The sequence below is a fragment of the Glycine max genome, chromosome 16 (genome assembly GCF_000004515.6).
Source record: "Glycine max cultivar Williams 82 chromosome 16, Glycine_max_v4.0, whole genome shotgun sequence".
Taxonomy (NCBI): domain Eukaryota; kingdom Viridiplantae; phylum Streptophyta; class Magnoliopsida; order Fabales; family Fabaceae; genus Glycine; species Glycine max.
In genome coordinates, this window is record NC_038252.2 from 20,275,302 (window position 1) to 20,347,390 (window position 72,089).

At 34.8% G+C, this 72,089-nt stretch overlaps 3 protein-coding genes, 1 long non-coding RNA gene and 1 other non-coding gene across 13 annotated transcripts; 2 read left to right on the forward strand and 3 right to left on the reverse strand.

Annotated features, from left to right (window-relative positions):
* Positions 1-8,702: 8,702 nt before the first annotated feature.
* LOC100781260 (UBX domain-containing protein 1) lies at positions 8,703-17,884 on the reverse strand. Of its 2 annotated transcripts, none has more exons than XM_003548682.5 (11): positions 17,359-17,617; positions 16,926-17,041; positions 15,972-16,048; positions 15,386-15,465; positions 15,113-15,173; positions 13,514-13,581; positions 13,343-13,424; positions 10,714-10,797; positions 10,472-10,552; positions 9,996-10,115; positions 8,703-9,185 (listed from the first exon to the last, which is right to left on the reverse strand). In XM_003548682.5, exons 2-11 carry the CDS (start codon positions 17,017-17,019, stop codon positions 9,000-9,002), a joined length of 933 nt encoding a protein of 310 aa, XP_003548730.1. In that variant the 5' UTR covers positions 17,020-17,041; positions 17,359-17,617; the 3' UTR covers positions 8,703-8,999. The 2 variants fall into 2 exon arrangements, with proteins under 2 accessions (XP_003548730.1, XP_006599227.1); XM_006599164.4 differs by lacking the exon at positions 17,359-17,617 and adding an exon at positions 17,683-17,884 and having other exon boundaries at positions 8,705-9,185.
* A 1,682-nt stretch (positions 17,885-19,566) lies between these two features.
* On the forward strand, positions 19,567-27,317 carry LOC102669084 (uncharacterized). Of its 5 annotated transcripts, none has more exons than XR_005888980.1 (13): positions 19,567-20,845; positions 20,972-21,058; positions 22,049-22,192; positions 22,266-22,339; positions 22,459-22,880; positions 22,960-23,043; positions 23,395-23,451; positions 23,691-23,782; positions 23,993-24,163; positions 24,465-24,521; positions 24,610-24,693; positions 25,300-25,388; positions 26,962-27,317. It is a non-coding gene; the product is annotated as an uncharacterized lncRNA (long non-coding RNA). The 5 variants fall into 5 exon arrangements; XR_005888981.1 differs by having other exon boundaries at positions 22,459-22,572; positions 22,797-22,880; positions 24,610-25,388; XR_001385321.3 differs by having other exon boundaries at positions 19,567-20,231; positions 20,685-20,845; positions 24,610-25,388.
* Positions 27,318-39,331: 12,014 nt separating this feature from the next.
* Positions 39,332-43,028, forward strand: LOC100780719 (uncharacterized). 4 transcript variants are annotated; one of them, XM_006599161.4, is made up of 6 exons: positions 39,332-39,500; positions 39,599-39,932; positions 40,023-40,067; positions 42,063-42,137; positions 42,479-42,571; positions 42,777-43,028. In XM_006599161.4, exons 2-6 carry the CDS (start codon positions 39,605-39,607, stop codon positions 42,908-42,910), a joined length of 675 nt encoding a protein of 224 aa, XP_006599224.1. In that variant the 5' UTR covers positions 39,332-39,500; positions 39,599-39,604; the 3' UTR covers positions 42,911-43,028. The 4 variants fall into 4 exon arrangements, with proteins under 4 accessions (XP_006599224.1, XP_040866246.1, XP_040866247.1 ...); XM_041010312.1 differs by having other exon boundaries at positions 39,337-39,500; positions 42,063-42,113; XM_041010313.1 differs by lacking the exon at positions 40,023-40,067 and having other exon boundaries at positions 39,339-39,500.
* A 1,175-nt stretch (positions 43,029-44,203) lies between these two features.
* On the reverse strand, positions 44,204-49,728 carry LOC100794356 (GPI transamidase component PIG-T). Its single transcript, XM_003547800.5, has 5 exons — positions 49,290-49,728; positions 46,064-47,311; positions 45,349-45,495; positions 45,084-45,264; positions 44,204-44,571 (listed from the first exon to the last, which is right to left on the reverse strand). Exons 1-5 carry the CDS (start codon positions 49,530-49,532, stop codon positions 44,378-44,380), a joined length of 2,013 nt encoding a protein of 670 aa, XP_003547848.1. The 5' UTR covers positions 49,533-49,728; the 3' UTR covers positions 44,204-44,377.
* A 3,803-nt stretch (positions 49,729-53,531) lies between these two features.
* Positions 53,532-53,638, reverse strand: LOC112999884 (small nucleolar RNA R71). The gene has a single exon (XR_003265102.1). It is a non-coding gene; the product is annotated as a small nucleolar RNA R71 (small nucleolar RNA).
* Positions 53,639-72,089: the final 18,451 nt, after the last annotated feature.

Below are 72,089 nucleotides of genomic sequence, written 5' to 3' on the forward strand. Positions count from 1 at the left end.
CAACCAAGTACGAAGAACAAAGTCTCCGACAACAACACCAAAAACTTGTTAACTCATTGGAAAGTGCACCAAATTGTCTCAAGTAGTAAAGTATTCGGAAGTTTGAGTGTCAAATCCACATGGACTTTGTTTGTACTTCGATTGATGCAAACCCAATTTACAAGCAAGAGATAAGAAATTTAAATGTAAAATTTAAAGAAAGTAAGAGATAAGAAGGATAAGAAATTTAAAATAAAAGATTAGGGGATAAGATAAAAATTTAAAGAGATAAGAGATTTAAGGATAAAAAATAGAAGATAAAATAGATAAGAAATTTTAAAGTAAAAGATAAGAAATGTAGAAGATAAAGATAATAATACTTAAAGATAAATTCATAATTTAAATATGTTGGGGCCTAGCATGTCAAAACTACTTTTGATGCAATGTGAATGATTTTCTCTATCTAATGTTATCCCAGTTTCCATCACATCTACTATGATACTCTATCTTTGGTTTCCAGGATGAAGAATCTAATTTATTTATTTTTCTCTCCCAAATTTCTTTGCAAAGATAAAAATAGTAAATCGTATTAAGATTAGAGATGCATGAAAATAGGCTTAACGAATATCAATCTATTTCTAGCAATGATTTCATTTAGATGCCCTTTCCAATTCTTTAGAAAATAATCATTTTTCAATGCATTACCCTCTAAACACTATATGGGTGATCAGACCATAATAAACAAATAAGCACATAAAAGAGCAATAGAAACATGATTGCATTAAATAGACAATAAGAAAGAGTTACATTACAAGAGTTGGTTTGCCGGGCTCCCAACAATGGGGGTTTAGCCTCTCATTGACATGAGAGACTTTATACTTTAGGGGCTGATGTGGATAGAAGAAGAGAAGGGATGGATAAAGGAAGAGAAGGGGATAATGGACATAGAAAGAGGGTTTCCGCTAAGTGAAGAGTCGTGTCTTGTGCGCTAAGCAAACTGTCCCAATCTTCAACTTTTCTTTAAGGCTTTTTCTACCAATTTTTGCATCAATTTTCCTCCAAAGCACTTGAAATCTTCTTTTTTTAACTTCTACTGATAAAAAATTGCAAAGATATTAATTTCTTCATTAAAATAACAGTAAAGTGAAGAAATTATAATCATTCTTAGCCAAAATTGATTATCAAATTAACTCAAATTTCAAAGTTATCAATCAACAAACACCAAATGACAATAATTAAAAAGAAAACAATAACAATAACCACAATCATTCTTAATAACCCATTAGTTCAACGTACACTTAAAAAACTAGTCATCAACTTTTTCACAATTCAAATCAATTATGCTCATAATGATGCATGTACCTAACTCAACTCTAAAATGCAATGTGGTACCATTTATCAGGAAATAGCCTAAGTGTGTCCACATGACACTCTCACTTAGGAAAACTAGGCAACAAGTGTCGAGGTCATCCTGTCGTGCACTAGCAACTTCCTCGGTCCCCCATGGTGATCAACCTGAGTCTCAAGAAAGTATTTTTCCTCATGAAAAACTAAGAGTACTTACTGACAAAGTTTATACTATTTCCATACAATATGAAGTATGAAACATAAGCATCATCAATACACTAACCATGGACAATTAAAGATTCTAAGTCATCCCCCTTCTTTCTCCAAGGATGCTTAAAACTCTTTAAACACTCTATTTTCCCCTCCTGGGATATCTAACATGGTCACTGCACCCTCCATGTACATACACAACATATATCATCAACATCAACATTATCTCATCTCAATGTCATTATCAACATCAACATCATCTCATCTTAATATCATTATAAACATCAAAATCATATCATCTAAATATCATTATTAACATCAACATCATCTCATCTCAACATTATCATCAACATTAATATCATTTTATCTCAACTTCATCATCAACATCACAAGTAATCACATTCCACATACATACATATAAATTAATGTCTAGGATTCACATTTTCCAGCTCTTCAGGCAACATAAACCTCATACAACAATTCATAATATCACGAGATTGATATTTTAAGGAAAATTCTAAATTAAAGAGGAGAACTATGGTATTCAAAACAAACTCTTATGCCCATTTAAACTTTAATAAAGAAGTAAATAGAAGAAGAAATATAAAATTTTGGGCAGAGTCTCCTCTGTAATTAAGACTTTTTCCTAAAATTTCAATCATTACAACACAACATCATTGACAATTTCAATCATCAATACCAAATATATCAATCCCATTAGTTAAAAACACAATTTTTCTTGAAAATCAGCATGCATAGGGACAAACATACATCCCTATAATTGGGTTCCCTGACCCCCAACTACAGTATCAAAAGTTGTAAACAAACAATAAACTCCCCTCACCTATCTATATCTCTCCATTAGTTCCTTGCGGTGTTGTTCTAAGATCTATTAGATTAACGTTCGTTCGTCCAAACCCAGAGCTCTATATACCAAATTGAAGATAATTTAGTATAGATTTCAAAGACAGGATTAATATCAACTTTTGGGATCAAATACCCATTCAATTTAAAAATGCTAAAGGAGTGTTTTGAGATCCACATCAAAGAGACTGCATTATGAAATTCTAATCACACCACTATGATCAGGGTTCAACGAAGGTTACAAAAATGAAGTCTATTTTATAAAAGGAAAACTTTTATAATGTCTCATTTACAAGGGTTTTTCAAAGAAAGTGTAAAAACATCCAATAATGGTACCCAAGTCACAAGAGAGGTAAAGATAGGCTCAAACTAACTAGGAGAAGACTTAGAAATCGCAATTACCTCGAAGAAACTGCGAAGGGAGGATTGGAGGCTTCATTCTCTACCGAATCCTCTAGTTGAGTTTTGAAGATTCCGCTTCAATTAATGTGTTCATTTTGATGCAGTGGTCTTGCGGCAAGCAACAGAAGCTCGTGGCAGTCACCGGTGGTCGGTGGTAGTGAATGAGGAGGTTGGGGGTGTTGAGTGATGGTTTGGGGAAGAAGATGGAAGCAAAATGGTTGTTTTACGTTGTTGGACGTATTTGTAGCATGCAAGACTCACCCAAGCAAAATTTGGCTTGTCTGGGAGAGTTGATCCAACTCAGACTCTCCTAGGCGACATTTTGCTCGCATGGGCAAATTTTGCTCCAACAAGTTATACTACTTCGATGAAAATATCATATACCATACTCTATCTGTTATTTGGAAAATCCCAACGGTCAAAAAGTGAGGCCTTGGGTAACAAGCCTACATTCCAAATCTAAAGGTAATCCAACGGTTAACGAGAAAAAAATCATGGTTTTACCAGAACAAGTTTAGGTAAAACTTGAAATCTCACAATTTCAACCTATGTCAATAAAAATCCACATAACTCAACATCCATATCAAACAAATCACACATGGATAATTCACACAATACCTCAACTCATCCAAATTAATCAAGTAATCAAATAACACAAGAAAAACATCAAACATTTATTTTCAGTTATCGAAATTTCAGGGCGTTACATATATAATGGAGTCGCCCACTTATAAGAAATGGGTTTTGGTAAAGCCAAGTTTGATCGTCTAGAAAATATATGAAATCGAGTTTTATGACAATTTTGAAGTCGACAGTTGGTATGAAAAGGTGACAGAAAACACTAAGAAAATGCTTCATAAAACTGTTAAGGAGAGATGTAGGAACACTGGATTTATATTGGTTCACTCAAACAGAGCTACGTCTAGTTCTCCTTTACGCAATAGTAAAGGGTTCCACCAAAAACTTTGATTACAAAACAAGTATTTTGTCCTACCACTCCTAGTTTTACAAGTATTCTTCTAATCACTTTCGACACTGTGACACCCTCTACCCCATCATACATATAATTAAGAATAACATATAAAAGTCTAGAATTTAATTAAATCCATTTTATTCAAATCACTTAAACAAATTCACGTGGGTAAAAGGGTCACATTCACTTCACTATTACCAAATAAAACTTATTAAAAACATCTATGGTTCAAAACAAGGTCGTCCAAGTTTACAAAAGAACTCAAGTTAAGCAGCAAAATAAAATAAAGTAAAATAACATGTTTGGAACATCATGCAACTAAAACAAAAACTCATGCTCCAATGTCACATCTTATCAAAGCATTGTGTCCCAGCGTCCTCTAGTACGAGGTTCTTTAAATTCACCCACCTAGTTATTTGCTCCTACGAACACAAGATTTGAGATCATCACAGGATCCAAACACAAATAGCACATAGGGAGTGAGTTATCACATTTCTAAATAAAATACGGATAAATAAAGACATAAGCAAAATACATTATAGAAATATTTATCACATAGCTCAACTTAACACAATCCATGTCACTTCACCACTTTATCATTTAAAATTCATTTTTCAATCACCAATCACATTACACATGAATCACACACTCGACTCAAGACATAATAATACTCACCAATTTCATAATAAGCAATTCACAGGCGTTATGCAACAATTATACTAAGACTTGAGCCTATATGTAATGTGGTACCATGTCAGTGAAAAACAATACTAGGGCACTTAGGAGTACATAACAAGACATGTCACACAATGGGTATGTTAGGTCACTCTCACTAAGTAAAATCATAAGGTGACCAATCAAGGTCACTCTATTTTACGAGAATGCTCCAACCATATGGAATCAACATAGGCTTAAAGGAGAACTCAAATCAAGTGTATTTACCCCGAAGGCCTAAACTCTAAAAAATCTGTTAGGGTCTCACCTTCCTGATTCAAGTCCAACCCCTAAAACAACTTTTGCATGCAGACATTGCTCATGGATTATACAATACCCACGACCTCACACTTGTTTTGAAACATGTTTAACACATTACGCAACAATTTAACACCTTAGGTTCCTAACTTGAAACCCTACGCTTTCCTTTTAACACCTCGCGCATTGACACTTTTCTCAACGTAAACCCTACACTTGTATAATTCACAACTCACAACACAAGTAATATCACATCAAGTATTAACCACACACTTATTCACAGCCATATTCCATGTCCATAATTTAACATCCCACAACGTCACAATCCACCATTACATGTTCACGTGTATCTTACAAATTAACACATGCTCAACTTCCTACTGATACTCAATCTCAATCACAATTTCATGATCTCAATATAACAATTTATCATGCATCATGAATCATATACATCGACTCAAATAATTTTCAAAATCATATCATAACAACACTATAACATCTTTTGTATCAATTAATTAATAGCAATATAAAATCTATGTAGTATACACGTACTAACCAAATCAAAACAATAAATATAAAACACTAATATGCACCCCTAAGTCTCAATTAACTAATTAGAATATATATATATAACATGTCACTATACAAATATATATAATATAAAATAATATAAGTACATTCCCAAACATGAATAAAACAAACAAGAATATATACTTACTACCTATAGATAAAATACTAATATAGATTCTCTAGTCCTTACGTGAATCAATTTCAAGCCTTTATAATATATAAATAATATGGCAAAGATACTAACACAAATCCAAGATTAGTCATTGTCCTTAATTTCCTTGTTACTATCTATTTGCGTATAAAATCAACAAAACAATATTCAATCAATGTCTACCTTTGGCATATCTAATTTACACACAAGGATAACAAATATGCAATCCTAAGAATTTGTGGATGATTAGAAACAAATTGCTGCAACACTCAAATATCTCATATAATAAAATACTTGGGCCATTTTAGAAATTACGTTAATTAGAAAAAGTCTCAATTTTTAGGGTTCACACTCAACACAATAACACATCAATTTCACAATAATTTTGCATTGGGACGTCAATTGGTTTGTTAAACACAGTCAATTCATGATAATAAAAAAAACATGAGAACATTGAATTTCATTAAGCAACCCAAAATTGATCCTCTAGGAATTCCTACACATGTTCATTCCAATCCTCAAGCATGAGTAACTCATCCCTTACCTCTAAGCGTGCTCACATCTATAGTCCAACAGTGATAGCGGCGTCTCTAGAGATTTTCTAAGATTCCTCAATCTTTTCTTCTAGTTTCTCTGCTAGGACTTCCAAGCATTAGAGAGAGGAAGAAGGGATTGGAGCCTCAATTTTACTGTCTCCATGCAAGGCACATTTCTCTCTACAAACATTATTTTTCAAATTCCAACGGTAAGAATATGCAAAAATGATTTCTAAAATTGGTGTTCAAATTTTACGATGATCCAACGGTTAACAAGTTTGAGATTGTATTTTTACTAGGACAAATTTGAGTGTGCGGATAAGAGAGAGGGTTTTAGGAGGGGAAGAAGGAAAAACAAATTTGAGAGAAAGAAAGAGCGTAGAGATGTATCGTAAAATGTAAAAACTGACCTAATATGTCTTTATTTATAGTTAGGGTACTCTTAGTCTATTATTTACTCTATTTTTCCTTATTTTATTATTTTATAAAAAGGAACTTTACTTTACTCTTTATCAAATGAATAAATAAAACATCTTTTTATTTTCTAAAAACACATATTTATTTTATTTACCTTAAAAATATTTTAATTAATAAAACTATTTCTCCTTATTTATTTAATTACAAAAACTCCATTATCTTTTTAAAACTCTATTTATTTTTTAAATAAAACTCTTTTTAATTTATTTTTTAAAAAACGGGGTGTTAGAGACACTATCTTAGACTCCCTTTGTATCTAAAAGTACACAAGTCTTTTTTAACACTAAGTTACTCCTGGTTTCACAAAATATAGTTTGAATGAACTCAAAGATTCAAGTAACTTTACCAAGCAAAGGATGAACAATGAAAGATTAAATGTATCGTCCAACGATTTCTAGAGATTTTTGTTTTAGAGATATTCTCGTTTTCATTTAATATTTTCCTTGCATCGCTTTTTGGGTAGGAATTATTTTTTATAGACTTCAGTGAAGGATTCGTTACATGATTAGCGCTAAGTCTTTGAAATGACCATTGCCTCACATTGGGAGGTGAGCTGACGTGGCATGCTCCTATTGAAGTGAAAAGAAATAAAAGTACAGAGAACAACATGTACTCTTTGTCCTTGACAAAAATGATCCTTGAGGAATATTTTGTATAGATCTTAAATTCTCTTTTATTTTCTCATTTTCTTAAATTTAAATGTTATCAATTCAAATATAGAAAGATAAAATGAATTTTTATGAGCAAGAATATGTGTACTTTCCTTTTCGGCTAACATAACATTTTCGTACTACATTGGATGTCATGATTTAGTCCTTTAACAAAGATGATCATCAACAATTTTTACTTTTTGTGAATATCAAAATTTAATGTATGAATGGTCATTCAAACCTAACATCAAGGATATCACACACATAAAACAATTATTTCACTACTAAAAATGCTATAACATTAACTATTATTTAAATGTTATCTATTTTTTTACTAGAAACTTTTCATGGTACAAAAATCAGAATGTTACACATTTTTATATTTAAGCTCTCAATGAAATCATAGAGTTAATCTCGTTTTCAATCCAAGGGTTCCAAGGTTTATGATAAATTTGAGTTCCCCCGTCCTTATTTTCGAATTCATGTTCTTCCCCTTTTTTGTTTTTCAGATTTTGAATTTAATGCATGATTATGTTTAGATTTAGGAAATTAAATTTGGATTGGGAATAAGTGATCGATAGATTGGTTGCCTACAAATACAAATTTGTGCCTTAATTCATGATAATTAAGGAATGCATTGTATTTCGGTTTTCATGAATATGTGATATGACGATCTTATGAATTCGTTTTGTATGTTCATGGATTCGTGATTGATTTATGGAACTATGATGATTGACATTAGCGTTGGATCCTGGAGTTGATTTTTATCTGATTTTTTTATTAATTCTGTTTTATTCTGTGTTTCCTATTAATTTATGCAAATTCTGAAACAAAAGTCCGCCCTGTTAATTGAATTAGAATCAATATTCTTGATGAATTGTGTCTATGAGAAATGACCTTGGGTCCTGCCCTGTATTGCAAAATTATTTGGGGATCCTAAAAGCTTTTGATGACAATCCAATATTGCTATTAGGGTAGCTGAACTTTTTTTTTTTTTTCAATTGGATCTCTAAATAAATATTTATTTATTTTTAATTAGGTCCATAAATTTGTATTTATTTATTAATTAGGTTCCTACATTAGAGATCTAATTAAAAAAGGCAAATACAATTTGATAGACCTAACCGAAAAAAAAGTTCACGAACCTAATTAAAATTATTGAAATAGTTCACCACCAGCAGATTAATTTAACCAAAAAACAAATACAATTTCATAGACCTAATGGGAAAAACAGTTCAAGAACTTAATTAAAATCATTGAAACAGTTCACCACCAGCAAATTAATTTAACCAACATATTTAACTGCTGAGTACGTTATAGATTCATGGGCTCAATATGTTACACGCCTTACACACACATACGCCACACACACAAACGAAATGCTGAAATATATAAATAATAACAAACATAAAAACTTCAATAATTAGCAAAGATTTGGACATACAAGAAGAAACAAAAGGAAGAAGGTCAATGATCAATAATTTTCAAAGACAAAACCTATATTTGAGATAGCTAAAATAAATTTTTAGTCCTTTAAGTTTTAAAATATATTTAATTTAGTCTCAAAATAAATAAATAAATATCATTATTTTGAAAGAATCAATTTGAATTATTTTTAAAATATAAAAGATCAAACTGAATAAAACTTAAAACGGAAATGACTAAGTGTATTTTAGACCTTAATAAAAAAAAAAGAGAGTATATTTTAAATATTCGAGACCTACAACAATAAAAAAAAATTGTTATGTTAAATCTATAATATAAGTTACATTCCTTCCCATGCTTAACATTTAATTTAACAATATATAAATGTTTTTGCCTTGGCCTATCCACTTTCCAAACTAATTGTAGACTATGGTTGCTGAAACTCAATTGTGAGTAGAACTTAAAACTCCAAAGAAAGGATTTGTCATTGCAGAATTTAGGACCAAACCAGCTGAATTTAACAGTGCCATGTCAACCTTTTCATCAGGAAGATACAAGAAGTCACCCGTTCTCTCAAAACCACACAGCTCAAGAAACTCTACACCTCCATTTAAACTTCCAACTCTATCCTGTTAAAAAAACATACATGTAGAAAAAAATGTACCGATAAAAATGAGTTTAATGTAAATATTGTTACGCCGTTATTGAATTAGAAATTAGCTTAGATATAAATTTTAAAATAATTATTATAAAAAATATTTTTTTATCATATATGACAATTTATAATTGAATAATAGTATAAAAATTTTTATATTATCAGAGCTTTTTAATTAAATTCTAAAAATATATTCAGGGCTATGTAAAACTCCTGAATCCTTGATGTTATTTAATACTTATCGAACTCTTCTTTAAGCACATTTTGTTCTGTAGATAAAGATTTTACATTGGACGTTGTTGAAAAGGCTAATACAATTCCAGCGATAACAAAGACTCTAGAAAAAGTACGGCCAACAAAAACTCACTTATAAGTTTTGGTAGCTCTCAATTTTTGCACTACTGATTAAAACTTTCAAAACATGTTTCCTTTTTGGCTACAAAAATTTGGAAATCCTAGACTAATTTTAGCATTAGATGTAGAATAAAACTGGCTTGTATAGTATCCAACAATTTTTTTATGTCCTCACCTTAATGAGATTGGTTCATTTCTCAAAGGATCATAGTGAATAAAATATGAAAATAAAATTTTCAAGCACCAATTCAAAATGAATCCAATGCAGGAGAACAAATCGTACAAAGTTCATGTTCGCTGAGTGAAGGACTTGACTCTATCAGATAAAGTTCTGAATGAATCTTCAAGAATGTGTCTACCCTGAAGCTTTAACTTTTCTAACTAAAACTGTTGCCAACAAAATTGTTTTGTTTAGAACAATATGCCTTACCTGGAATAATGGGTTATTCAGTCGAATTTTCCTGTACTTGTCCTCCTTGGGATTCTTGGCAACATTTCCAACATAGACTAAAATTGTTTGAAAGGCCCTTCTGACTCTGGCATCCTCACCCTATACAGAATTTTAAACTTGATATGATAAACATTTGAAGGAAAAAAGTAAAGCCATTGATTGTAATTATTATCTCTATCAGAAAAGTAAGGTAGTAATTCTATTAAGTTTGGAAAGGAAAATATAATACATTCATTCTTAGACTTCCTGCCATTACTTTTAGTGATGTTCTCATGTGTTATGATTTCAGATGTACTGATTTATAAAGCTTACTCGAAGACCATGCATCAAGCCAAGAGTTAGGTTGAGTGTAATCATGCATATAAGCCTAGATCCATCTAATGGAATGAGCCCCTAATTGAGCTTTTAGATCAAAGATTAGTGAATGTGTTATGAGAAAGAGGATATTGTTTCACCTGATGGTTACGCTTGAGATTCCTCAGACATTCTCTTAACTGTTCAGCTTTTGCTGTTGTATTATAAACAGACTTTGACTTCTGCAATTTGAATCAAGTAAAAATCATCTAAACGTAGATAACTTGTGCTCCACAATAACAGGGTAAAACGAGTTACAGGAAAAAAAAATTAGTTATCATATTGACAAATAAAACCTAGGATCTATGAATTCAGTGTATAATAAAATCGATCTTAATCGTACCTTTTCTTGTTCTATTTCAATAGCAGAAGATCTCACAGCTGCTTGGCCTTCTAAAGGCAATCCTTGTTTATACCTTCTATTTAACTGTAAAGATATATACAAATGTAGAGCCATTTTAACATTGAGTAGTGCCAATACTTGGAAAACTATTACTGCAAAGTATTTAAGGTGACTGCTATGTTTATAACCTCCCTAGCCAGATGTTCAGAAAAACAATTCTGAAAGTATAACATAATATCATGGATGTGTTCAGAACTTGTTCATCCTGTAACAGGATTTAGATAGAAGGGATTATTTCATAAGAGATTATTCAGAACTTATAATAAAATACTTTGGGAGGCTTTCAAGAGGTTAGTTCTTTTACTGCAGATAAAAAACCTTAGAAGAATATTCCAATGAGAAATCATATTCCTTCAAGCAAAACTCAACTTAGACACTGAACGTGCTACTTTCTACTGGTGGATGAACCATATTTGAAGTTCCTTTATGTGAAAATGTCAAACAATAAAGGGTTTATCATATTATATATGCCTGTTTAATTTCTTTGCAAATATACTGAAAATACTACCACATCCTCTTCTTCACTTGCTTTGATGAATACTAGTAAAGCTTAAACACACTATAAAAAACATTAAAATACAACATTTTGAGTGGATAAAGTTGCAAACACTCCCACGTGAACAATTTGGAACGGGTGAAGTTGTAAACCCTCTCGAATATTGCTCACATTTTCTTCTCCCTCACTTCTCTTAAGTAATAACATAAACAAGTCCTTTGATTGTGCGTTTACAACCAACAAAAACTTGCTTAGCATGCAAACTTTCTCACTATGAGGACTTTCCTATTTAGTTCCTATTCAAACCAACATCACACATATTTTTATATTAATTTCAATTTATAATAGGAAGTTTACTAATTGTCAAAAAAAAAATTGGGAGAAACTCAACCAACTGCTTTGCAGCAACGTAGTCTTAAAAATTTGTTTGGTAAAAATTACAAGAACAACAACAAAAGCGTTATGCCACTAGGGTGATGTTTGGTAAATCAATAAACCAAAAAAATAAACTGTTCAGTGAGCTTGAGCCACATATCTTCCTGTTATATTCCTTATCAACCACCAAACTGCTATATTTTTTCTCATTAATTAAAGAAATTCCATTTCTTAAATTTGTCAGTGACTCATAAGCACTACACACGATTTTTTAAACTGGGTGACCCCTCATTCCTGTTTCTTTTTTTTGTACTTAAAAATAACAAAATTTATTTTTACAAAAGGGGGCATCATATTTTCATTTGAATATATTATTAGAAAATGACAACAATAGACAAAGAAGATTCACTAAATTGTCCATTTGTTATTAATTTTATAGTCACTTGGAATTGATATTATACAAAACTCCCTGAAATCAATGCAAATATAAGGTACTACCGTTCATGTTGTGTCTGTTAACCAACATTCTGCATTAGTATCTAATATTAACACAACTCAAACATACATTTTGATACAGTACCATTCAGGGACTGCATCAGAGACTATATATAGATCATTGTGAAAAAGAAATTTGTCAAACCCAACACAGTAATATCAAGTGTTGATCCATAGGGAAACGATCAAAAGGGAGTCTTTTTTTAAAAAAATTATCAAATGGGATAAAATTTAAATTAATACCTAAGAAGAAGTAAGTTGTAGGGTAACCTTTTGAACTGAAAGTCGCCGACTGTGTTACGACTTTTTTTTTTTCATTAAGTCGTAAAAAACTTTACGACTTTAATTTTTTAATTTTTTTTCTTTTTTTTCACAGGACTTGAAAGTCGTAACAAATTATTTTTATTAAAGTCGTAAATTATTTTACAACTTCAATTTTTTTTTGCATATTTTTTAAAATTGTAAATAGTTTTTATTTTAATTATTTAATGAATTAATGTATATTTTATTTTTTAGTTTTATTTTAATATTTCCTATATTTTTTTATATTCTTTTATTTAATATTTTTTATATTTTTTTATAATATTAATTTATAATTTATCAAATATATTATTATTTGATAAATTATAAGTTAATATTATTTTTTAATATTAGTAACATAATATTTTAATATTTTTGTTAAACAAATATGTAGTTCATTTTAATATTTTTATTTAAATTTAAATCTTTTATATTATTTTTTAATTTATAAAACAAATAACAATCCTTAATATTAGTAAAAAAATATAGAAAATATATTAAATAAAATAATATACAAAAATATTAAATAAAATTAAAAAATAAAAAATATTTAAGATTTAAAAAAATATGTGCAAAAAAAATTGAAGTCATAAAATAATTTATGACTTCAACGAAAAAAATCCGTTACAACGTTAAAGTCTTGTGAAAAGAAAAAAAAAAAAAAACTCTGACAATTTTAGAGTTGTGTTAAAAAAATTAAAGACGTAAAATTATTTATGATTTCAATGGAAATAAAAAAAAATCAATAACACTATTTACAACTTTCACTCCAGAAGACTTATCCTTTTGACATATTAATTTAAATTTTATCCCATTTGATAAATTTGAAAAAAAAAAAAAAAAAAAGACCCCCTTTTGTTTCGGTTGCCGCTTATAGATATTACTAGACAATTAGCTCTATACCTTATCCTGCTCTAGTTTCTTGAGAACTTTTTCTCTAGCTCTTTTCTCTTCTTCTTTTTCTGCTTTTTTCAATGCTAGATTCCTGATTATAGGATAGGACATACGTAAGTCGGAATAACTAATCTCATTATAGAAAAATAAATGAAGCAACTACTGAACACATTAAGATACCGTTTTCTTTCATTTTCTTCCGCAATTCGCTTAGCCTCAAGGAGTCTCTTACCAGCTTGAATCCTCTCCTGCAATTCAAACAATATAAAGGTTATAAAAATCAATGCTGGCAGGTTGAATGTTTAACTGCTAGAGTTAAATCCTAAACGAATAAAATCTCAACTAGCTTTATTGATTGCAAAAAATCAACCACTTCAGTGGCTAGAAACTCTTGAAGATACAATTAGCTCACAATTATAATAGATGCAGAAAATATCTATTGTTAGTTAACCAAAGATACATTATTGAAAAATTTATATTAATCAACACTAGAATTTAACATGTATAGCTGTACTAATATCCAATAGTGTGAGGATAGATTGACTTGTCACTATTGATGGAATTCATCCTTGCGGTTGAAATGTTGTCATGGAAACAAGAATTTTCAAAATGGTCCAAGGTCTAAGCATTACTACAGAGCACTACATCCTCTAAAACATACAACGAAAGGACCAGTAACTATTATGTTTATGGAAAACCAGGACACCGTGATGCTCAATTCAGATACAGGGAAAAAACAAAACAACTTGTTGCTGCCAATGCTTACCTGGTCATGACAGATGATGTAATTGTGGCAATTGTTGCCAAGACCTATCTTGTGACGGAGTAGAAATCTAAGGCCCTACTCTAGGACTACCAAAGATATATGTGCCAACAGAAATGCCTTTACGTCCGAAAAGTTTTCGAGGAAGGAGAGGGACATGTTCTCAAGCAACTCTAGAATAGCTAGTGTTTTGGTAAAGGAAAGGTTAACTTAGAACTCACCTATAGGAAAATCCTCCCTTTTAATCTGTGTCTAATATTTGTTACAAATTTAGTGTCTTTATTTTGGCAATGTAGGTGTTAAAGGTTTGAATATGATAAATGTTGGGTATTAGTAAGTGAAGGGTATTATAATAGTGGTTACTTTGTTGAATGTTTTAGAAACTGAATCAAGACTAAAGTGTTAGAGGAAGAGTATATATCTCTTAATGAATTTATACAGTCCAAAAATGATATATTCATCTGAGTGTTGGTGCGAGATGCCTCTATGAGAGCCTTGGTAAACTCTCTGAAGCTCTTACAAAATCCAGGTAATGCTGCAAGCTCAAAATACTCTTAAGCCCATTGCATGCTTTAGCGGTGGCAAAATATTCTCAAACTCAATCCATTGCATGCATTGGCCAATACAAGCCTATTTTATTTCTTATAGCATCTTTTATGGCTAACCATTATTTATAACTTTTATAACAACATCCTCCAATTGGATAGAACTAGTGCTGAAAAATTACCTTCATCTTCACTCATATATGGAAACTTTATGAAACCAAAAGGGTCAACCATAGCTTGATTTCTGCAATTTTCTGCCCTTGAAAGGAGCTAGTCTCCATTGTTTATCAGTAAAAATCAGTTCCTATCATACACTGATGTTGCATAATCCCAGACTTTGGAAATTGCACACAATTTGGTTTACATTTGTTTAACTTATTTGTAATTTCTCTCGATTGCAATGTAGGGGGTAGAAAGCGAAAGCTAGAGATAAGCAGCAACTATATGTGAAAACATATTAAATTAATTTACCTTCTCCCGTTCTCTCTCCAATCTTTTCTCTTCCTCCTCTTTCCTTTTGCGCTCTTGTACCCTGAAACAGCGAAATAATAGTGAAAAAGGAAGCAGCCAGAAGAAACAGAGAAATCTTTGCTTGAAGCTTCAAACAAAAGGATCATATTAAATATTGTCTTTAGTTTCAAAATTTGTTAGACAGTTTCAACATGTCAAAAAGAAACAACTTCTCACATAATACAGAACAATATCTAACAACTTCTATGAAAATAGTGAGCAAGGTCATAAAACCTTAAACTCTGTGCTTTCATTCTCATTTCTTCTGTGATAGGGAATGATTCAGTGGACTCTATATCAATGTCTACATCTACCTGTTGAAATGTAAACAATTGAATAATGTTAAACCATGGTTTTATTGCAGCTTCAATCACAATTACGGTCATCATGAATATCTCCCAAACCACAATATTGTGGTGGCAATACAGTTTTGTATACTATTCAAACCAAAATATTGAAGTCACAATTGTGGCTGCAAATTGTTTGAGGTTAATAATCAGTCCTTGACTGGGAAAGCTAATTTAGCTAACAAAGCTAGGACATTGTAGAAATATTTCTATGCTTAAACCAGGTTTACATTCAATAAGAAACTTCAGTTCCTCCCAGCACATATATGTCTATATATGTGCTTATTAGGAACATAACATGCGTCTTCCTTTCTCTATGTAAATTTTATTGCACAGCCAGGCATGATAACTCACCCTAATCATTTATGAATGCATCATGCATGTGAGGATCAGGAGACCAATATGCATCTGATGAAAAATTAAATAATAATTGGTCCTAAAAAACTAAAAGAAACTGTGGTATGATATCATACCAATGGCATCTCATCAATATCAATGTCATTCTCATGATCAATGATCCAATTTATAGCATCCTCTAAGCTGGTATTGCCTGGTAAAAGCAAAATATATACATGAATGGCAACAAAATTCTAAAGAACTTGATTGAAAACTATAATACAAAATTTCTCTATGATAGAAATAATGTTACCAAAGGGTGAAAACTATCCGTGTTGCACTGAAATGAAGTCATGTTACATTATAAAAATGTTTAGTGTTCTGCAATAATACATGTGAATATTTGAACTTTGAATTTAAGACTATAAAACTAACTTAGATTTTCTCCTTTACAGTCTCTCTTTCTATATCCACACATTTATACAGACAAATGCATTGAACAGAAATGTGTACACACATGGGAGTTGGAGTTCATGTTATTTCAGTTTCCGTAATTGCATCTGTTTTAAACATGTCAAGGTAAGGGTTCAAAAGCACTATAAGATCCAAGTCAGATTACAGAAAATTTAATGAGTTGCCATTTAAAAGGACTTCTTTATTGACCAACCCTTTGTTCTATTGCAACTCTCCCTTAAGAAGCCTTAAAACAATCTGCTAGAGTCCTAATAAAGTATTGATTCTTGCCTATCACATGCTATTGTTTAAGTTTGACTGCTGTATGCAAAAGTAAAAGATTTATTTTGTGTAACACAGTTTGCTTATTTTTTCTATTTATTTGGGCCAGGACAGACATGTATTATGGTCAATAGAGAATTGAAAATTTCGTCATCTTCAGTCAAAGCATTAGTGTTTCCTTAGTTAGAAGAGCAAGCCTTAAGTGAAGTTAGAATAAAATAATCTGTAAAATATTGACTAATTTCTAGTTGATTAAACAAGGCACACTCGAAACTATGTTAAAACAACCAAACTACCTTGCACAGTGCACATGATTTTCATGTCTACTAATTTATCTATATGATAAATCAACGAACCAGAATAATGAAGTGCTCTGGTTGCTCGTGCCTTTGGAAATCCCATTACTTCAAGGTCTTCAAGCAACTTTTCGTTCACTTTTGGAGCAGCCATTTTTATAAAATAAATTAATAGACTGCAAACAAAACAAAGGAAAAAGAAAAGTTATTCCTTCTTGCAAAATCTAATAATGCATAGGTTTTTTCTATATTATAAGTAATACAACTTAGAATACAAGTGTGTTGAATGAACAAGAACATAACATGATAACTTCTCAGAATAAATTTATTCTAGATAAAGAAAATGAAAACCACCCTCAACCCACATATTAATTTATGGGTGCCTGATTTAATTTGTCGTTATTGTCATGGCTGCGTAGTGATAATAACAGAAAATTGCAGACAATTGTGACTAATGCAACTGCAATTATAATTTCCATAGGATTGAAAAGACCTTTCAAATACAGCATTGAGTCTGGAATTGTGGCTGCGGACCACGATTTAAAACGATGCCTAGATGGACATTAACAACTTTATGGAGCCACAGTATAGCACCAACAAATCCTCGTCATGCTAAGGTTGGCTATCCAACTTATCAAAAATCAAATTTTCAATGTAAAATCATTTTCATGAACTACAATGCATGAAAGAAAAATGGTAGATGAAAGAAGGATCCAAAAACGTTGGGGAAAATTCTTGCCAACTGAACAGTGCTTTGTGACATTAAGCATTTTAAATGAAAATAAAATGTGACATAGAAGTTTCAGGCTTAAAATACCGTTTTCAAGTGGCAGGGTGTTTGGTGATGATGAGGAAGATCTGAAATGGTATAAATCTGTTCACAACTCTTCCAGCGACTTCAAGAAAAACCCACCGTGCAAGCAACTGCAACTTGCAATACTATGGAAGAAGATTCTTTCACAGCTGCAACAAAATTCTGGGATTTTCTGAAATGTCTTTTTATTTGTTTCTTTTGCCATCAACATTCTCATTTTTATTCTTTTCCTTTTTCTTTGCTTGTTTACTAAGAAAAGAACGTTGTGCCATGCATTCTATCGAAGCGCCCCTTCTAGAAGGTAACTGGAATAAACTGGTCAAGTTTTTGGAGCAGAAAAGTACTTGGTAGAAACTCCAATCCAATCAAAGCAACTAATCAATTCAGCTGAAGTTAGGATAATTTATTTTGTTATAATGAATTTTATTCCTTTGGGTTAATAAAGATTTGCCATGGACCCTTTTGTCTCAAGTTCCAAATAATAATTTGGTTGACGGTTTTTCAATCTTATAAAACAGAGAATAAATATTTATAAAAAGTACTATGCAGAATTACTTGTACTTGTGGGACATTTCAACTTGGGTTTTACATTACCTGTATCCTTTAACTTCATATTCATTTGTATAATCATTTTTTATTTCAATTGTAACAACTAGTTGTGTTGTTTTAAGGGTTAAATAAGTTTTTAATTTGATTTATGATAAATGATCATTTTTATTTTAGATCCCTAACATATCTCAGTTGTTGATGTAAGAGACTCAAAAGTTTTAATATATTAGGAATCTAAAACAAAAATTGGTCATTTATCATGGACTTAAAATATATTTAAGCTTTGTTTTAGTTATATTTTATTTTTAGGATGTTGGTGGTTCAGTTTAATATAGGTTAAAATACATCGCACTATGTAAATAAAGATATTTCAAATTTTCCATATTTGATATTTGAGATTTAGTATTCTATATTTACATATTACAAAATATATATATATATATATATAAAAGAGAGAAGATATAAGTTACTTTAAGAGTAACTATAACATAAACATAGTTAATTATTGAATTTGAAGTATAGGAAATGTGAGGATGAGAATTAATTCTCTTAGAGTAATATATTATATTTATATATGAGGTTGGCCCCTCTCATTTCAATTATTTCAGTTTGGGTTTGCCCTGCTTGGATTTGGGCGTTCAGCGAAATGAAATGAAAGAATTTTTACAAAAGGTAAAATTATATAAGTTAAATTTATCTCTTATGATAGCTTTTAAAAAAAATTATCTTATGATAAAAAAATTATTTTATTTTCTTATACTTATAGAAAAAATTATTCAACAAATCCTAATTATATGTTAAAATATGGAGAAAGAATTTATCTGAACAAACAAATGCCAAGTTAGTGGCCGATAACAAAAATTTTGCCACTAATGTCGATTTTTGTCACTAACACTGGCATCATTATAGTTTCAATGACGAATTTTGAACAACTATATAAATTGCTTTGCCACTGTTATTTTCTTTTTAGATACTGCTTTTGTAAGAAGGGTTTTGAATTTCTTTGGGTGTGCTCCATTGTCTTTTTTGAAGGGAATCTTTACAAAGTTTTGCCAATTGAAATCCATAAGCGGATATTATCGATTCTTTGGAATGAAATTGTGATTGAATAAAAAAGATTATATCAAGTCCTCTTTAGTCCTCAACTGTGCTTAATTTCTATTTGTTTAATTGAGAAAGAAGCATATATCAGCGAATGAATAGGAAGCCAGCCATATTAGCAGTATATATTTTTCATGCTGCACATGTAAGTTGTAGTTTGTTTTAGAGTTCTTATGATAGAAAACGAATAAATTAAATGACTATTATTAGAAAATAATTTATATCTTTCTTCCTAAGAGGGTTCAACAAAATATTTGATAGTGTGCATGATTTGTTTGATAGATAAAGAAAATAAAGTTTTGCTTTCTTAATTCTTCTTTTGTGATGGTAAGGGGTTGAGAAAATATACTAATATTTCACGTTAATAAGAATTAATCCTTTAAACTACTACTCCCATAAAATAAAAGTCTATACTAAGTCTTATAAAAGAGATGTATATGGAAATGTCTATTGTGCCTATGTTCCAGCTGCTGACACGTGTCCAATTTGTTGGTTTTTTGGGCATTTCTGCTTCAGTATTTGGTTGCTCCATGTCATTTTGGTCTTGCTTCGTTGGTTGACAGGTGCATTTTGGGTTTGCTTCATTTGTTGAACACGTGCCACTTTCCTCTACCTTCATCTCAGACGGGTGCTTTCCTCTTTTCTCCCCTCGATCTCACCACTCTCGAATCTTCCATTCTCCCCTCTATTCCATCTTTTGATTTGTTAATGCTACTAAGTTTCACCGATTTGATTGCCGCTTTCTTTGAGTATTCTTTCTGTATGTATTATTATGGATTATTATTTTCTTTTCTTCACTTCCCATAGTATTTTTTCCTCTGATTTTCTCACAGGCACCGACCCGAGTAGAGTCCAGCTCCGAACCCGTTCACGTTTTCCTACCCCGAATGGACATTCAATGTGTAAGTGCTCGATTCCCTTTCGATTCATTTCACAATCGTTGTACTTGAAGCTCTCCATAGCTTTAAGCGACGATTGTGATTTTTTTCTCCCCTTCGATTTTGACTTTTTTTTCCCTTTCTTTTTTGTGTTTATGGGTTTGAATTTTTAGGGTTTCAAAGTTTCTACGCGTTACTCTGTTGTTGGGTATTGGTTTTGGAGGTGGGGGATAGTATAAATAGGGTTGGGGTTTTCTTGAAAGCATTGGTGGATTTTTGTTAGGGTTTGGATATTCGTGTTATTGTTGCTGCTGCGCAGAGACGTTTCTTTCTCGACGTTTCTTTTTCTTTTTGCAAGTTTTTTGTGTGCCTTATTTTTTGTTCTCTATTATTTTTTTTCCTGGATGCGCGAACATATCCTTTGCTTGTGTTGATTTTTTTTATATTTTTCTTTTTTGGTTTGAATATTTTCTGAAGGTCATGGTAAGCAGGGTGGCTGGCACCTGTTTTCCGAGAACTTGGTCATGGGTATGCGATTTCTTGGTCCAGCAGTTTTTTTTTTTTTACATGGTTTTTTGTTGCATATGAAGGCTGTGGACAATGTGAACACCATTATTGCTCCTACTTTGGTTGGCAAGGTTGGTTCAATTTATTCTACAATAATGTTGTTAACTAAAGAATTTTTTTACTGACTCAAGTTAGGACTTGCTAAAGGTTATTTGGCTCTGTCTAACTTTTATGTTGCTTTTTGTGACGATGAGCAGGACCCAACTCAGTAGACTGCTATTGACAACTTAATGGTTCAACAACTTGATGGAACTATTAACGAATGGGGTTGGTGCAAGCAAAAGGTGCTTAGCTGATGGAATTGTTATTCCACGTTACCACGGGTTTGAATAATCATTTTGTTTGTGAATGCATGTTTGGATTTCCTTTTATTTTTTCTCAATTATATAGGTAACCCTTAAACTTTCCCTTTAGTTTATGCATGTTTGGATTTCCTTCACTATTGACACAATTACAATACTCTTTTCTTTCTTCCTGCTTAGGGGGCTCTATTCATTTTTATGGAACATGCATAAATGTTTTCTTCTATGTTTTAGAAAGTCTTGGAAGAGATTGTGGTTAAAAATTTGTATTAAAAAAAACAAAAAGCGAAAGAACAATAGATACATAGATTTAACATGCAGGCAGAGAGAGTTCCTTATTTTTCTATTAGAGAATAGATACAAAGAGTCTCACATGACAGAATCAATGATACAATGAAAATCTTTCCTTTTCAAATTTTAAGTTCCAAAAAGTATCTGATTGGCATAGAAATCAGGCAAAACATTAACAAAGTTCTAAGAATCTCAACATATACTGTTATTATACCTTTGAGATAATCGCTCATGTCTGTCTCCTTTTTATTTTGGTTTTTCTTTTGCCGAGTTAGTTCTTCTGGTTGATGAAAGTAAAGCAACAGGTTAATGAAACTATTTACAATATGCAATCCTGTAAAAATAAGAGCAGCAACAATGGTAAATTAAACAGAGACTAAATGTCAGATTTACTATTGAAAAGATTAAAACATTGGAGGCGCGAAACATGCTATATATATTAATGCCTCAGCCGTGGTTTTGGATCTACCTTGTTTTCTTCCTCTGAGTTTCCAGTGACTTCCCTATATTCTACATTTTTATACGGGCATTAAAGCTAATCGACGAAACCTTAATGAAATTGCTTAGTACTTTACTGATATTTCTCAATTCTTCCGAACACGTTCTTTGCCTTGCTCTATTTTTCCATTTTTTTCCCTAAATCATGCACACATATTGGCTGATATTAATGTATTGTTGCAGGCTTTAATATGTCAAATTCGTTGCCTTGAGCAGCTAGTGTTAACATACAAAGCCGGGTGGGGATTCGCATGATTTGTCGGCTGAGGTTGCCAAGAATTCTTACAAAAATGAGCAAAGGAATCAGTTGTGATTAGCAAAGGAGAGGTAAAAATTGCATCTGTAGGCTCTTCTTAGATGTGGTTTAATGTTGATGACTCAAATGGTTTGCCTGAATTAGGGAAGAATTACAGCTATATCATAATTGCTCGACCCTTGCTATATGGATACAGGGATGTGTCGGTAGATGAACGTGTAATCATGACAACTTTCTCTTTCTTTTTCCTCCTTTTTAAGCTCTTTAGAATTTTTTACAATAATAGTTACTGCTTTATGTATCAAAATTGAGAGCTTTTTCTTATGCATCAATATAGGCCTCTGATTTTGTGGCAAAAGCTGTGGATTTAGCAGCCAGAGAATTAATAGCAATTGCATCACCAAGACAAGGTTTAATCTGCGTTGCTTTTTGTCTCTTGCTGTGAATCCCGGTATGTGCCAAATTAAATATAGGCTTCCTGCAAGCTGACTCCCATCTATTTATAATTTTACCCTTGCTGACTACAAACCAATAACAACAATTAAAGGAACCTAGATGGATGGTGAAAGTCTCAATGCTATACTTCATCTATTTATAATTGGTTCTGATGTTTCTTCACCTGGAAAATTAAATTATTTTTTGTTCGAACCACGTTTGGGATGTTACCTCCTTCAGGTTAGAGGGGATATAGCAAGGGCATTAATCTTGAACTACTTGCTTTGCCTGATGACGGTGTTCCTAAATTACTCCTTGATATCGGTAATTTAAATTTTAATTCAATTTAGCTATTCTATGTGGCTTTTGTCGAATTTTAATGGCTTACGAATAATCGACGTAGGTTGTGGATCGGGAATTAGAGGTGAGACAATCTCGGAGAATGGACACCATTGGATTGGGCTTGATATTTCAGCAACAATGCTTAGTATGTTATGTTTTGAAATATTGTTTGTTATTCCTATTTATTTTGAACTTTTATATTTTTTTTGCTAATTCTATTTATTTTGACCTTTTACTTGGTGACATGGGTCAGGTATATCTATACAATTTACCTTATTTCTGCTTAATCAGTATTATTGTTGTTGCAATTGTTGTTCCTGCTCAATGTTATCGTGTTCTAATTTATGTTATAAACTTATAATACTCTTCTGTGTGTGTGTGTTTTGGTCATAATGTTTGTGTGCAATGAATGAGTTATTATTGACAAAATAAAAATGACATCCATGCTCTACACATTGGCTTACTATTTTTCTGTCACTTTGTCATTTGGTTTCAGGGTCTAGGAATTCGTCCTGGAGTTATGGATGGGGCCATCAGTATATCTACTATTCAGGTTTGTTTTCAATATCAATGAATAAATCAAACTAAAATCAGAATGAGCCCCATGTTAAATGTGAAAAATAAAATAACTGAATTTGGGCAGAATGCATATTGGGAGAATGAAATGATAAGGGGGATTATTATATGTGAATAAGTATTCTTCTCTCTTGAAAGTGATATATTGTGTATGACATTATGGTATAGAACATATTTTTTCAACTGCTCCTATCTCTGGTTTTACTCCTGGGACAGGTATCAAAATAGACTACGTCGACACCTTAACTTCGTGTGGTTATGATTGATTACGTATCTCATCACGTGCTACTGAGGCATACCTGATTCAGGTGCACCACCTTGGTTCTCCCTAATCACGATCTAATAGTAATATCTGATGTTGAATATGGTTTTCGTTTTGTTACTCAGAATAAGTAAAATGCCTCTATCTATATTAAAAAAAAATTGAAGAATGAATTGTCACTTGAAGATAGGTGTTGCCATCACTTTTGTAGCTAAAAAAGTTGAGTTGATAAATAATCATTTTTTTTATCTTATAGATATTGAAAACAGATTTATTTCATGCCGATCCTCATCCTGGAAATCTTGCTATTGATGTGGACGAAGCAATTATATATTATGACTTTGGCATGATGGGAGAGATCAAATCTTTTACCCAAGAGAGACTGCTTGAACTTTTCTATGCTATGTATGAAAAAGATGCCAAAAAGGTCTTGATTTGTACTACGCTTAGATTATTTAAATCCACATTGTTTTTCTTACTAATAAGAAATCAATATTTGATATCATGATATGCTATTTCGATAAGCGTTTAATTGTTTCTCAGTTTGCCTCAATTAACTTAAACAAGCACAATTACATAAAACGGCTTTTGCCTAAGCACAATTACAATTGTAAATTTTAATCTAGCAAAAAAGAATTTGACGTTGCTCATAACTTGAATTGATCAACTTCACTGTCCCTGTTTCACACTTTTACAAACATACAACTATAAAAGAAACAATGATGCAGGTTATGCAACGCCTTATAGAGCTCGGAGCCCTCCAACCTACTGGGGACCTGTCATCAGTAAGAATGTCAACTATCTGCTTTTCAAATATTATGATTTGTGTCTTGACACTTGATTGACCTCATAAATGATAAATTTATTTTCCAGGTGAGGAGATCTGTGCAGTTTTTCCTGGACCACTTGCTAAGCCAGGCACCAGATTAGGAGCAGACCCTTTCTGCAATCGGGGAGGTTTGTTAACATTGTTATATTGGATCAATGAATTCATAATATTTTGAGTGTTTGTTTCAATGAAACTAAAGATTAAGCTGAAGGTGGAGAATCATTGTTTTCTCTTGGCTCACCCCTTTAATTATTGAACTAATTTATAGAGTTCCAAAAACTAATGTTTTAGTATATCACCTCTTTAAATATAGAGTTCCAAAGACTAAAGATTATAAATTTTAGTCTCTACAATTTTTTGTAGCCATTTATTATCGCCAAAAAGTGTCTTTTAACAATTTTCTATCGTCCAACAAACTTCTCCAGACTCTAGAAACAACTTCATTCAATATATTTTCCCAATACAAAACAATTTTGTTTAAATGAAAAACAAAATATAAAGATATAATAATCAATTACACGTGTTCAGGTTAAGACCAGGCCCCTATTTTTGCATTGCACTTGACCATTACGTTGAGCTTCTTGACATTGCGCCTGATTGACATGCATATCCATATTGGATGGCACAAGTTGCATTATGCTTTGCTAATTGACTAGCATATCCATATTGTTGAGATTGGCTTGACCATTGTGATGGACTTTTTTCATACATGCTAAAGTCATAGGTTGCAGCAGGGTGGCCCTCTTGGCTCTCTAAGGTTGCTGGTGAGGCCATCAATGGATTGACCCCTCGGAGGGCCGACACTTTTGAGCAGATTGATAAGGTAAAGAGCATCTTGAACTCGATGAATAATACACTTAATTTTGTTTCCAATTTTGGTTTGGTGATGTTGCTGAATTCTGATATGGTCTTGATGTCTGGATTTGATTTTTTGACAATGTTGAGCTATTCTTATGTTCTTCATTGCTCCTTTCCTTGAATGGAGGATGTTGATGTTATTATGTTTCTCTTTGGAGTTTTTACATAGTATGAGGGGTTTGGCTCTAAAAAAATGACTTTTTGTTGATGTTGTATTGTTTTCTGAGTGCAAGCTATGGAAACACCTAAAAGTAGTAATGTGGATTTTAGACTTTTTATTTTATTTGTTGGGGCTTGTGATTAAAATTGAAAAGCCTTCCATCTAGAACTCGATGAATAGTACACTTAATTTTGTTTCCAATTTTGGTTTGGTGATGTTGTTGAATTCTAATATGGTCTTGATGTCTAGATTCGATTTTTTGACAATGTTGAGTTGTTCTTATGTTCTTCATTGCTCCTTTCCTTGAATGGAGGATGTTGATGTTATTGTGTTTCTCTTTGGAGTTTTAACATAGTATGAGGGGTTTGACTCTAAAAAATGACTTTTTGTTGATGTTGTATGGTTTTTTGAGTGCAAGCTATGGCAACACCTAAAAGTAGTAATGTGGATTTTAGACTTTTTATTTTATTTGGTGGGGTTTGTGATTAAAATTGAAAAGCCTTCCATCTAGAACTCGATGAATAGTACACTTAATTTTGTTTCCAATTTTGGTTTGGTGATGTTGCTGAATTCTGATATGGTCTTGATGTCTAGATTCAATTTTTTGACAATGTTGAGTTGCTCTTACATTCTTCATTGCTCCTTTCCTTGAATGGAGGATGTTGATGTTATTGTGTTTCTCTTTGGAGTTTTAACATAGTATGAGGGGTTTGGCTCTAAAAAATGACTTTTTGTTGATGTTGTATGGTTTTTTGAGTGCAAGCTATGGCAACACCTAAAAGTAGTAATGTGGATTTTAGACTTTTTATTTTATTTGGTGGGGTTTGTGATTAAAATTGAAAATCCTTCCATCAAAATGTCTAAAAGTTATTTAGTATTACACATTCATTCACTCACGGAGAACAACACTTAGCAACAGAGAGGGAGAATGAAGGAAAAAGAAAAGAGACTCAACATTGAATGTTAGTTTGACACGTGTCCAGTATTAGGACAAATTTGATATAACTATTGATGATTTGAAAATAAAAATTATAACTTAAACCTCTAAAAGCTTCGCATCATTTTTAGCTAGACTAGATAGATAGTTTATTTTGATATGCTGAATGTGCAAGATAGCGAGAGACAAGACAAATTAAAGGACATGATCATTACCGAGTCTTTGGGATTAAGCATTCACTCTGTTGGAAAATTTGACACACAAAAAAGACAATCACGGGCAGAATGGTGGGGTGGAGACATGAGGGCAGAGTTAGGATATAAATGGGGCATAGCATGTATGAGATATTATGTGGAGTAATCCAAAGATCCAGCTAATATAATAGGTCTGGCTACTTTGTGCTTAAATCTCTTATTGATGCTTCTATTATCTTTCAATCAGATCGGGCAAGGTACATACAACAATGTTTACAAAGCTAGGGATACTTTAACTGGGAAAATTGTTGCTCTAAGGAAGGTCCGTTTTGACAATTTAGAGCCTGAGAGTGTCAAGTTCATGGCCAGAGAGATTTTGATTCTCCAGCGTTTGGATCATCCCAATGTCATCAAACTGGAAGGCTTAGTGACTTCTAGAATGTCATGCAGTTTATATCTTGTGTTTGAATACATGGTGCATGATTTGGCTGGCCTTGCCACAAATCCTACTATTCAGCAAAGTTCATTCAATACCTCACTTGAACTTTCAGCTTCAAGAATATGGATCACCACAAGGATGAAAGTAACAGCAAACAAGACGATGAGTTTTTTATATATATATATATATATATATATATATATATATATATATATATATATATATATATATAACATATTTAAAACAAAGTAGCAAATAAAAGATGAATATATATATAAATTGCATCAATGGCTTAGGTTTTTTCACTATATGGTACCTATGTTGTAAACAATTATATTATAAATAAATATTAAAATTATTTATATTATTTGTTCAATTCTTTGGTTTTGAGAGGCATATGATGTAGAAGCAAGGCTTCATGGTGAATGTGATTCAAAGATGTTTTGATGATAACAATAATGACAACAAAAGATGATGACAAAGGTGATGAACAAAAAACTCAAAGATCAAAGAACAACTCAAGTGAATCAAAGAACATCTCAAATGAATCAAGAACAAGTCAAGAGTTCAAGAATCAAGAAGAATTCAAGACTCAAGAAGAAAGCCTAGAATCAAGAATCAAGATTCAAGATCTCAAGAATCAAGATCAAGATTCAAGACTCAAGATTCAAGAATGAAGAAAAGACTCAATCAAGATAAGTATTAAAAAGTTTTTTCAAAACTTTGAATAACACATGAGTTTTTGACAAAACCTTTACCAAAGAGTTTTTACTCTCTGGTAATCGATTACCATATTGTTGTAATCGATTACCAGTAGCAAAATGAGTTTGAAAAAGTTTTCAAATTGAATTTACAACGTTCCAATTATTTTCAAAAGGCTGTAATCGATTACAATATTTTGGTAATCGATTACCATTGCCCTTGAACGTTGAAATTCAAATTTAAATGTGAAGAGTCACATCCTTTCACTCAAAAGCTTTGTGTAATTGATTACACTTATTTGGTAATCGATTAACAGTGACTGTTTCTGATAAATCAAAAGATGTAACTCTTCAAAAAGGTTTTGACTTTTTCAAATTGGTTTTTTAAGTTTTTCTAAAAGTTATAACTCTTCTAAATGGTCTTCTTGACCAGACATGAAGAGTCTATAAAAGCAAGGCTTTGTTTTTCATTTCAATAATCTTGAACACTTATTCATACAAACCTTTACAAGCCTTGAATCTCTTTGAACGTCTTCTTCTTCTTTGTACCAAAAGCTTTCTAAAGTTTTCTGGTTTTCCAAACCTTGAAAACTTGTGCTATTCATCTTTTCATTCTCTTCTCCCTTTGCCAAAAAGAATTCGCCAAGGACTAACCGCCTGAATTCTTTTTGTGTTTCTCTTCTCCCTTTTCCAAAAGAACAAAGGACTAACCGCCTGAATTCTTTTGTGTCTCCCTTCTCCCTTGTCAAAGAATTCAAAACGACACAGTCTAAGAATTCTTTTGATTCTTCCCATTCCCTAATACAAAAGTGTTCAAAGGACTAACCGCCTGAGAATTCTTTTGTATCCCCATTCACAAAGTATCAAAGGTTTAACAGCCTGAGATCTTTGTCTCAACACATTGGAGGGTACATCCTTTGTGGTACAAGTAGAGGGTACATCTACTTGGGTTTGAATGAGAACAAGAGAGGGTATATCTCTTGTGGATCAGTTCCAGTGGAGGGTGCATCCACTAGGTTCAAAGAGAACAAGGGAGGGTGCATCCCTTGTGGATCTTTTCTTGTAAAAGGATTTTTACAAGGTTGAAAGAAATCTCAAGGACCGCAGGTCGCTTGGGGACTGGATGTAGGCACGGGTTGTTGCCGAACCAGTATAAAAACTCTTATGTGTTTGTTTCCTTCTTCCCTACACTTTTACTTTCCGCTGTGCATTTAATTTTCGCTTTTACTTTCTGTTAAGTTTCTCTTCTACTCCATATTCTCTTAACAACAAAAGTAAAAGCCTTAAAAGAGTAATTTTTTAATTAGTAAAGGTTTAGGAATAATTAATTCAACCCCCCCTTCTTAATTATTCTGAGGCCACTCGATCCAACATATGAAACTGCAGGTTATATCCATGGCTAGGAGATAGTAATAGCTAAACTTCAGAAACTATCCTCATACATTTGAACTTTCTATTACAGGACAAGAGATAAAATCGCCCCAAGAAAAATTGGGATTATTAAATTCAGTTCATATATTTGAACTTATGTATCTTTTTTACTTTTCTAAACAATTTGAATATTTGACTTTGAACACTAAATATATTATCCATATTAAATCTATTATTATTTGCACATTGGTTTTCATTTATATCTATTTTACAGAACAAATAAATATACATGCAAAAGGCTTTAGAAAGCACTAACACCCATTTGGGTAACACCATCACTTGATGCCTACCTTCCTATTAGCATTCAGAGAGAGAAAAGTGAAAAGGAAGAAGAACTGAAGAAGGAGAAGGGGCAAAGCAGAAACACAAACAAAAGCTAGGGAGCGTGAAAGGATCACATGCCGCTGTTGGGAAATAAAACAAAACACGTGTCACTGTTTTTATTTATTTAAAGAGAGTGAAAAGGAAGAAGAATTGAAGAAGGAGAATGGGCAAAGCAGAACAAAGCAAAACACACATCGTTGTTAAATTTTTTTCAAAATTCCAACTTTGTCAACTACATGCGTCCATGTGTCAAATTTTTAAGCTGGGGTATTTCAGGGTTTTCCATGTACTTCTCTTTTATCTTTGCAAATGTGGCTGCAACTGTGTTTGTTTAGGGTTACAAAACCTTCATTTTTCTGCAGATCATTTGCCTAAGTTCATGTACTTTAACTTATATATCTTTTTAAATTTTCACAAAAATCTAGATATTTGACTTTGAACACTAAATATAATATGTATATTAAATCTATCATTATTTCCAAAAAAAAAATTATTTCCCTTGCAAGACGTATTGTGAAATGGAAGGGAAAGAAAATGATAATCATTTATCATCAATATTTTGTGATTTCAAGCACAATCTTATTATAAATAAATAGTAAGTTTCTTTACTATTCCACACTATATTTCATTTTATTCCTATTATGTAATAAAAAATAAAAAATTAACTGACCCGTGCGTACGCACAGGTCACCAACTAGTTACTTTCAAAAGTTACTCCATTTTAACCCATTTACAATTTATCCATTTAATTATTTAATTAATAGTCCATAATAATCAACATTCAATTTGTGTTATGGACTAAGCCCTCAGGACAACAACATGGGTGATGCTAGGTGCACCAATATTATTGCTTGTGCACCCAACATTTTTTGGTAATTCCAAAATTATTGCTACGTCTTCTTCTTCTTTTTTTAAATTGTTTTTACTAGTTTGTGGCATTTGCATTGCACTTTCTGCTCTGTTGGTTTTTTTTCGTTGAGTGAGGTGCCGCTTGGTGGAGGTGAAAGTGTTACCGGTGGGTGGTGGTTGTTGTCGTGGTTGGTTCATTGTTGAAGGTACACCAGATACGTGAGTGTTGCTGGTTTCCCTGAGTGAGTTGATCCGTATGTTTAATTTCAACATACAGACCAAATTGATCCATAAGGTTTATATGGATCAACTTTATCCATATGGTATACAAATTTTGAAATTTGTAAAAATTGTTTAAAGTTTTATTTTTTTAATTATAAATATGTTTGTATGTAAATTTATAAAAAAAAATTATTTGTTTATATGTGTATTTGAAATAATTCGCATGTAGATTGATATAGGATTTTTGGTTTTTAATATATATGGTTATGAATTGTAGTGTTTATAAAATGGTATGCAGTAAAAGATTATGTAGAGTTTTGTATGATATTATATGTATAATGCGGTTAGGTGTTGTATGTTTGTGATGTGGAAATTTTTGATTTATTGTTAAGATGAATGAAGATCAATGGATGTATGACAGTATAATGACTGAAGAAGTTGACATGGATGATGAAAATGAACAAGAATGTGGTGTGAATGAATAATATGTTGATTGTTTGGATGTGTTCAATACTTCTCAGGTAATAATCTTCATTATTGTTATTAAATTGATAAAATGAATGCCCCTTTGAAGACTAAAATTTTGTAGGTTTCGTTGTAGGTGTTTGCTACTCGAGATGATTTTTTGCAGTGGGCTCGATCAGTTGCTCATGAAAACGGATTTGTGGTGGTCATTATAAGGTCAGACACAAACACTGGTATTAGAGGAAGGACTTCATTTGTGTTAATTGGTTGTAAGAAGAGTGGTCAGTATAGGTCTAGGAAAAAAGATTTTGTTAGCAGAAATACTGGGAGTAGGAAATGTGGGTGTCCTTTCAAGCTTCGTGGGAAACCAATGGTTGGAGGGCAAGGTTGAATGGTGAAGTTGATGTGTGGGAGTCATAATCATGAATTGACGAAGTCATTAGTTGAACATCCATACGCTGGGCGATTGACTAAGGATGAAAAGACAATTATTGCTGATATGACAAAGTCAATGGTTAAACCAAGAAACATTTTGCTAACGTTGAAGGAACACAATGTCAATAGTTGTACAACAATCAAACAAATATACAATGCAAGAAGTGCATATCGTTCTTCCATTAGAGGAAGTGATACTGAAATGCAACATCTAATGAAGCTTCTTGAACGGGATCAATATATTCATTGGCATAGATTAAAGGATGAAGATGTGGTACGTGATATCTTTTGGTGTCACCCTGATGCAGTGAAGTTATGCAATGTATGTAATTTGGTGTTTTTGATAGATAGTACCTACAAAACAAACAGGTATAGACTCCCACTACTTGACTTTGTTGGTGTGACACCAACGGGGATGACATTCTCTGATGGTTTTGCATATCTGGAGGGTGAACGTGTTAATAATGTGGTATGGGCTTTAGAACGGTTTCGAGGTTTTTTTCTAAGACGTGATGGTATCCCTGGAGTTATTGTGACTGACAAAGACCTAGCATTGATGAATGCAGTGAAAAGTGTATTCCCTGAGTGTACAAACTTGTTGTGCAGGTTTCACATCGACTAGAATGTCAAGGCAAAATGTAAATCCCTAATTGGTCAAAAAAATGTTTGGGAGTATGTGATGGATGCCTGGGGAAGTTTGGTTGATTGTTATTCAGAACATCAGTTTAATGATTGCCTTAAGAAGTTTGAAATTATTTGTTCACCCTGGCCAATGTTTGTTGACTATGTTAACGAAACATGGATAATCCCCCACAAGGAAAAATTTGTTACAGCCTGGACGAATAAGGTGATGCACTTAGGAAACACAACAACAAACAGGTATGAAAATGTTCAAGTTTTTCTATTAGGGTTGATGAATTGATGAATTTTAATAATTGTATTTGTTTATTGTTTTTTGTGTATTTCAAATGTAGGGTTAAATATGCTCATTGGACTTTAAAAAGAGTATTACAGAATAGCCTTGGAGACTTATGTAGTGTTTGGGATGCTATGAACAACATGATCACGTTGCAACACACTGAAATTAAAGCATCCTTTGAAACAAGTACACATGTGATTGGACATGTTTTTAAAGTTACCTTATACAAGAGGCTTCTTGGCATGGTTTCAAGGTATGCTTTAAATCAGATTGATGTAGAGTATGAGGGTGTACATTATGCTGGCAAGAATCCTTCTCGTTATGGTTGTGTCATGAGAACTATGCACGATCTTCCTTGTGCATGTGAGCTATCTAAATATGTTCTTGGTAGCATCCCACTAGATTCAATCCATATATTTTGGAGGAGACTAAATTTTTCAGACCAAGGGTTATTTGAGCCCCAAGTGACCATAAAGGAAGAGATGGAAACCATATCTTAGCGATTTGAGGAATTTGATGTTTGTGGTAAAGTAAATCTAAAGAGTAAACTTCGGAAAATTGCATACCCTGATCAAAACTCTATGTGTCCTCCTCCAGAAAAGGTCAACACTAAAGGTGCACAAAAGAAACCCATGAACAGAAACCAAATATCAACAAAGTGTGATCCATCTTACTAGGAGTATATTGATGTTTTACATTCTGTGCAAAATAGTAATTCTTCAGTGAAGCATAGTGCATCATCTTTTGACCAGCCTATTTCAAGAAGGACCATGCCGATGTTAGATCAATTTTATCCGTTTATACACGATTTCATTAACAACATTGTGGATGTCAAAGCTGACGGTAATTGTGGATATTGTGTGATTGCTGCTTTATTAGGTATGGGTAAAAATTCTTGGTCCTTGGTGTGCAACCATTTGCTTAAAGAACTTGGCAAATGGTCAGATGACTATATCAAGCTCTTTGGTGGTACAGACAAATTCGAGGAATTAAGGAGGTCCCTACTTGTTGATGGGTTATCCATGGTAAGTAATTTATGTTTTGCTTTTGAAGAATTAACTTTAAATAAATTTGATGTGTATATTTGTTTGATTCACGTGACTATGGATAAGTGGATAGATATAACCGAGATGGGATATGTCATTGCATCAAGGTATAATGTAATCCTTGTATCGTTGTCGCTACAACAAAGCATGACGTTTTTTCCTCTTAGAAGTCAACCACCAACAGATTCTTTTGCGCATCGCATAATATGTATCAGTCACGTCTATGACAATCATTTTGTTCAGGTAGATTCAAGATAGTCATACTTTTAAATTTATGCAATCATTTGTGTTATAATAACATAAAATTGTTTGTTTCTATACAATAGGTTTATTTAAAAGACTAATGCAATCCTACCCCCCAAGGGTATTGGATAGAAGACTCCAAGAGGCTTGGGCTAGAGCTACTAAAGAAGGCCCTAGGGTTCTCATGAACCTTAGGGTAGATTTTTTAGCCCATGGGTCAAGGTTTGATCCACTCTTCTTTGTAAATATAAGAATAGGTTTTTTCCTTCTTTTGGGCCTTGTATTTTGGCCATTCTAGTAGTATAGGGTTTTAGCCTTGTATTTCAGGGCATTTTGAGTAGTCTTTGTAATAGGGACTTTTTTTATATTTTCATGTATTTTGGCATGGGGGTGAGCTTAGCTATTATAGGGGTGTGTGTAGCTAAGCTCTGGCTTCTTTAGGAATCTTATCAAGGAGGTGAGCTTAGTTATTAGAGGGGTGTGTGTAGCTAAGCTCTAGCTTCTCAAGGAAGTTTTCTCAAAGAAGCTTCTCAAGGAAGTTTTCTCAAGAAAGCTTCTCAAGGAAGCTACCTAGTCTATAAATAGAAGCATGTGTAACACTTGTTGTAACTTTGATGAATGAGAGTCTTGTGAGACACAACTCAAAGTTCAACTTCTCTCCCTTTTTCTTCCTTCAATTTCGTGCTCCCCCCCCTCTCTTTCTCTCCATTGAAGCATCCTCTCCAAGCTTCTTATCCAAGGCTCATCTTGGTGGTGAAGCTCCTTCTTCCAAGGCTTATTCCCTAGTGGATGGCGCCGCCTCTTACCTCTTCTCCTTTGTCTTCCGCTGCATCTCCATGGTGGAAAATCACCATTAAAGGACCTCATTGAAGATCAAAGATCCAGCCTCCATAGAAGCTCCACAAGCAAGCTTCCATCAAAGACCGTTGTCCTTTACCACCTCTAGCATTGTTGTGGTCTAGGAATTGTCATCCTCAGGAAAAGCAGTGGCTAACTTCATATATTAGTAGAATGTATTAGTACAAAAACTTGATGATGTTGAAAAGAGACTATGTTGATATAACTAAAACTGAACATGTAGCTTCTAATGACTTTGTAATGTCCTACATTAATATATAATTGTTAGGCTGCATATTCACATAATTGTCAGTAGCTTTGTTACGTTAAATTTAATTGTTTAAGGTGTAGAACTTATGAATTTATTGTTAAGTCATTACTAGGGTTACCTAATACATTTAACGGTTACGTAGGTGTTCCTTAAACCTCCATTAATTTAATTGTTTAAGCTCCACAAGCAAGCTTCCATCAAGTGGTAATCAAAGCACAAGAGCTTCAAGTAGGTGCTCCTTAAACCTCCATTAATTTTTTTTCTTTACCTTCTCTTCCATTGTTGTTTCTTCATTTTTCTCCATGTATCTCCTCACATGTCTTGTTCTAAATGTTGTTAATATCTTCAAATGATAGCATTGAACTTGTAGTATGTGGAGGAATGGTCTGAACATATCCAAATTGCCGCACCACCCTCTCTGGTCAGTGTCTGACGACAACGGAACCCCATCTTATATGACCTGAAAAGCATGAAATCAAATCAAAATCCCGCACTACACAGTGGTCACCGTAAGGCATCCAACAAACATCAAGAATCGTCAGTCCATCTAGACATTTCCAGTATGTCGATGCTGGTAATGACTTCAAAGAAGCCTTCGTAGCAATCCACCGACAAGCACGTGGTGACACTTCATCATAGTCTGGATTACTCAAAGACTCAACAACAGAAGGAAAATGCTCATATATCCAACACTACAAAGATTAGATCAAAGTAAAACAAATGTCAAATTAACATATTAAACACATATTAATAACATTTTAAAAATAATTAAATTACAATAATTGACAATAATTACCTGTAATAGGATGATGTAACCAGCAAGTTGTCAATCGCTGCTCTTACAAGCATCATTCAAATGATCATACATATGAACTAGGGCGACAGCTCCCCATGCGTAGCTTCCACTCTAACTCATGTCTCGGAAAGCATCTAAAAAAATAACATAAACATGTGTTGCACTCTTGTTAGCAAAAAGAGTGCAACCTAACAAATGCAACAGATAAGCACGAGTTGCAACAGTCCAATGTATGGCCTCACATTTACTCTGATAAATATCTCGTAGTAACGATAGGCATACGTACGCCCCATGACATTGTGTTGTCTCAGCTCTAGCTTCATCTCCAAAAGACTTCAAGTAACTCCACCAACATCAAGACCACTTCATCGACATGCAGAGTCTCGAAGCTGCGGAATGCACCTATAATAGGAAGATGAAGTAGAGAGGCCACATCATCCAGGGTGATGGTCAACTCTCCAACAGGAAGATGGAAACTACTAGTTTTCTTATGCCATCTCTCCACAAAAAGAAGATATAAGTCCCTGATCGCCAGTGTCCACTGAACATGCGATCAAAGGACTTAATCCTGTGGCAACGACTAGCCTTTCAATTTCAGGAGCAGGCCTCCCAAATTTCTGAGCCTTCCTTCCATGGGAGGATAGCTTCAATTCAGGACATTCCTGCAAAAAAAATTAAATGATTCGACAACTTATCAAAATAACAATTAAAATTATGACAAATTTAAATAATAAAAAATACTTAACAAATAAATTTAATTAAAAATTTTAAATACTTCTCCATTGCATACGATGACTGCAACATGGTCACCATAAAAGTCAGTCAGCACTGATGGGTCATGCGGCCCACCTGGAAATCCCTCAGCATCATCAACAGCTTCTTCTTCAGCATGTGCATGTAAGTCTTCAGTCACGATAGGATCATCCTCAGGAATAGGGGCAGCTTCCCGTTGCCTATGTGCGGATGCTATAGGCCTTTGTCGTTGGAGAACATCATCTGAATGATGATTATCCTGTCTTCCCAGGGCTCTACCTATAACACTGCCTAAGACACGACCTAACCCTCTAGTTCTAACCATAATCTACAAATTCTGACACACATGCATTTTTTGGTCAAATTCAATATTTACTATTAAAATAAACATAAAAAACTATAAAATTTATAACTACAAAAAATATATTACTATTTTTCATTGAAATAAAATAACACCATTTAAAACTATTTCATAACAGCATATATGACTACATAATTAAAACACGAAATTCATAAATAAAATAACAACTACATAATTAAATAATATATGACTATTTTTCATTGAAATAAAATAACACCATTTATAACTATTTCATAACAGCATATATGACTACATAATTAAAACACAAAATTCATAAATAAAATAACAACTACATAATTAAATAATATATGACTATTTTTCATTGAAATATAATAAACATAAACAACTACAAAATTCTTATATTTACTATTAAAATTTATAACTATTTCATATCAGCATGCAATCATACATATTATTTTTTAAAACACAAACAATACCTATTTTTAAAACAAAATTAACAAATAAACTACCTATTTAAAAATATTTTTCAAAACATAAATACCTATTTTTTATTTTTTTATTTAAATTAAAAAAGGTTATACAGAGATCAAGTTGATTCATATGAGTCATACTAATTAAGTTGATCTGTATGAGTCATACGGATCAACTTGATCCGTATGAGTTATACCTACGAAAACACAATACCAAAAATGCAAAAGGCAGCCATTAATGGAGAGAAAAAACTTACCTCGATAGTGGAACAACACAACGAAGCTACAGGTCCTCAATGCCGACAACGAACAGAGGGGAAGAAGCTCAAAAGGCACTACAAAGAAGAAGCTCCAACGGCACAACGAAGGTAATGAAACGGCGGCACATGGAAGAAAAGGGAAGAAGATGCTCATACGGAACGTGTGAATAAGGGTTGATGGATGTATAAGTTTTAAATTTAAATGAAGGGTATTTTCACCCATTCACATAAAATGCTGAGTGCACTATCAATAATACTGGGTGCACCTAGCATCACCCCAATAACATAGTCACCCTGAGACAAGGACAAGGGAAAGAAAATGTTATGGACTAAGCCCACATTACCTGTAAAGGTCCGAAAGGAATCTATATGCATGTGTTACAGCCGGTTGTTAATTAATATTTGCTTCTGGTTTTACTTGTGTTGCTGCATTGAATTGTATGAATTTATGAATTGCATATATAATTGAATGGTAGTATCAAAGAAGAATTAAAGTGTTATCGAAGAGATAAAAAAAATAAAATTAAAGTGTTTCTCCTTCTCCCCTTCCATTATGGTTTGCTTTTTTAGGAGGTTCCTTTTTGTATGGATTTTTTTAAATAGTTTTTACTTTCAATGGCTAGCGAGTCTAAATTTTTATTTAGGTCAATGAACTAAAGACTTCAAATAAGTCAAAAAATTATATTTTTAATATATTAAATTAAAAATTTAATATAATACTAATATCATATTATTTAAGATACTGATTGAAAAATTAATAATATAATTTTTTAGTAAAACTTAAGAAATTGTTCTAAAAGTGTATTGAAAATTTCTAACAAAAGTGTATTAATAATTTTTTTAATAAAAGAATTCCTTTTAAATGGTGATTCTTATTTTACATTAAGAATATTTCCCGGTTAGAGACTAATATATTCAATATTTAGAAATTATCGAGGGTATTGTCTCTATTAATAAAGTTTTTTTTTCATATAGATAATCAGAAATCAAACTTCTAAAGATATATTTAAGAGACTTTGTTATCTAAATAATTTTAAAGCTTAATATTTTTATTAGTAAATAAATTTAATTGTTTGACTCAAAGGCTTTAAAAATAATTTTATAACATAATTTCTTAATTAAACGATTTTATAATAATAACAAACCATTGACTCGGACAACCTACTAGAGTCGACCTAGTGATTGGGGCAAATGCATCCGAACTTAGATTCGATTGCCATTGTACACCAAAACCATAGAATCATAAACTCCACTAGCGGATAGTCTCCTGTATAATTTCATTTCTATTTAATTATAATTTTAATTTCTATATACTAACAATAAAAAAGATTCTCACACTATCAACTAATTAAAAATCAAATATTTTTAGGATAAAAATAATTTTTGATTGGTTAATACTTAGAAAATTATAATTTTCTTCACAAAATTACAATTTTGATTCTCCTTTACTGTTATTTTTGTTTCCCGTATATATTATTTTCCAATCATTTTAGTCTCAAATTTTAAAAATTAACAACTTTAGTTCAATTATTAATTTCGCATACATTGTCCGCGTCCGTTTAACTTCATGGTTGATTAATGTGTATTCCTATTGTGAAGAGGTTGAAAATAATTTAACAATTTAAAATGTAAAAGAAAAAACAAACCCTGAGAAACTAAAATTATAATTAAGGATTTAATCAAAATAAAAGATTTAAAAAAGAATCAAAACTAAAATTATAATTTAACCTATTTTGCTTTTAATTATTCATCATTGAGGCCCAATTATTAAAAATTAAAGTACAGTAGGCCGGTCCATGTCACCTGACCCAAATCATCCATGCACACCCTTTTGTTGTCTATAGACACTTCGAGAAAACACAAGCACAGGCATCGTAGCTACTAGAAACGCCAGAAAATCACGGAAACACAATTGGTCAGTGAATATAGTATTATCAGCCACCCTAAACCAAACTTCAAAACAGTGCCCTCTGATTCTCTCTCGTGCTCATTCACAAACGCAGGTCTTAAAATTTTAGATTTTAGACTTAAGTCAATCTTTCAAAATCGATTTGTAAAGTAAGAATTACTTTTCACATATATATTATTTTGATTATATTAGTACTCGATGTTCAATCTCCAACAAGAAATGTCAGGAAACAAACCTAGAGAGATAAACATAAAGCTGATATGCCCCTCCCTCTCGAAGGTTACTCAAGTGGTGGCGTGGGACGACCAGAGAATCGACTTGGGCTTCGTTGCGCGAGCCTTTGGGCTAGACCCGTCGTCGCTGAGGCTCAACAGTCACTTCATCGGCAGAGGGGTCGACCTTGTTGCCTCTTCTGTTACTTGGAAGAGTCTTCTTTCTTTCTTCTCTTCCAAAGGGTTGCCCACTGGCAAAGACCAACGTGACGCTCTTGTTGTCACTGGCAAGCTATGCAAAGTTGGACTCAAGCGTATGTCTCTTTGCTTTCATCTTTTTCTTTCTTTCTTTTTTTTTTTTGAAAATTGAAAGTTTTACCGTTGATGGATGTTTGTTAGTGAAGCAATTGGAGTTGTTGGGAGGGAATGTTTATTTCACATGCGAATAGGTAATTGGTTATTTTTTATATACGTTGGCATTGGATGATAAAGATTATTTAATTTAATTTAATTTTGATATATATATATATATATATATATATATATATATATATATATATATATATTAAGAGAAAATTTTTATAATATATTTTGATTTGAATGTTGGTCATTTAATTATCCAAGATGCTATTTGTTAAAAAAAAAAAAAACTACAATAGAAACATTGCTCTTTCGTTTCCTTGTTTTATTTTTTGTTTTTTCCCCTCAAGTTTAAAATTTTTCACTCTGTTTCCCTTCCCTTAATTAAGAATGTTTTGTTAGATCAATTTGATTCACATTAACTTAATCAACTTAATAACACCTAGCAAATTAAAAGAGATGTCACTTCAAATAAGCTTATGCCACATCAACCAAAGTTAATAAACTATTAGTGTGGTAAATTGACATAGAGAGGATAAAAATGGATTAAAGTGAAACTTTTTAAACTCAGAAGAACAAAGATGAAACAAAAATGAGGGACTAAAGGGTATTTAGGTGAAAAAATAACATGAAAAGTGAGAGTTAATATATTTATCGACCAGGGAACTCATATCTGCACATGGGTGGTTGAAGTAAAAATTAAATTTCTATTAAGTTCCTCAACATCAAAATTCCTACATTTCCTAAGTAACTTCTTGGTACTAATCATATTTTCTCTTTATATAATATTATATGGACAAGATTGGTTTTTTACTTTATATACATTAGCAGTAAAAAGATATACGGATGATCAAGATTATTTTATGTAAATTTAATTTTGATCCATCTATTTTGATCGTTATGTAATATTAGCTCTTCTCTCAAGCTCTCACTTCTGTGTATGTATTATAATTGTGTACACATTGTTTTCGGAGGGTTAAAGAAAAATGCATGTTTGATTGGTGACTATGTTTTTAATATTATTTGTTGTATGACAATCCATTTTCCTGTTTGTTGCTGAGAAATATTGAGGATAGAAATGATGATTAGATTGGCATGTGTTTGTTTGGAGTGAATAAGAGATGGATTTCGTCTTGGTTTCATTAGAATTCGAGACACTTCAGATTTGCCTCGAACTGTAATTGGTTAAACATGACACTGACCGGGCAGAAAAATGTGATGGTTCCAGTTTCATATAAATCTTTTATTCTTCTCCATCCATGAAACAAAATACATGTAAGAAATGATATGTTTGTTGGGAAGTTTTGTATTATCTGCGGTATGTTTTTTTGTTATTTTGGTTGCTGCATTGTTTTGGCATATTGAAGTCCATTTCCAATGTTCAGTTTTTCAAATAGTGTTGTTGCCTGGCTGCTGAGAAAATTTAAATGGGAGGACGACATAGAATTTCATCAGCAGTTATTGCTTTGCTTTCCAATGTAATCTTGAGATATTCCACAACTTTCCCGTTTCTTGGCTTAGATATCTTTGAGAGCAATTGCAATGCCATAACTGTTTCTGGTATTTAAAACCTTAGGTGGAAACAGGGAAAGAAAAGGGGGAGAGTACACTGAAGAAGGATGAATATAAGTGAATTGTATTTTCCTAAGATGACTTTTGTTGAGCCATGCCTAACTTCTCAGAAATGTCATAACTGTTTAGTTTTCCAGAATCATTCTACTCTAACATCACCTCCTATTTCATGAGTCTTTATTTTCTTGTGTTTAAATTACTTCTTTCCAAAGAGAATGTTGGATATGTAGAAAGATGAACAATGTGATCATTCAAGGTATTGTAATTGGAGTTTCTTACATAGGATACTGCCATGTCTTTATATCTGTCTGGACATGGATTCCATGCAGTCCCACTCTTGGCTTAGTCAATTATCATTTTCATTGGTAGTAAAATAATGGTAGGCTCATATTCTTCTTTTGTCTCATATCTCTTTCTTCTAAATAGGATGTGTACTTTGTTTGGTATTAAGAAGGATGTATTTTGCTAGTTACATATTTTCTCCTTATCTAAATATAGTTGTGATCATGCAGGAGGACACGACTCACAACATTTTCAAAATGGGGTTGGCAAAATGCTGGAAGGTGAGAATGCTGGTAACAGTAGAGGTATTCAATTGTATACATGCAGTCCCACTCTTGGCTTAGTTAATTGTGATGACTGTATATATTAACTGTTATTTGAATCAATGTTTACTTCTATAAGCATGGACAAGATATAAAGCAAACATAATTCAGTTTGATGATTATAAATAACATAAGATTATATGTTATCATGCTATTTATATATCTTCAAGCTTGTGGTATTCAAAATTTGTAAACATTTGAAGTTATTTGATGAAAAGTTCAGGAAACATTTTGCAATTTTGCAGCAGTCATTTTGTTGCATTTTTTGTGTGAAGGAATATTTGTATTTTTTAACTCTTATTTTTCTATACACTTTTCAAAAGGGGAGATTCTGAATGGCCAAAGCTGCAAGAGAAACCACCTATTGGATGATGTCAACCTATTCAAGAAGTTAAAAATAAACGAGGACAAGTCAGGCAAGTTCGGCATTTCTCACCCTTAATTCTACCCTTCACATTTGGCTTTGTTTTCTTTAGTTTTCTCATTAACTTTTATTGCAATGTGTGGTCTCTTGACCAAAGATGAACTTTTCAAGCCTTCTCCCTCCCCTTCCTAAGAAAATTCTTTTCTTATCTGTCTGCATCTGCCTCAACATTAACACATTTAATGAACTCTTCACAGATATTCACGATAAAGTTGATGACCTCTCTGGCAGCATTGCACGCAGCCAGTTTACATGCAGCTACGCAAGTAAGAACCTGAAGCGGATAAGAGAAGACGAGACAACAGCAGCTAATTACAAAAGGATTAGATAAATTCTCTCATTTTTTGTTCTTTTTGGTAAATAGTAACTGTAAATTCGTTGATCTGTGTGATATGCTGTAAAAAAAGGAAAGAGATAATAGATTTTAATGAGCCAGTGTTTCAGAGGAAGGAAGGAGTATACCATTACACTTTTATGTTGCTAGGAAAATCAAATTTCTTGTTGAAGAGTTGGGAATAAATGATTGGCACTTGGCACCCTGATCTCCTTCAACTGTTCCATGAACCAAAAATTTAATATTTGTGACATGGAGAAACAAAATTTAAAATTTAGTCAGAGTAAGCTAGTTGCCTCAAACTTTGAAGTCAGCTGCTCCTAAATCTATATAGTCTAGCGTTTTGATGCATTTGGGCATTGGAAAATATAACTCCTGGTTCAACTATTTTGAAGAATTGAGCAAAGGAATCGATAGTGTATTTGGATTAACTTCATAATTAGAAATAATTATTTTTTTCATGGTAAAGACAAAACAACAAAATAATTGATTATACTTTTCAACATATCACCATAATTTTGTGAGGTGGAATTAATTGAGATAGGAGCTCAATGGAAAGCATGAAGGGCTCTCGTGTTTGTTTACTCGAGAAAAAAAATACAAAAGAATCAATTTTTGGCCTATGAAGTCTCGGTTATTTTGAACTTCTTTTTCATTATAAGACTAATAAACTATATATATTTTTGGCTTAAATATATTTTGTAACTCAAATTTAACTTCTTTTTTTTTAGTCCCCAAATTTATAAAAAAAAAATCATTTGTCTTCAAATTCACAAAATGCTTTTTTTAAGTCTTCTTGACTATTTTTTTACGGTTTAAATGTACAATTTGAATTTGTGATAACTTTTTACAACATGTAGGACTAAAAACATTTCACAAATCAGACCAAAAAATATAAATTTTAATTTGAAAAATTATAAAAAATAAATTTTTAAATTTGAGGGATTAAAAATATATTTTAAATCTATATATTTTAATTGACTTGCTAAATCAGGAAAACATGCTCACTTTTCGAGGTTGTTTAAATGGATAAGTGAATTTGATTAAATTTATTTATTAAAATAAGTGTTTATTTTAATAAAATAAATAACTTGCTATTTTTTTTAGTGTTTGTTTAAACTGCTTCTTCTGTTTTAAAAAATAATATACTTATTTTAAGAAGCAAATCTTATATGTTTCTTAAAAAAATCTTATATAAAAAACACTTATTTTAAAGTTTTTTTTTAATTTTAAACAAACTTACCTGATGGTATTGCAATTTTTAACACTTGATAAAAATATAAAATCAGATGGACAAAATTGTTTTTATAATCAATCAATTTGTTTCTTGTACATGTATTGTTATGATCAATTAAAAACAGTCATGAACGCACGCAGGCATATCGGGCAGTGGAAGGTTTGTATTGTACAAAAAATATATGCAATTAGAATTTAGTACAAGTAAAACTACCAAGTTGGAAGATATCATTGTGAATAGTATTGCCATACAACGGCAATTCCTGCAACCAGTAGTACTCTAAGAATCAATTTAGGACTAACAAAGGATGATGATGACGAAGATGATGATGGACAGGGCAGAGTCAATTCCAATGGTCTGCCTCTAAGCTTGGCAGATAGTTTAGCTAGTTCTCGACGAAAAAACACTGTTTTGTTTGCATCTACAGGTAGAAGAATACAAGACGTTAGCAACTGAATAAGAATAAGAATAATTAAACAAATGAATGAGCGGGAAGGCAGTGGCCAAAATACATAACACTAGGCCTGTAAACAAAAAAATTTATGATATAAAAGTACATGTTACTCTTACAGATCAAAATTTAGATTAAATCCTCCACACCAAACTTAAGTCTACACATGATGGATACCCATTAGTTAGAGTTAAGTTGGCTTAACATATAAGGCATATTGCATATTAATCTTGTCATTTGTAAGAGAATTGGGGCCTTTGGGCATTGGGAAGTACAGACTTGCGAAGTTCTACAGATTTAAATCTCTTATTCTTTCTGATAAGATACCATGTTGTGAGGATGCTTTTTTTTTTAATAGCTATTAAGGTAAGTATGCTTTGTTAATTACAAAAGCACCATGCTTGGGGATTACTCATTGTAGTACAAAATTGAATTACTTCATTACTTGTGTCCCAAGATGCAGACACTTCAAGAGGGTTTACCTTTGTTTTTCAAAAGTCTTTCCTCCTCTCCAACTCGTCTTCGGAGAACATTTAGCAAAGATCCAAAATACAAGGCAAAAACTGTGCATGTAATTGTGATGACATTGTATGGCATACTGAAATCAGGAGTCGTCAAGGGTACAAGTAAAACTTCTGTGTAAGAGAGAACAGGGCTCCTTTCCTGCATTGTTTATCCAGATAGTTAGATGTATGACCAAGGAATATTATAAGGGTTATGAACAGAACGAGGGCAGGTTCAAATAACCTGTAATTTAGACAATAGTGGTGACTTGCTTTGAGATTTATCAGAAAATTGCAAACCAGCATGGAAGTCAGGAAAGCTTATTATTGCTGATGGAATGTCAAATCCTTGATTAGCATCTGGAGGGTATTCATCAATGTGCAAAAAGCCCTATGCAGACCAACAAAAGCAGATCAAAATCCAATTTGATAAGAAGAAACCAATTTCATATACATCCATCCTAAACAATCTAAAGTGAACATATCACATAAGGTAGCTTCCAATGGCACATTTATAAAAAAACATCTATCACTTTTTATGCTGTGGTGACATATACTTATCTGTATGTCATAAACAGGTCAACCAGGCCCATAGGGCATAGATTCCAAAAAGAGAAAGGGTTAGTGGGCTTACATTTTACCATCCCTGGCCTATTTAAGGGAAGCCCATCAGCTAAATAGGCAGTTCACCTTTACTCAAGCATGGCCAGAGTCCTGGCTCAGCTCACTTCCATCACTAATTTTAAAAGGTTATAAACATAAACCAAATTGATTATGATTCCTCCTACTTTCATATAGTATAAACAGCAGTCTTACTTTCATATAATATAATGAGTTCCTTATTAGGATTTCTGAGGTTGTATACCGACATTAACTTAAACAGTTCAATGTCAACAAAAAAAGTGAGGTAAATATAGTGAGGAAAAAGAACTACAAATGGAAGTAAGAATGGAGCAGACCTTATCAAACTCTATACTCAATACAGCTGACTTCATTTCACAAGGAAATTGGAGGACCAGCTCCATCACCCCAGGTGATACTTTGTCTTCAGAAGGCGAAACACGCATTATCTCAACAAAATCTGTGAGTGCTTGAGGCCTTTCATCAACTAATAATTGCAAAGTATGATAATATACCTTAACATACCAAGGCACAATTTGGAGAACATTAACTTGCAACTTACACCTCTCTTCAACATTATAGGCTGCAACTAGTCCCTGGGTCATTTCTGTCGATTTCAAGGATATTGCAATAGCACCCCTTTCATTTCCACTTCCCATCAAAAATCTACTGGCATATAAAGGTGCATGTGGGCTGGACCAAACAATTGGATGCACCCATGTTAAGCCTAAATCAAATTGTTCAGTGTCAGTGTATTCTTTGATTGGATATTCATACAGAATTGAGGAGCTCTTTTCCAGTTCTGCATGCACCCTTTCAGGAGTAACAGACAATTCAAACCCAGCATTCCTTCTAAAATCTTCAAGACCTGTGTCATTAGCAGCAAATTTAACAGTATTCTTCTGGAGATTCTCAAGTTGATTGACTAGACTTCTCTCAGCATGAAGGTAGACATTACTCAACTTGGCAAGAACACATCTTCCACTGATTTTTCTTCCAAATATTGAACTCAGGGACCAGCTTGGTTGTATCTTTGTTTTACTGAGATGGCTCATACCAGCTTTCTGATCATTAGGCTGGAGTACAACTGTAAGTGTTTGTTCTAGAATAATTCCTGATCTTGACCCATCTGAAGGATCTGTGGACATTGTCAAGTGCAACTGCTGAGAGTGGTAAAAGCTTTTGTAAATAGATGGTCTATCCATTAAGGAAGAGAGTCCAGCTTTATCTCGACAAGGAAGGAGCTTCAACCAGGGGGTAAGATTCTCAGTGCACACAGCTTCACGTGGCAGTGTACCATATCTTAAACTGCCCAAAGCTGATTGAAATGCCCATTCAGGATCAGAATAAGAGGTAGAAGACTCCAGGAAGTTGATTGAAGCACAAAAGAGGCCTGATAGTGAATGGGTTAAATTTTTCCAAGAAGCATCAACCTGATGTAGAGGGACATCAAAAACTGCCCACAATTCAACACCTGGAGGCTTTGCATTGTGGCTTGATATTGAATCAAATCCACCCCATCTTTCATAGTTCCATCGACCTTGTGTAAAAGATAACTCCATTGCTTTAATATGATACTTCTGAACCTGTCCATTAAACACTGACCCACAAGTTACTAAGTATATTCAGGCAAAAATTTTATAAGCAATCAGAATGCGACAAAATTATATATCGTTGCTGCTACAATCCAGAGTAGAAGCACAAAAATGTAGCAAAAACTAAAGTGTAAGCAATTAAAACCTGACAACAAGTATTCAATGTCACAAAAAGGACTTCCTTACAAACTTTATTGTGGGTATAGGCTTTTGTTCTTATTGAGAATAATAATATATAAGATGTTAGAAGAAAATATCCCTGACAAAAATCTGAATGACATACATGAAAATTGAAAAGCACAAAGAACTAAAACATTAATGTTTAGTTTAACTTCCATAGAACTATCAAACATGGAAAAAATAATGATTAAACCTACAAACTTAAACTTTTTTCTGATTTGATCAAATTGGTGGGTACTGGATAGAGAACAATGCAGTGAAATGAAAAAAAAAAGTCAAATACTGAAATGTGTGTTTTATATAAAAAAAAATGTTAAAACTAATTATTGAAGCAATGCAGTGTGTTTTATATCAACAAAAAAGTCAATTCACAGAAAAATTTCAAGTTGCACTAGCACAAAGAATGCTATTGTTACTTCATGGCAAAAGTCCCTCATTCACTCTCTCACTTGTCTACCTCCCTTCCGATTAATATTTCTTCTTTGAAAATAAAATAAAACAATACCAACAAAAACAACTTGCAGCTGTGGAGAAGCCATATATGCTTCCCTAAACACAAGTTTTAGGATAAATTACAAAGGAGCAAATGTGATGTTGCACATGCAAGAAAACTATGACAAACCTCTTGTACCTTAATTAATCTACTCTTATTATATCTAGCAAAGTTTATAAATCAAAATTCAACAATTTCCACATTACCACAACATCCTGCACATGTATCAGATCTACTCAAAGTCACATTTTATATTGCCCTGCATAATGTGTATGTGCAAGGCCACAAAAAACACACCAATTATTGAAGAAATAGTCACTATTCATCCCTGAACTGAGAATACCGCACATAGATGGTCTGTTTTTTCGGTTTAGAATAATCACTCCATGCTTTACCCAATTCCATCTTTTATCCACAATGAAATGATCTTACAAGAATACTAATGCTCATAGAAAAGTTCATATTGCACATTGCAAGTCACAACTAAACAAGGAAAATGAAGTCAAAGGAACCAAAAATTTAACTCTCATTCCCAATCATGTTCAAAACATCATCACTTCAGCACACATGCAACCCATATTTTACTGCTGGATAAGAATGAAAAAAAAAACTAAATGCATTCTTCCAAACTGTGCACCCACTTTCTGCATTCTATAAAAAACCCTCTTTACTTAAAATGCAAAATTTCTTAGAAGCCAAAACAATAATTTTTACTGGACAAGAATATATGAACGACAGCCAAATGCATTCTTCCAAAATCAGCACCCACTTTTCGGCATTCTATCAAAAACCCTTTTTTACTTAAAAAGCAAATTGCTTAGAACCCAAAACAATCGTTTTTACTTCAGCAGGAAACAACTAAAAGTGCTCATTTCACCAAATTTAGCACAAACGAAAGTATCCACACACATCTCATTTACTAAAACCAAAGGTTAGCAATCTTCATATCAAGCCTCAAATTCAAAAAATAAAACAGTATAAAAATGGCTGCATCTACATTATTAAGAGAAAAAAAACTCCAGTCACTCACATCCAAATCCACTGAAAAATTAAGAAAAGAAGAGCACCAAAATCCGAGGCACGTAAACAAATAAACCTATTTAATCCAACGTACAAGCTACTCCAAGTTCAAGTTGCTTAAACTCAGAATCAATTCTGAAATCTTCTCGAACATCTGAATTTATCTAAAATCAACTCTGGACTCGGAATCAAATTCTCTAACATGAAACCAAACACACACTTATATTCTTTCATTCACAAAATCACAAAAAGAAAGAGAAAAAAAAAGGCACGGACCAGCTGAGAAATAGATTTGGGGAAGAGGTGGTGGTGACGAGCGAAGGAGGACTCATCGGCGGCGAGAGGAGCTTCACTTTGGAAGTGGAAATGCGCGAGGACCTTGCGATCGGGCAAGGGCTTCATCAGCAACTCCTCTGTGAACTCTTCTTCTTGTTGTTGTTGCGCTGATGTTGCTGATAACAGAAAGACGAGGAGAAGAAGAAGAGAAAGAGGGAAAGTAGGGTTCCGAGGAAGAGCCATTAATTGGGGTCGCTTTCGCTGCCTTAGGAAATTTGCAGCGACTTCACTGTCACTGTGTGTATGTGTCCGCTTGTTGCTACAGAGATTTCGCCATTGAAATTGGAAACGCACTTGCAGTGTCTGTCTGCCCCCCTCGTTTCAGAAATGGTTTACCAATTCTGGTCTGGTCTTGGGCCTAGGCCACGGAAGTTGTTGTTCAAACTCTAAAATTACTATTCGTACCCTCCATGTGAGTGATTTTTTTTTTCTAACTTCCTAAATTACTCTTGACGGAAATATGATCCCTTACATAAATGTGCAGCAGAATCATACAATCTGTTGTAAAGTTTGGTGGCATGAAAAAAAATCACAAGGAAAATAAGATTTTGTTGCACAATTATACTATCAAATCATATTATTTTGTTGGTATTTATTTTTAAAAAAAAACATATTTTTATTGTTAATTTTTTTTTCAACCATTATTGTTTTTTCAGCGAAAATATGATTTTGTTGCATAATTGAGCAACTCAATCATATTTTCATTGTAATTCTTGACAAACAAAATGCATATTTTAAGACAATAGCATATATTATCAATGCATAATCAATATATAACGAGGCCAAATTGTGCAGCACATAATCAATATATTAGAGGACTAAAAATCAATACACATAACATGAATATAGATAGCAATAACAACATTTAATACAAGAGTGATACATTATAATGAGACATTGGTAATATCTACCACATATTGAGATCCTCTAGTTGAATGGAATGATATTGAATTGAATTCTTGTGTGCGTTCTAAATACGACCTTTGCCATGAACGAGCTTTTTTGGTGCTATATCTTCTTCATTGTGGTGGAGTAGGAGGGGGCGACAATTATCCTTTAAAAAAAACTAATTGATGATAGAAAAGAGTAGAGTTTAGTTAGTGAACAAATTTACATGCTTATAATACTAAATGGTCTCTTAAGTAGATTATGTATACATGCACAAAGTGACATATATTAAAAAATCCAATAGCAATAACTCGTTGATGTGCAACAAATGGTTCTCAACTCTTAAGGCAAAAAGAAAGTCCAACTTTGCAAGCTATACAAGTGGATCAATACAACATTATACTAACTAGAAATTACATAACCCATGTCAGGAACGGACATCCACTTCTCATGGGTGCTATTGGGTCACTATTGACAAAGAGTCCTTCTTCTGTGTAGAAGAGGTCAACATAATGAAGGTACCATGTTTGAAGTTTCCGAATAAACTCTTGACAAATAAGAGCCCTAGATTCCTCACTCATACCTAGCAAAGCTATAATTGCCATGTAACCAATTTCCATCTACTTTCACACCAATAATACAAAGAATGAATTATTCCAAGTCAACAAGAAATTCATCAACATAAGGCTTCATTTTGTTTGACTTATTATCACAGATAACTTTGCAACCATATTAGGAGTTCCCGAACTATCTACCATCATGTGCATTTGATGTGCCATTATTTTCTCCTACTTCTTAAACCTTTATGCACCATTTTAATTACTGATTAGTCTTAATTGTCAAATTAATTAGACAGTTTTATTATTTGGGCTCATTCAGCTAATTTGATGTTTTTAATCTAATTTCAGGAATTAATGAAGCATTGAGCTTAATCCGGATTTTGGTCGTGGACATAAAGAGGGCAAATAAAGCAACGTTTACCTTAGTTAATTTTTAATTAGGAGATTGTAATTTTATTTTATGTTGTTCAGTGTTTATTTCGTTTTGGGCCAGAATAATATAATGGGGCCCAGTGACTTTGAGTGACCTTTATAAATAGCAGCCTTGGGATTCATGTAAGGGGGCTATTCTGTTATTCTATTATTCAGGAGTTTTAGGGTTTTACGTTTTGAGCTTGATATTACTGTTCACGTGAATGCAATTTTCCATTCTCTGCTTCTAATTTCAATTTCGTTTTTATTCCTTCTTCCGCCTTTTGCTTTCATTTACGTTTTATGCCTTTAGCTTCATTTATGCTTCTGCTTCTAGTTTCATTTACATTTTCTGCTTTTGTTGAAATTATGGAAGACTAAATTTCTGATGTTGTTTCCTTCTGAGGACGAAGCTTAACTCTCTTCGAGGTTCTGTTTATAATGTAGCTTCCTAGCAGTTTTCCCTTCACCAATTAACCCACATTCGTTAATGTTAATCTATGCATACTTCGTGTTTGATTAATTGCCTCTGAGCTTAACTTACGTTCATGCTTAATGAACGAAGGGTTAATTGGTGTATGTGTTGCCTAATCACGTATTGACAACCCTAAGTTGATTTTCGCTTAGTCAATTAACATAGGGTTGGATTAAGTGGTTAACTGTTAGGGACGAATTGTTCATAACCTAGGACAAGAGAATGACTTCTGAATAAGAGGAAACAACACGTTTTTAATACTATTAATTTCGTATTCCAGTTCGTTTGTTCTTTAATTCACAAAACAAACAACCCCCCCCCAATTGTTACTGTTACTGCAAGTATATTATGAACATTTGGTTTATCATTGTTCGTTGGGAAACGACCTATGATCACTTCCTAGTTACTGAATTTTAATGTTTATTTGATTCGGGTACGACCTCGATCAAATTTGGCGCCGTTGCTGGGGAGCAGTGTCCAAAGGTTCATAATAGCTAGTGATTCGTGTTTTATGTTTAGTTGTTTTATGCTTTCGTGTTGTGATAGTGTGATGTTAGTGTTGTGTTAGTGTTGTTTAGTGTGGTGTTTTGTTTTAGTTTTTCTGTTTAGCGCTTCTCCTGTTTCAGTTTTTGTGTTTTGTTGTGAATAGTGTTTTGCGACGGATTTAGCGACCACTATTACTGACTTGGAAAATAGAGTAGTAGTGCAAATCCATTAGTGACTGAATTAGTTACTACTGCTGACAATTTAATTGACGATTTTTGTTTTGATAGTTAGGGTTGTTATTTTTGGCTGAATTTTGGTGTGGTAGGTTCTTTTGACTCATATTTTGTGTGAAAAATACCAGGAACACTTGTTGTGGCTAGATTTGAGAGATTCAAAAAAATTTGAGAACTTGTGTTTAGCAAAACTTCAAACGGCCATAACTTTTCCTCCGAGTATCAGAATGACTATTATTATATATGTATCTGTGGTAGAAAAAAATTTCCCATACTGTGGCAGCCTGCCATAGGAGGTCTCTAGCTAGCCAAAATCGCCTGTTTATTATTTTTTTTTTCAAGTTTTATTGTTTTTTTTTTCTAAACTTTCCTTAGGTAGTTTCCATAGTTAGACTTTAAATTTTTGCCTGAAAATTTTTGTGCTATCTTTTCATGATTTTAAGGTGTTGCTCACAAAATTTCAAGTCATTTGGATATCATTTGATGGTAGTTGTAGTTCAAACCTACATTGTTACTTGCATAAGAAGGCAACTAGTTGTGCATGCTGAATGTAGTGTATGACTATAGGTAATCCATCTGACTTACAACCCTTTGATCCTGAGATAAATAGGACATTTCATAGATTAGTTAGGCATCATTTTATACCTTTTGAGCATCCTGAGCATCTGTTACTAGTGAGTTTGTGCATTCTGTTATTGGTGATTTTGAACATCCTGATTTTGAATATTATAATTTTGAACATTCTGAGAACATGACACAACCTCCAACCTGTGAGAGGACTCTAAGGGAAATGGCTGCACTTGATTTCACCTACGAAAGCTTGAGCATCCAATACCCTAATGAGGATGTCCCATATGTTCTTAAAACTGGACTGATCCATTTGCTTCCAAAGTTTCATGGCCTTGCAGGTGAAGACCCGCACAAACATCTGAAAGAATTCCATATTGTCTGCTCCAACATGAAACCCCTTGATGTCCAGGAGGATCATATATTTCTGAAGGCTTTTCCTCATTCTTTAGAGGGAGTGGCAAAGGACTGGCTATATTACCTTGCTCCAAGGTCCATCACGAGCTGGGATGACCTCAAGAGAGTATTCTTAGAAAAAAATTTCCCTGTTTCTAGGACCACAACCATCAGAAAGGATATTTCAGGCATTAGGCAAGTTAGTGGAGAAAGCCTATATGAATACTGGGAGAGATTTAAAAAACTATGTGCTAGTTGCCCTCACCACCAGATTTCTGAGTAGCTTCTTCTCCAATATTTTTATGAAGAACTCAGTAACCTGGAGAGAAGTATGATAGATGCTGCCAGTGGTGGAGCCCTTGGAGACATGACCCCTGCTGAAGCCAGAAATTTAATTGAGAAGATGGCTTCCAACTCCCAATAGTTTAGCGCTAGAAATGATGCTATAGTCATTAGAGGAGTGCATGAAGTAGCCACAAACTCATCTGCATCATCTGAAACTAAGAAGCTTGAAGGTAAACTAGATGCCTTGGTTAACCTGGTAATCCAACTGGCCATGAATCAAAAATCTACACCTGTCGCCAGACTCCGTGGTTTATGCTCCTCTGCTGACCACCTCATAAACCTTTGCCCTTCTGTGCAGCAATTGAACAGCCTGAATCTTATGCTGCAAATAACTACAATAGACCTCCTCAACCTCAGCAGCAAAATCAGCCACAACAGAACAATTATGACTTCTCCAGCAACATGTACAATCCCTGGTGGAGGAATCATCCCAACCTTAGATGGTCGAATCCTTCACAACAACAACAACAACAACAACAACCTTATTTTCAGAATGTTGCTGGCCCAAGCAAACCATATGTTCCTCCACCAATCCAGCAGCAACAACAACAACAACAACAACAGCCCCAGAAATAGCAAATAGTTGAGGCCCCTCCGCAACCTTCCCTTGAAGAACCTGTGAGGAAAATGACTAGGCAAAACATGCAGTTTCAACAAGAGACCAGAGCCTCCATTCAGAGCTTAACTAATCAGATGGGACAATTGGCTACACAGTTAAATCAACAACTGTCCCAGAATTTTGACAGATTACCTTCTCAATCTGTCCAGAATCCCAAAAATGTGAGTGCCATTACATTGAGGTCGAGAAAGTAGTGTCAAGGACCTCAACCAGCAACATCTTCCTCATCCGCAAATGAACCTGCCCAACTTCACTCTACTCCAGAAAAAGATGATGACAAAAATTTAAAGAGTAAGTTACCTAAAAATTTCTATGCAGGTGAATCTTCCACTAGTAATTCTGATTTATAGAAGCAACATATCCCTCTTCCATTCCCTCCAAGAGCAATTTCCAACAAAAAAATGGAAGAGGCAGAGAAGGAGATCTTGGAAACATTTAGAAAAGTAGAGGTAAACATACCTCTGCTGGATGCAATAAAGCAAATTCCAAGATATGCTAAATTCTTGAAAAAGCTGTGCACTCATAAGCGGAAGCTTAAAGGAAGTGAAAGAATTAGCATGGGCAGAAATGTCTCCACATTGATTGGTAAATCTGTTCCCCAAATCCCTGAAAAATGTAAAGATCCAAGTACATTCAGCATACCTTGTATTATAGGGAACAATAAGTTTGACAAGGCCATGCTAGATTTAGGAGCTTCTGTTAGTGTTATGCTTCTGTCTATTTTTAATTCTCTATCTCTTGGTCTTTTACAGTCAACTGATGTGGTAATTCATTTAGCTAATAGAAGTGTTGCCTATCCTTTTGGTTTCATAGAGGATGTCTTAGTTAGAGTTGGTGAACTGATTTTCCCTGTTGATTTTTATATTTTGAATATGGAGGAGGGATTTTCTCAAGGATCAGTTCCCATCATTCTAGGCAGACCTTTTATGAAAACTGCTAGAACTAAGATAGATGTATATGCAGGCACACTATCTATGGAGTTTGGTGATATAACTGTTCATTTTAATATTCTTGATGCTATGAAACACCCACCTGAAGATCTTTCTGTATTTCGTGCTGAAATAATTGACCATATTATTGATGAATACCTGACTGATCTTCATTCTAATCTGCATGCCTGTCACTCTTCATGCATTGAATCTGAATTTGTACTTGATCATATGTATGAATTTGATGCTGAGAGTGAATATGAATTTGATATTGATTACACGTCTGGTGATGTTTTACCTCTTGAGATTGATTTTCTAGAGTCAGATAGAACTAACCATGTTTCAAGAAGTACATATAACTCTGACTTTCTTTCTACCATTATCCAGCCGCCCCCACCTGAATTGAAGTCTCTGCCATCAAATTTAAAATATGCTTACTTGGATGATAACAAAAGTTTTCCAGTGATTATATTTGCCTCCCTTGCTGATGAGCAAGAGGAGAAGCTGTTATCAGTTCTCAAGAAGCATAAGAAGGCTATAGGCTGGACCTTGGTGGACATTCCTGGTATTAGCCCATCCACATGTATGCATTAGATAAATTTAGAGGATGAGGCTAAACCAGTAAGACAGCCACAGAGAAGACTCAACCCGGTGATTCTTGATGTAGTGAAGAAGGAGGTAACCAAGCTTTTGCAAGCTGAAATCATTTATCCTATCTCCGACAACCAATGGGTGAGTCCCGTCCAAGTAGTCCCGAAGAAAACCGGCCTCATCGTGATAAAAAATGAGAAGAAGGAGCTAATTCCTACTAGTGTGCAGAACAATTGAAGAGTCTGCATCGACTATAGGAGGCTGAACTAGGTTACCAAAAAGGACCATTTTCCCCTGCCATTCATTGAACAGATGCTTGAACGCCTGGCAGGTAAATCTCACTACTGTTTCCTTGATGGTTTTTCTGGTTATATGCAAATCACTATTGCTCCCGAGGATCAGGAAAAGACCACATTCACCTGCCCCTTCGGCACTTTTGCCTATAGGAGGATGCCTTTCGGCCTGTGCAATGCCCCTGGTACCTTCCAGCGGTGCATGATCAATATTTTTAGTGATTTTTTAGAAAATTGCATAGATGTGTTTATGGATGATTTCATTGTATATGGAACCTCTATTGATATTTGTTTGGATAGTTCGGAAAAGTTTTTGAATAGATGCACTGAAACTAACCTTGTTGTAAATTTTGAAAAATGTCATTTTATGGTTGAGCAAGGTATAGTTTTAGGCCACATTATTTCCAATAAGGGCATTGAAGTAGATCTTGCAAAAATTTCTGTTATTTCACAATTGCCTTATCCATCTTGCGTGCGAGAGGTACGATCTTTTCTTGGTCATGCAGGATTCTACAGGCGCTTTATAAGAGATTTTAGCAAAGTAGCCCTTCCACTATCCAACTTGTTGCAAAAGGAGGTGGAGTTTGACTTTAATGATAAATGCAAAGAGGCTTTTGATTGCCTCAAAAGAACATTAACTACCACCACCATCATCCAAGCACCCGACTGGACAGTCCCTTTTGAGCTTATGTGTGATACATCAAATTATGCATTGGGGGCTGTCCTTGCTCAGAAAATTGATAAATTGCCCAGGGTGATATATTATGCTTCTAAGACTTTAGATGCTGCCCAAGCGAATTATACTACTACTGAGAAAGAGCTACTAGCCATAGTTTTTGCTCTTGAAAAATTTCGTTCTTATTTGCTTGGTACTCGCATTATTGTTTATACTGACCATGCAACTCTAAAGTACTTGTTGAAGAAGGCTGATTCAAAGCCTAGGTTGATCCTATGGATGCTCTGGCTCCAAGAGTTTGACTTGCAGATCCGTGATAGGAGCGGAGCACAAAATTTAGTTGCTGATCATTTGAGTCGGATCGAACGTGTGTCTGATGAGGATTCACCCATTCAGGATGATTTCCTGGATGATCATTTGTATATACTATATAGTATTTCTGATTCTCTTTCTACTCCCTGGTTTGCTAACATTGTCAATTATTTAGTTGCTTCTGTTTTTCCTCCCTTAGCATCTAAGGCTCAAAAAGATAAAATTAAAAGTGATGCTAAGCATTTTATTTGGGATGACCCCTACTTGTGGAAATTGTGCAGTGATAAGGTCATTAGACGATGCATTCCAGATCATGAGACTGACTCAGTCCTGCAATTCTGTCATTCTTCCGCACTGGGAGGTCATCTAGGTGTTCAAAGGACAGCTCGCAAAGTGCTTGACTGTAGCTTTTATTGGCCTACCATCTTTAAAGATGCGTGGAAGATTTGTAGTACTTGTGAGCAGTGTCAGAGAGCAGGAAGTGCACTTACATGGCGACAACAAATGCCTCAGCAACCTATGCTATTATGTGAGGTGTTTGATGTCTGGGGCATATATTTCATGGGCCCTTTTCCTATCTCTTTTGGTTATGTTTACATTCTCCTTGCAGTTGATTATGTTTGAAAATGGGTGGAAGCCAAGCCCACTAGAACTAATGATGCTAAGGTTGTTGCAGATTTTGTCAGATCTAATATGTTTTGTAGGTTTGGAGTACCTAAAGCAATCATTAGTGATCAAGGAACCCATTTTTGCAACAAATCAATGCATGCCTTGCTTAAAAAGTACGGGGTTGTACACAGGGTATCCACACCATACCACCCCCAAACCAATGGACAGGCAGAAATTGCTAACAGGGAGATCAAGAGAATTTTAGAGAAGATTGTGCAGCCAAGCAGGAAAAATTGGAGTACCAGGCTTGATGATGCTCTTTGGGCACATCGGACTGCCTACAAAGCACCCATAGGAATGTCTCCTTATCGGGTTGTCTTTGGAAAGGCATGTCATCTTCCAGTGGAGATTGAGCACAAAGCATACTAGGCAGTGAAGACCTGTAACTTCTCTATGGATCAAGCTAGTGAGGAAAGAAAGTTGCAACTGCGAGAGTTAGATGAGATCTACCTAGAAGCCTACGAGAATGCCAAGTTCTACAAAGAAAAGTCCAAGAAGTTCCATGATAGCATGATAATTAAGAAGGACTTCATGGTTGGGACACAATGAAGTGATATTCGTAAATGTAAGTTCACATACTTTAGTCTTCATTGTGATTTTTTAGCATTCATCAAGTTCAGAAAATCTCTTTAACAATGCATCGACCTCATGTATCAAAGTTAAGTCCCCCCAAGAATTACTCATTTTGTCTCTAGTACTCAATAACATTTCCAACGCACATGATTGGACCTCAAGGGTATTGAGCCAAACATATTGCTATATCTAAAAGGTTCACATGTACACAACAGACCTGAGTAGTTTTGTGTCCGCAAAAGCAAGTAAAACTATCAATACCAATGTTGTCGACACGTTTATACCCATTCAAGATCATGTTTTGTGCTTGTGTTGATACAAAGTCCCATATCTTGTAAAAAAAAAGTATTAAACTCAATTTTAAAAATTGGACCAATTATTGAATCGGTCAAGGTACTAGATTAATGGGTTAATGGTCAAACTAGATGAATCAATATAAATTAAAATAATACACACACACACACACACACACACACTAGCTTATAGTTACTAATATATTTGTTTGCCTTACAATACTAATACATTGAGTTAGCCTGGTTCTAATTTTGCTATTATCCATCCTAAGGTTTATGGTTCAAGTTAGCATGGGCACTTTTTGTTTAACATTTTTAAAATTTTAATCAATTCCAGTTGTGAAAAACATAGAGCAATGCAACAATAGGTAGCGTGGCAGTGCAACAGGTGTGACACATAATGGAATATGCAGGCACATGGAGCAGATAACATGGAAACATGTATCTGGAACCACGTGCATGTTAAGGAACAAGTGAACCCATTTTAAAAAGTAGAAAATCCAATTTGTTTGGGTGGCAGTTCACACTGGTTGAACTTGGTTTAGAGACCAATTTGATAACGTTAGAGTAGGTTAATGACATATCTGATCAAATGCTACAATCGAATTGACAAACATACTGATTTGCAGTCCTTCAAGGTCGGTCTAATTTTTAAAATATTGATTGAACATGTGTTCCACTACATTGATGATTTTTCTAAAATGAACCCTTAATTTCAACGTATTGGAATATAAGCATATTATTTATTACATCCCAACAACAATACATATCACTCATGCTATCACAAAGCAACCTCTTCAATCTTGTGTGTGCACCTTTAACGCTGTTGTCACAACCTACCCTTCGGCGGGAGGGCGACACGGGGCTTGCGGGTGCGTCTTCCATGGGAGGAAAATGCGCGGAGTCGCCACCAACGTTTATTCAAGGAAAACGTCGGAAAAACCGGAAAGGTGTGGTCTACGAACTTTAAGTGTGAAAGATTCGGGAGTTGTTTTTACGCACGGGGAAGATATTAGCACCCCACGCGTCCGTCACAAGGGACGACAACCTTTAATCGAGTGTGCAAATATGACTTCAAATTGTTTTATTTTCCCTTTCTTACGTTTTTATGTCTTTTTACGCCTTTTGTATTTTTTTTTTATGAGTGAATAGGCAATGTAGTCCATGAGATTGTACCCATTTTGCATATTAGTCCCTAACTTAATATTAAATTCAAAATAGTCCCTATCTTTGCATAAGTGTTGCAAAATAGTCATTCCGTTAAATTTTAAAGTAACGCCGTTAGTGAGGTCAATTTTAGTGCCACGTGGACTATCCAACGTGGCACTAAAGGATGACGTGACATGACACATGGATGTGCCTCTTAAAAGATGCCACGTCATTTGATGATAACAAAATGAGTAAATAGGCAATTTAGTCCCTGACTTTGTATCCTTATTGCATATTAGTCCCTAACTTAATGAAAAATTCAAAATAGTCCCTATCTTTTGCATAAGTATTGCAAAATAGTCCTTCTGTTAAATTTTAAAGTAACGCTGTTAGTGAGGTCAATTTTAGTGCCACGTCATTTGATGATGATAGAATAAGTGGCTTCTTCAAATTTGATGATTTTGAACCAATTGAGACATATATACGAAAAAGAATCCACACACACTTGTACAAATAAAAAGAACCAAAAATTCACAGCAACAACCTTATCTCTGTAGCCGTCAACACCAATGGGCGAGGTCTACATAATTTATCTCTGTAGCCGTCAACCCCTAATGCCACGTCATTCTTTAGTGCCACGTTGGATAGTCCACGTGGCACTAAAATTGACCTCACTAACGGTGTTACTTTAAAATTTAACGGAAAGACTATTTTGCAACACTTATGCAAAGATAGGAACTATTTTGAATTTAATATTAAGTTAGGGACTAATATGCAAAATGGGTACAATCTCAGGGACTAAATTGCCTATTCACTCATTTTTTTTATCTTTTTGTGGTCGACAAGGATGTTTCCCTTGCTCCTACGTATTCCTCAATTGCGATAAGGAAATCAGACCTACGTAGTTCTTTGAGAACTGGACATTGGTTAAGTTGTTTTTATCTTTTTTTGCAAGATATATTTTGACCGAACAAAAGTCGTTTAAGGCGTTGGACCATTTAAACGATCTTTTGATTCTTTTGAAAAGAGAGAAACGTTAAGGCGTTGGACCATTAATGATCTCTTGGGGTGGTCGACAAAAGCGGTAAAGTTACATGTTGATTTTATGCTTTTGAACGGTCCATGTTAACCGATAAAAGCAAAGAGGACCATGTAAGGCGTTGGACCTTTGTCATACCCTAATTTCGTCCGGGGACCATTGTTTGATGGCATGCAACCTTTGCTTGACTGCTTCGAGGTACTTGGCACCCATTGTTGCACAATACGTAAAGTTTCATAACGTGCCAGAAGTCAAAAGAGAGCATTGTTGCACGATCCGTGAAGTTCCGTAACATGCTGGAAATAAAAAAGGAAGCATTGTTATGCAATCCGTGAGGTTCCGTAACATTCCGAAAGCCAAAAAAGGGATGATTACGTAATCCGTAAGGTTCCGTAACATTACGGAAGGAAAACAAGTATCATTACGGAATTCGTAAATTTTCGTAACGTTACGGAAAAAGAATCAGCAAAAAAGGCAAGGGTGTATTTAGTAAACAGGGGGGTGCAAATAGAAACTAGGCCCACTTGGGCCTTCCAGGATGTTCCTCCAGAAGGCACCAGAGACCTAGCTCGCCTGGGCGAGCTGGGTGCCAAGCTCCTCCCTCATTTTCCTATAAATAGGGGGAGGAGGGAAGAAGAAAAACGTTCAACCCTCCTGGTATCTAAGGATCACTTGAAATTAGTGAAAAAAATCGTTTCCGTGAAGAAAATCCAAGCCGAGGCGCTTCCGTAATGCGTCCGAAACGTTTCCGTGGGTGATTCCGTGAAGATTTTCTGCCGTCTTTCGTTCGTTCTTCGTTGTTCTTCAGTCTTCAACCGGTAAGTTCTCGAAATCGAACTTTTTAATTCATTCTATGTACCCTTGGTGGTCCCCACTTGTTTCGCGTACTTTTATTTTCATTTCATTTACTTTCCGTACGCCCTTTTGACGTGCTTTAGTAATTTATTTAAGTCATTTTTTCACCTAATCAAAAAATAAAATAAATTCCCACTGATCATTTGAATTGCAATATTTGTTAATTTCTGTTAAAATGAAATTTGACCGTTCGGTCATGCCGTAACCACGTTGGAAGCCAAAAAGAGGTAAAATAATAATATAATAATCAAAAAATATCTTTTAGTAAAATAAAACAAAAAAAAATCAATCAGACGTTTTTCTTTGGAAGTTTCCTTGAATGAATTGATTAATAACCAAAGTGAAATTAAGGCTAAAATCAATTCACAAATCAAGTTTTGTTCGAAAAATCACTAAAAAACGTTTTAAGGTCCAACACCTTAAATGATCTTCTTTGCTTTTATCGGTTAACATGGACCGTTCAAAAGCATAAAATAAACATGTAACTTTAACGCTTTCGCGAGAACTACATAGGTCTGATTGCCTCTTCGATGGAGGATACATAGGAGCAAAAGCCTCGCTTTTGTCGACCTCGTGAGATGGTTAGAAGTCCAACGCCTTAGCTTTCTCACCAAGTAAAATGGATCATTTAAAGGTCCAACGCCTTAAATGACCCCCTTCCAAGTAAAAAGAATCACTTGATTCGCCCCTTTTGAAAGAACTACGTAGGCCTGATTTCCTTTTCGATGGAGGGTACGTAGGAGCAAGAACCCCACTTTTGTCGACCTCAAAAATAAAAAAAGAAATAAAAGTTTAGATACATAATTTCACCCAATTCTAATCTAAGGCTATTGTCCTTTGGGACAAATGTGAGAGGTACTAATACCTTCCTCTAACGTAAAGATAACTCCCGAATCTGGAATATTCTTCATGACCGGTTTCCTTTGGTTTTTCTAACGTTTTCCTTTCAATAAACGTTGGTGGCGACTCCGTGCATTTTTCCTCCTATGGAAGACGCACCCGTGAGCCCTCGCGTCGCCCTCCCGCCGAAGGGTAGGTTGCGACAGTTGGCGAATCCACTGGGGTCTGTTTTTGTGAGTTAGGCCTATTTTAGGAAAGTGTGGAATTATGAAACTTTGTGTGTGCGATTTTTCTTGAACTGTGTAAAAATAATAAATGCTATCTTTTCCACATTTTTACACCGCATTCTAAGCACCCACGGGTTTGAGAAAAAAAGGGGGCCCTATACCCGGGTTCATGGAAATCTAAGGAGTGGAGGTGGATCTATGGTCATGCCAGGTCTTCGACTTGCTTGATAATAGTGAAACCTCGTCTAGAGCTTTCTCTCTTTATAATGTGTTGTCGCTGGTATTCCATACCGCCGCAATATTATTATCTTGAGTGATGATACCTCTAGAAAATAGCCATGTGAGATATGGATCGTTGGGAGTAGTTATTAGAGACCCCTAGATATTATCCTATAGGTCCCCAAATAGGGGCATGGAGCAAGCACGCTCTGTACCATTTGTTCTCATGCATTCTTCTGCGAATAGCACATAAATTATAGTTTTGCTGTATATCTAGTGATATCTTGTCTCTTTAGAGTAACGCATCACTTTTTAATGCATACGTTGGGGCGCCGCAATGCCTAGAGCGTAGTATTAAAAAGATGGATCTTTTTCGGTCTTGTATATGTAAATTACCACTTGTTTTTCTTCTTTTCGTTTCATGCATGTGCATTGCATCATCATGTATATGCGTTCAACATACTTTTTGTTCTACAAACTGCATACCCTTTGTTTTCATGTTTGCTTATGCGTGATCCTTTCATTTTCCTCTACAAAACAAAAACAAAAAAGAAGCATGAGAATTCATGATGCATTCTTAGTTGCATGTGTTAGGTACCATGAGCCAACCATGTTGGGATCATAAACCCATTTCTATATAAAAAAAAATAACAACAAAAAAAAAATGATTGAGCATGGTACCTAATGCATGGTTAACTAGGAAATGATGTCTCTTCGGGCATCTCAATCTCATAATTACATTTTCCATGCATAGCATGCGTATTCCCGAGTCTTTCATCCCTATGAAATGTTGTTGAAGTATTGGCGATCAAAATTGCCATTCCCTGGGTTATGGGGTTGAACCAAGCTCGTGCTTTTACGAAAAGGTTCATCAAGTCAAGAAGTATGGAAGTAACCATCTTGCAAAAAATTGGGGCAAAAGATGGATCGAGTTACATCGCTGCTTCGTCTACTGCCAAACACATTTAGGACTGTCGATGTCCCTGTTACTTCCAGTTTCACCTTGACGAAGATGTCATGGACCATGTTGAAAATCTAAATTGATTCAACCCCATATCCTACGTAAAAATTCGCAATACTTCAACTGTGCATCATTCGCATACATCCATGTTGTTCATTGGTTGCATTGCTCATTGCATTCTTTCCTTGAAAAAAAAAGAACTTAATCATTGTTATAAAAAAGAAAAGAACACGCTTTACGACACCCTTACCGAACCTCTGTTAGAGCTAGAGTAATGGGTAAAGTAGAGGAGGTGCAAGAGAAGATGAAGGCCGACATGGAGGCCATGAAAGAGCAAATGGCCACAATGATGGAGGCCATGATGAGCATGAAGAAGATAATGGAAGCCAATGCGGTTGCAGTTGCCGCTACCAGCGCTGTTGCTAAGGTGAACCTGATGCCCCCATCTGACCTCAACCAAATGAATCATCCAACCTCAGATACGGTAGGCAAAGATTTGGGAAGTACGGATGGCCCCATGATGTGCAAATTCAAAATGAGCATGCCTTCCCGCCATATGGCTTGCCTCCCAACTATACACCACCCAATGTGGCGTACACTCCCAATGAGAATGTCAATAACTCCACTCCTATACCCATTGAGAGCCAACAACCTCAATTTGATCATGCACATGTCTCTTAAACCGTGGGGGAGACACATGAAATTCCCACCACAATCTAGCCAACTTTGAGCCTTGCCTCGGATATGCCACTGAAGGGCAAGCAGGTTGTGGTATACCCCTGCAAAACACTTTGGAGGGCCCTCAGTATCACCCACAACTACACCTCTTGCATTCCACAACAAGTAAAAACCCTCGTGCTATGGCAGAAATGGGAAAGTTGGATCATCTAGAGGAGAGGCTCAGGGCCATTGAAGGAGGTGAATATTATGTCTTTGCTAACCTAGAAGAGTTGTTCCTAGTACCCAATATCATCACCCCTCCCAAGTTCAAGGTGTTGGACTTTGACAAGTACAAGGGGATTACTTGCCCCAAGAACCATCTAAAGATGTATTGTCGGAAGATGGGGGCATACGCAAAAGATGAGGAACTGCTGATACATTTCTTCCAAGAAAGTTTTACTGGGGTAGCTGTTACCTGGTACACTAACTTGGAACCTTCCCGAGTCCATTCTTGGAAGGACCCAATGGTTGCCTTCGTTAGGCAGTATCAGTACATTTTTGATATGGTTCTGGATAGGATGCAACTACAGAACATGTGCAAAAAGGGGCACGGATCTTTCAAAGAATACGCCCAAAGGTGGAGAGACCTGGCAGCTCAAGTGGCACCTCAATGACGGAGAAAAAAAGATGATAATCGTGATGGTAGACACATTACCAGTATTATAATATGAAAAGATGGTGGGGTACGCACCTTCAAGCTTTGCGGATTTGGTCATCACCCGGGAAAGGATCGAAGCGGGTCTGAAAAGAGGCAAATTTGATCATCCTGCTTGGATGAATGAGAAAATTGGGGCAAATAAAGTGGATGAGAAGGAGGGAGAAACCCATGCTGTGACTGCCATTCCTATACGGCCAAGTTTCCCACCAACCCAACAATGTCATTACTCAGCCAATAACAACCTTCTCCTTACTCACCACCTAGTTATCCACAAAGGTCATCCCTAAATCAACCACAAAGCCTGTCTACCACACTTCCAATGACGAACACCACCTTTAGCACAAACCAAAACACCAACCAAGAAATGAATTTTGCAGCGAAAAAACCTGTAGAATTCACCCCAATTCCGGTGTCCTATGCTGACTTGCTCCCATATCTACTTGATAATTCAATGGTAGCCATAACCCCAGCCAAGGTTCATCAACCTCCATTTCTTTGAGGATACGACTCGAACACAACGTGTGCTTGTCATGGAGAAGCCCCAGGGCATTCCATTGAGCATTGTAGGGCCTTGAAGCATAAGGTGCAAAGTCTAATTGATGCAGGCTAGCTAAAATTTGAGGAGAATCGCTTGTGAATCCTAACATTGACAAGCGACACCACACATGGGGCAATTTTGAAAGCTGTTGTTAGATGTCTCTAATGACTCATCAGGATTTTCAAGTTTATGCCATTATTGTAAACCACAGTTACAATGCTAAATAAAATGGATAAATTGGACATCTTTGTCTCTCTCATCCTCTCACAAACACATCTTTGCTTATTCAACTTTCACCGGAATGTGAGTGCAAGCCATTGGTTTGTTTAAGCGACCTGCGCTCCTAAGTGTAGACTTCCAAGACTGTTCAATCAGAGATTACTCGTCCTGCACGTTGGTGAGGGTGTCGTAAAACAACGAGTAAAGTTCTAAACAAATAAGTTTCAAACTAAAAGAAAAAAGCATTTGATTGACTGTGTTTTCAAGTAAAAATATAGACATTCATGTGACCTTATTTTATCATTCCTAAAGAAGTGAGTTATCAAGAATAGGAGTCATTTGACTTAGCCCATCAACTAAAAAAATCCTTCAACTATTTCTCGTCCTTGGAAAATTCTTTTTGCAAGAATCAACCGCTTATTTCATTCTTCCTTGCTACAAGGTTGTGAAAACAAAACAACGATGGTTACCTCAGAGCCCTACACTGAGGCAATGAAAGGTACCATGCATAAACCTCAAGCGAACCTAAGGGCAGATTAGAAGTTCTCACCCAATGGGTTCCCAGCTACAAGGTCATGACAAAAGATAAAAATGGATACCTCAAAGCCCTACACTGGGGCAATGAAAGGCACCATGCATAAACCTCAAACGAACCTAGGGGCAGATTAGAAGTTCTCACCCAATAGGTTCCTTGCTACAAGGTCATGACAAAAGACAACGATTGGTACCTCAAAGCCTTACACTGGGGCAATGAAAGGCACCATGCAAAAACCTCAAGCGAACCTAGGGGCAGATTAGAAGTTCTCACCCAATAGGTTCCCAGCTACAAGGTCATGACGAAAGATAACAATTGGTACCTCAAAGCCTTACACTGGGGCAATGAGGGGCATCGTGCATGAGCCTCAAGTGAACATAGGGGCAGATCAAAAGTTCTCACCCGTCGATGTTTTTAAACAAAAAAAGGGGGACACACCCTGGAATTTCAATGGATTGATTAAACGTCAAACGGCTCCATTGCCGTCACTCCAAAATGGTCAAGTGACTAAATCAAATAGAACAAACACTCTAAGGGAGTTCCCAGAGAGATTTGCAAAGATAGGATAAGGTTGCATGAATTATCGCCTCTTTCAAAAGGACAGTCGATCTGTGTTTTCCAAAAAAAAAATTAAATCAAAATCAAAATCACAAAATAGGGAAAGAATGTCATGGACATTGTACAACTTTCCGTTGCATTGCATTGTTTCATATGAAGTCCACATTTACCAAATTTCAAAGATTGCATACATATGCATCCCTGAAAATCATGTTAACTGCATAGATTTCCTACACCTAATGTCCCATCTTTTGGAATTTGGGATGATCGGCCCTCTCAATGAGTCAATCTCTTGCTTTCTCAAAAGGGTGGACCCTTGGGTACTAGTACCCTCACCCTTAGAGGGCTACACGCCCTTGCCATCAGAGGACTACACGTCCTCGCCTTCAGAGGACTACACGTCCTCGCCTTCAGAGGACTACACGTCCTCGCCATCAGAGGACTACACGTCCTCGCCTTCAGAGAACTACACGTCCTCGCCATCAGAGGACTACACGTCCTCGCCTTCAGAGGACTACACGTCCTTGCCTTCAGAGGGCTACACGTCCACTCCTTCAGAGGACTACGCGCCCTCACCTTCAGAGGACTACACGTCCTCACCTTAGAGGACTACACATCCTCGTCTTCAAAGGGCTGCTTGCCCTCGCCTTCAGAGAACTACGCGTCCTCGCAATCAGAGGACTACACGTCCTCACCTTCAGAGGGCTACACGTCCTCACCTTAAGAGGACTCCACGTCCTCGCCTTAAGAGGGCTGCACGCCCTCACCTTCAGAGGACTGGACGTCCTCACCTTCAGAGGGCTACATGCTCTCACCTTCAGAGGACTACACGTCCTCCCTTTCAGAGGGCTACACGCCCTCACCTTTAGAAGACTACATGTCCTCGCCTTCAAAGGGCTGCACGCCCTTGCCTTTAGAGGACTGGACGTCCTCACCTTCAGAGGGCTACACGCCCTCACCTTCAGAGGACTATACATCCTCCCCTTGAGAGGACTACACGTCCTCGCCTTCGGAGGGCTACATGCCCTTACCTTCAGAGGACTACACGTCCTCCCTTTCAGAGGGCTACACGCCCTCGCCTTTAGAGGACTACATGTCCTCGCCTTCAAAGGGCTGCACGCCCATGCCATCAGAGGGCTGCACGACCTCATCTTCAGAGGATTGCATGTCCTCACCTTCAGAGGGCTGCACGCCCTCGCCTTCAGAGGGCTGCACACCCTCGCCTTCAAAGGGTGACACGTCCTAAACTTCAGAGGACTGCACACCCTCGCCTTTAGAGGGCTACGCGTCCTCACTTTTAGTGGGCTCCATATCCACACCTCAAGAGAATTTAAGGTCCTCTGCCCTTAAATGCTTAACCAAGACTTGAGCTCCCAGTTAAGGGGCCAGTAATTTCCTTTTATCAGTTTCTGGGCCACCCCCTGATATTTGAAGGTGACCAACTGTGCGAACACAACCAGAGACGGAGGCTATCGCCCGACTACTATGCATACCGGGGCAAGATTTCACCCGTGCCGCTGCAAAGTGACGAGTGCGGATCATGCGCACCAACATGACCACTCTTACACAGATATGTATGACATTGCTACTTAGCATCATTCTGCCTAGCGACTGTAATGCCGATCTCCCCCTGCGGAAGTATCAGTTGGTCTGTGCCGTCCCGACATAGGTAGGTATGCATTATGTCCAACCGATTTCTGATGCCATCTATTATTTGTAGGGATCGCGCCTGCAAGACACCCAGTGGACCCGGAGGAGCCCAACAGGGCCCTGGGGTTTCCGGCTCTGGTTACGGGCCTCTGTTAGTCCTACAGGGTGCCTGTTCCCCCCAGCAAGGTCACGCCATCATGACATAGGTAAGTATGCACATCACTCAACTGATTTCTGATGTCATATATTGTTTGCAGGGATCGCGCCCGCAAGACACCCAGTGGACCCGAAGAAGTCCAACAGGGTCTTGGAGTTGCCAGCTCTGATTACAGGCCTCTGTCAGTTCTACAGAGTGCTTGTCACCCCTAGCAAGGTCATCAGGCCCCCTACTAATCGAGCTTTCATCAAGAAGTACTGCGCCCCCAGGCAGGCGCAGGGCAAAACACCACAGCAGCCTGGGGATGGCCGATAGCGGGCAACAGACGCACCGCCACCACCTCTAGAGTTCACCTCAGCTCATCCACAAAAGGTTAGAGTGTTGCCTACGATACATGGCCGACCAATAGGCGACCAAGTCCAAAGCCAAAGGTAAGCAAAGTACTAGGTCCGTGACAGATAAGTCATAAGGCGTCCAACTCAAGACGTTAAAGAAGCGCTACTAGGAGGCAACCTAGTACCTTTTAAATCTCTACTTGTTATTTGATCACCTTTGTTTCTCCAGTCATAGTAGGACACACCTAGTTGTTCATGATCCTAGGAATTTAAATAAAACAAGCACAAGCTCGGAAGGTAGTCATACCTCACAAAATATATATATGTATGTTTAGGTAGCAAGATAGCTTGGATATGCATGTATATAGCAAAAATACCTCACAAAATATATATGTATGTTTAGGTAGCAATATACCTTGGATATGCATGTATGTGGCAGAAAATACCTCACAATATATATATGTATGTTTAGGTAGCAAGATACCTTGGATATGCATGTATATAGCAAAAATACCTCACAAAAATATACACATGTTTAGGTAGCAAAATACCTCATGGAAAATAAAAAAAACAAAAACAAAAAGAGAACAAAAAATATATCTTCCGGCTGAAAAGCCAACATGCTTTTGAAGAGAAATAACTTCCAGCTTTTCTTTGAAAAAAAGATTCACTGATCATAACCAATTTTTTGAAAAAAAATGTGTATACACCTAAAGGGTGAATGCTGTGAAAATTTTCCCGAACGCCCAAAATGGACTTGGATGAATGCATAAATTGATAAAGGAACATATTTTGGAAACACTGGTTTGACTTAAAATAGGGAAAATGAATCCTGAGCCCTAGTGTCACATGACCATAAAAACTTGATGCTTGAGTGTCCACATGGGTGCATGCATGACCAGTTTTTCATAAAATTTCCTAATCATCATTGTTGCATGTGTATCGTGGAAATAATGTGGGACATCCCCTTTATCCCCGAACCACTGGCCAAACCCTGACATATATCATGTCCTGCTGTTCTACAAGCCTTGAGCCAAAATCCCAACTTACCATAAATCTTGACCCAGGGTGAGAATGTCAATCCTTGCCCTTGAAAGAAAACAAAATAAAAAGGAAAATTCCCAATCAAAGAGTGGGAGAAAGCAAAAAAGAAAGAAAATTCCCAATCAAAAGAGTGGGAGAAAGCAAAAAAGAAAGAAAATTCCCAATTAAAGAGTGGGAGAAAGCAAAAAAAGGAAAGAAAATTCCCGATCAAGGATCGGAAGAAAACAGAAGAAACATCCAGAAAGGTCTCTGGACCAGACAATATCTGAACAATACAGAATTGTCACCAAGTAAACAAAAAAAGAAAGGAAACCACGACCTAAACTGGTCCTCTCCCTTTGATTGCCAACCAAAATCCTGTGCGTCGGTGGCTTGTTCACCTCACACTAAACAAAAACAGAAAAGGAAAAGGCCAAGAACACTCAGAGCCAAATTTCCCACCAAGAAAACAAACCATTCCCGAGAAAAAGTCCTATTGATCCATGATCACGCATGTAATCGTTGATTTGTTGGGAAATGATTTGCAAAATCAAGTCATGACATATCTATGGTTCGAAATTAGGATAAAACACTTACTTGTGTGAGATTGATACACTTTGAGTGATTTTCTTCTATTTTTGTTGGACCCAATGTTTCCTCTAAATGGTCGTTTAGAAACGAAATGCTAACATCCAAAATCTCATTTATGGTTATGAGAAAATTTCATCAGCATACTCTCCTTCCCTGATAGACACAATGTTTTTCATCCAAAAAACATATGTTGCTCTGATCAGTTGGAAGTTTTGTCTCTTTACTAGAGCATGTTCACATTTTAGTGAAGAAAACACCGAGACTATTTTAGTCTCACAGTTATCAAGAACTACGTAGGTCTGAGTTCCTCATCACAAATTGAGGATACGTAGGAGCAAAAGCCCTGCTTTTGTTGACCACCCCACCTTTTGTTACCATGTCCCAAGAGTCCGGTGGCATGCAGAGCCACATGACCGTGGGATCCCCAGATTCGTATTCTTTTCAGTTTTATGTTTCATCATTTATCATTTGTATGTTATTTCTATGACTTGAGGGACTAACGTTTGTTTTTGTTGTTTCGATTGTCATTTGTTTTGTGCATACATTTTGTTTGGATTGTTGCATTAGTGCTTATTTCGTTATTGTTGATAATATTTGTTGAAATTCCGGAATCGTGTAGAGTTTTCATTTAGGAACGTCATCCTAAAATAAAACGAACAAACGTCATGATAACGCCAAGAATAGAGAAAGAAAGAGACGTTGTGGACAAAATCTCATATCTGTATATAAAGAAAAGAAAAGAAATTTTTTGTATATAAACAATGTGTGAAAAGATTTTTTTTTTGTATATAAACAATGTGTGAAAAGAGTTTTTGTATAAACAATGTGTGAAAAGAGTTTTTGTATATAAACAATGTGTGAAAAGAGTTTTTGTATATAAACAATGTGTGAAAAGAAATTCTTGTATATGAGCAATGAGTGTGTATAAAGGAATTTTTTGTATAAACAACGAGTGTATATTGAAAAAGGAAAAAGAAATCTTTGAAAAGGAATAGAGATTTTATATAGACCATGTCGGTATAAAGAGAAAGAGTTTTTCAATGCGTGTGTATATAGAAAAAAAAGTTTTTTCCATGTATAGGAACGTAGGTGTACAGAGGAAAAAAAAAAGCTTTTCTCATAGATAACGATGCATGTATAGTTTTTGCAA

Coding starts and splice junctions, on each gene's coding strand:
- LOC100780719 (XM_006599161.4), top strand. CDS start 39,605: ATGTTCAATCTCCAACAAGAAATGTCAGGAAACAAACCTAGAGAGATA. Junction 39,933..40,022: donor ATGCAAAGTTGGACTCAAGC/GTATGTCTCTTT, acceptor TTGTTAGTGAAG/CAATTGGAGTTGTTGGGAGG. Junction 42,138..42,478: donor GAATGCTGGTAACAGTAGAG/GTATTCAATTGT, acceptor ACTTTTCAAAAG/GGGAGATTCTGAATGGCCAA.
- LOC100794356 (XM_003547800.5), bottom strand. CDS start 49,532: ATGGCTCTTCCTCGGAACCCTACTTTCCCTCTTTCTCTTCTTCTTCTC. Junction 47,312..49,289: donor CCAAATCTATTTCTCAGCTG/GTCCGTGCCTTT, acceptor TTTAATGGACAG/GTTCAGAAGTATCATATTAA. Junction 44,572..45,083: donor AAGACTTTTGAAAAACAAAG/GTAAACCCTCTT, acceptor TTCTACCTGTAG/ATGCAAACAAAACAGTGTTT.
- LOC100781260 (XM_003548682.5), bottom strand. CDS start 17,019: ATGGCTGCTCCAAAAGTGAACGAAAAGTTGCTTGAAGACCTTGAAGTA. Junction 13,425..13,513: donor GAAGAAAATGAAAGAAAACG/GTATCTTAATGT, acceptor TCCTATAATCAG/GAATCTAGCATTGAAAAAAG. Junction 10,798..13,342: donor AGAAACTAGAGCAGGATAAG/GTATAGAGCTAA, acceptor ATATCTTTACAG/TTAAATAGAAGGTATAAACA.